General features: G+C 27.5%; 4 protein-coding genes across 6 annotated transcripts; 2 read left to right on the top strand and 2 right to left on the bottom strand.

The window, feature by feature from the left end:
* Positions 1–14,468: 14,468 nt before the first annotated feature.
* On the bottom strand, positions 14,469–17,135 carry LOC132932405 (cell cycle checkpoint control protein RAD9A). The gene is made up of 6 exons (XM_060998767.1): positions 16,776–17,135; positions 16,338–16,549; positions 16,106–16,267; positions 15,800–15,953; positions 15,240–15,411; positions 14,469–15,161 (listed from the first exon to the last, which is right to left on the bottom strand). The coding sequence occupies exons 1-6, from the start codon at positions 16,807–16,809 to the stop codon at positions 14,597–14,599; spliced, it is 1,299 nt and encodes a 432-aa protein (XP_060854750.1). The 5' UTR covers positions 16,810–17,135; the 3' UTR covers positions 14,469–14,596.
* A 149-nt stretch (positions 17,136–17,284) lies between these two features.
* LOC132932406 (ER membrane protein complex subunit 2-like) lies at positions 17,285–21,600 on the top strand. The gene is made up of 8 exons (XM_060998768.1): positions 17,285–17,529; positions 17,607–17,720; positions 18,768–18,918; positions 19,029–19,172; positions 19,243–19,399; positions 19,618–19,713; positions 20,709–20,812; positions 20,880–21,600. Exons 1-8 carry the CDS (start codon positions 17,514–17,516, stop codon positions 20,959–20,961), a joined length of 864 nt encoding a protein of 287 aa, XP_060854751.1. The 5' UTR covers positions 17,285–17,513; the 3' UTR covers positions 20,962–21,600.
* A 3,160-nt stretch (positions 21,601–24,760) lies between these two features.
* LOC132925243 (SCAN domain-containing protein 3-like) lies at positions 24,761–27,055 on the bottom strand. The gene has a single exon (XM_060989655.1). It carries the CDS (start codon positions 25,241–25,243, stop codon positions 24,761–24,763), a length of 483 nt encoding a protein of 160 aa, XP_060845638.1. The 5' UTR covers positions 25,244–27,055.
* A 4,643-nt stretch (positions 27,056–31,698) lies between these two features.
* Positions 31,699–43,812, top strand: LOC132920053 (fragile X messenger ribonucleoprotein 1 homolog). 3 transcript variants are annotated; one of them, XM_060982106.1, is made up of 11 exons: positions 31,699–32,228; positions 33,641–33,693; positions 35,205–35,525; positions 35,604–35,991; positions 36,045–36,182; positions 36,652–36,795; positions 36,858–36,982; positions 38,675–38,799; positions 38,867–39,118; positions 41,081–41,164; positions 41,915–43,812. In XM_060982106.1, exons 1-11 carry the CDS (start codon positions 32,178–32,180, stop codon positions 42,148–42,150), a joined length of 1,917 nt encoding a protein of 638 aa, XP_060838089.1. In that variant the 5' UTR covers positions 31,699–32,177; the 3' UTR covers positions 42,151–43,812. The 3 variants fall into 3 exon arrangements, with proteins under 3 accessions (XP_060838089.1, XP_060838097.1, XP_060838081.1); XM_060982098.1 differs by having other exon boundaries at positions 31,701–32,228; positions 41,081–41,206; XM_060982114.1 differs by lacking the exon at positions 41,081–41,164.
* The last annotated feature ends 28,277 nt before the right edge of the window (positions 43,813–72,089 follow it).

Consider the following 72,089-nt stretch of genomic DNA (forward strand, 5'->3'; position numbering starts at 1 on the left):
TCCTGGATTATTCCAGCGCAAATTTGACGTTTTACTTATAAATTTCCTTATTGTTAAAATAAACTGAAAACTGCTTAGTATTATTGACGTAAATACATAGTTACGAAGAATGTCTAATAAAATACGTAAATACTTTAGTGCACAAATGTACCTATTTTGCCTATTAATTACGCCGTGTTACCATATTATCCTATGTTTAACTTATCGTAATTTGTATTCATTTCAATGTAGAGGTTTCTATAAATAGTGATATATTATTATTATTTTATATATTATTTCATTTTAAAAAAGTAATTTTTATCAGTTTGTTATAGGGGCAATATTTTTACAGGTTCACGGTGGCCAACGGGATTCATATTCTAGTGTTTTAAATCTGAAATATTTCTCAAAAACGTAAAATATTAAATTATTTTACAAACAAATATTTTTGATTCAACGTAGAATTAACTTTTGTGGTCAGCTTGTTTAATTCTGGTTTTGGCAGTTTATAATGAAACTATAATATTTTCCCCCCAAGAAACTGCTTATCTTTGACGACGATTCAGTAATGGTACTATTGTTAATAATTACCATTATTATTTATTACTATTATTATAATTTATAAGCATATATATTATAATACGACACTATTATTGTTAGTAAATATATTAAGACAATTAAACTTGTTTTATTTATAAATACAATTATTATTATGATCATGTATTCAAGTTTAATATTAATTTGTCAAAATGAAATATATTAAATACTTAAATAAAAATACTATAAAAAAATTACTAATTATGACATATGATCATTAAAATAAACTTTAAAAAACCACTAAATTCATTAAAATATATTATATAGTATAATATGGAAAATTACTGGCGACATTAACAATCGTCTACAAAAGTCGAAGAATACAACTTTTATGTTATATTTTTTATTTACTTATATTATTATAGTTATTACTTTAATCTACCACAAAATGTACATATTAATATACTATAACAAACAAAAAATCATTTAGCCAACGGTCACAATCATATTTTCAGTATTCATTATATGTCTAATAAATTATTAGTCGATAATCAGTACGATTTCTAAATAAGTGGTTACAAATTAAATTTAAATGTTTTATATTTTTCCTCTATATTATGTTATATAAAAAAAAAAGATTACCGAACCCAAATAATTGAAATCAAAAGGCGAAGAAATAGAAGAAGATATTTTGTCCTATTTTTTTACACCGTGACGGTAAAATAGATTAAATCTGTACAACTATTCTACACTATAAATTATATTGAGATACTTCTTTAACTATTCTCATAAATCGTATGATGTATTCGTGCAATAAATTACGCCGTCGTATTATCGTCAAGCTTATATGAATGTTGAAAATGTATTCCTCGGCAATAATGAATTTGACAAAACTCTTAGTTATTTTCTTAGTTATTTGAACGGATATTAGACTAAAATCAAAGTCTAATGCTATCATGGAATTTGTTCCCACCCGTGAATGTACATTTCCTTTGAACCCTTTTGATCCGATACAGTTTTATTATTATTCTTTGAAAACCAACAATGAACTGTAAAAAAAAACATGCAATATATATTCAACGACTATTGAACTTGAAGTAAACCATCTCAACACATTAGCATTAAATATCTTATCTCTTATTTTGAATACTATGCAACCACAAAACCAAAGAAACGTTTTGGTTTTACTATATTATTTTTTTCAGCAAAACACAAATATGATTATCTTGTATGAAAATAAAAGAAGTCTTAAATAAATAACTATAAAACTATATAAACTGATATTGAGTAAAATAGTTTCGATAATCAGTTATTTTTCTGAGCAGAAAGTATAGAGAATAATACGATTTTGTGCGGTGTATTGGTTTGATTTACATGTGCCCTATTAGAATATTTTTGACAGAATACCCTGATGACTTTTATTGGAGTTCGATAGATTCAATGGAACCCGATAGGAGTATGGATGTTCATATCGTGATTCATATAGTGATATTTTAAAACATACTTTTTTGGGTTATTTCATTTCTGATCATCCGCTGGCGGTACTATTGAAACCTATCTTAACGAGAAAAATACAACCGAGTGAATTAAGAAATTGATCCACTTGTTGGCAAATGACAATACGTAATACGATATGAGTGATATTGAACGATTTAACTGAGGATATATAGTGTGTAAGACGTAGGTATTTGATTTGATGTGATTCAAACATTCGTTTCTTGAATTTTATTGTGAAGGTTTTCTATTTTAATTAAGGTAGTTATGAGAGCAGGTATGCGTCTTCAAATAATCATTATATTTAATTTACTTGTTTAAATTATTTTATCAACTGTCAGTATTGAATATTTAACTAATACTTTGAACGCGTATTTCATCTATATCGGCTATGTACGAATGACTATTAAGATTTATAAATTATAACGAGCCATATGGAAAAAAATTACCGATACATCTTATCTTAGATAACATTAACATAAATTTAAAAATGAAGACATTTCAATATATAATATAATAGATATTTAACTGGTTTTAGATTCAATCCAAAATATTCATCAAGTTATTGAATCGAATGATGTGAAAACGAAATTAAATTACTGTACGGTACTACGGTTGGTCTTTCCACTGATGAAAACAACATATTAATACACAAAATATGATCACGATATACGTAATACTTATTATGTTCTTTCACTTATTACAGAGACTCTTACACCAGTATCAGTAGCATAGCTAGCTGCGGGTTTGGATTTGTGGTTGAACACCTCTCCCTTCCAAAATAAAACCTGAGATTGCAGCTGACCAGTATGTATACGTTATAACGTATACATTTGACTTCTTCCTGCATGTAGAGTATACCTACCATAATCTTTTTTGTAGTCTAAGATTGAAACTCGACGTTTAATTTGAATTAATAGATTTTAAAATATGGTAATGCAGAAGGAGGTTATGTATTTGTAAATAACCCTTTGGACTACCAATCAATGTAGTGTAGGAATCAACGAGTTCGTCAATGAACAAGTAAGATCTTCAATAGAAACGTTAAATTAGTTTTAAAAAAAATGAACAAATAAATATTTTTTTACATTCAGTTTAACATGATATGTGCAGATTCGTTAAATGTACTTATTGTTTCGCGTTTAAAATACAATAATAGCACATTATTCGTGTCAACTTAAAATGATTAGGTATTTCCGTATAATTGTGTATAAGTTATACATTTATAGAAATAATATTTTAAAAATCTTAAAGTATTGCGCCTATAGACACGTGACGTGTGACATTAATTCAACCTAAAGCTTAGGTAATTTGACATTTATGTATATTTAACATTAAGAAATCAATTTGTAATTTCGAAAACAATATTATTTAGTATGAGAGAAGAGATAATCTGTGAGTTAGAAATAGTAAATGACTATAAAATATTAATAAAGTTCTCCATAAAAAATAATCTCTTTGATATATAAGTACAATATGTGGAGGTGAAGCTAGATTTACCGATTACCTATACGTTAAACAAAGTTTGCAGGTTACCCAATCCTTATTTTCGTAATCGATATTATTTATTATTCCTCGATGTTTTGTTGCATAATATCACGATGTTATATTTTATTTTAATCTATTATTCAAAATCTATTAACAAATTATCAAACTACTTAAAAAAAAAGTGCTATGAGTATTTTAGAAAAAAAGAAATCCGGGCGATGTATTATATTGGTTAAAAGGAAAAAATTAAGATAAAAATAACTAGAAAAAAATGCACAAGAGTAAAGGTCATGCCTTTATTTCGTTAAATCTATCGATTTTCATTCTTTTTCTGTAGATCGTCTTTAAATATTGCATCTAAATAAAGCGTGTGATGTGTGACATTAATTCAATTTCAGCTTATATTGGCACATGTATTCTTAACATTGAATAATCATTTTGTAATTTTTAAAACGATGATATTATTTAGTATGAAGAAACACATGACGTATGAAGTAAGATGGAAAAAAATATTAAATAATTATAACTATTATTTCTATAAAAAAAATGTTGTCCCGTGATATAATATAGATATTTATATAAGTATACGTATATAACTATATTTATCAATTACCAGTATATTTCATATTCACAAAAGTTTGAAAGTTACCAAAACCCTTTTACTCGTAACGAATATTATTATATTATATTCTTCGATGTCTTGTCGTATATTATTATAAAGGTGATATATTTTAATTTTAATCCATTATTCAAAATCTATTAACAGATAATACTCGAAATACCTACTCAAGTAAAAAACGCGTCGGATATTTCACATATAAAAAAAATCACAAGAATCAGATAAAAGAGAAACCGGGCGGTGTATTATATCGGTTAAAGAAGAAAAAATAAAGATAAAAAAAAAACTAAAAGAAAAGTGCACGGGGCTAAAGGGCGTGCCTTTATTTCGTTAAATCTATCGATGTTATTTCTTTCTCTGTGTATATATATATACGATTTTCATTCTCCTGTTCGTCCGTGTCCCCCTATCACCCCCTCTTCTATCGTATATATATATAATAAATTATATGTGTATGTATCTTAGCGGAATTCGAATGGAAAAACGTCTTAAATCTCTCTTCTCTCCCAAACAGGATAATATATAAACTGAGACAAACAACTGCACATCATAATCGAACGCAGGGGCATGCGCGTGCATATTCGTCGCAGCCATCCTAGATCGTCAGCTGGCCTTTGTCGAGCCGAAATCGCAAACTAATCAAATTATACCGCCATCGTCCTATACAATAATAATATATTATAAAACCGTTCGAGCATGATGCGAGCTCCAACGGTCCACAATTGATTTGAAAACAAACCAGATACGTACACAACTCTGAGATGAAAAAAGTAAGAACAAATGTTATCCCTATAACCTACCATATTATTATGATAATGCTTAACGTAAAGTATTACGCGTCGAACGGACATAATGCCACCGAAATGGCCGAGAGACTTATTACTGCGCGTTACGTTCGTGTTTGTGATGTTTTTTACCAACCATATTATAAGTCTAGACATGAGATAATTATTATTATTCCAACACAAAATACACTCGTAACAACACGCTACGTGCTGCAAGTAAAAATGTTTACGTGTAACTGAAAAGTCAAAGCTGAAAGCATAAAATTATAATACTGCACGTCATACGCTTTCACAAATAAAGCATAATAGTTTTATGGGAATTTCGATGTATATATTATAAAAAACGAATACTGAACTAATTGTTTTGTTTACAATCATTTTAAAGGTTAGTGAAACTGAGTAGTTACAGTTAAATTTAGAGGTATATTATTATATCCATTTCCACTCTCCGTACGCACTTCATACATTCAATCTAAACTATTGACATTTAAAATGCTTAAACAAACATTATATAAAAAACAGAACTATATTGGTTTTTTAATATTCGATGATACAATATTTGTACAAAGATTTTATATCAGAGCAATCGTATTTAAATACAATTAAGAATACAGAACGTAGATTATAATATTTGTAATTTAGATTTACTTTAAATTACATTTTATCTTTTTTTTATCAAAAACACGAAAAAATGAATGAAAAAATTATAATAAGTAGTGTTAATGTTTTTAAGAAAAATTAGAAGTATAGTTTTTATATTGTGAAATTCAGGGAAATGATTAATTTTCTTTAAAAATATATATTTCAAACCTAAATCTAGCAATTAATCTAAAATAAATTATTAATTAATTTTTCAAATTTACGACTAGTCACTACAAGTAGGCAGTTATAAAACTACCTAACTAAATTACCCATTTAACATGTTTATACTTACATCTGTACTGATTAATTAAAAAATATACTTAAATTTGATTAAATTATTTAACACAAAATATTTTTTTAGATATTTGTTAAAATAATAGTATAGCATTGTTGATTTCTATATCCTAAATACATTGCTGACTGCAGTTATATAATGATATAGTCTGATCTGAAATATCAAATAAAAGTTTAAATTCACAGTAACAAATTATTCATGTAAGTGCGTAAGTATAGAAATTGTTTAATCAAAATTTGAAAATTATTTTTATATTATACAATATAACAAAATTATTTAATAGGTAGTTAAAAATAATACTATATTATAATACTATACTATACTATATTAATAAGCTACAATAATATTGAAGCATGTAGGTACACGATAACTACCGATCATCAATAAATATATTAAAATAAAAATCTACTAATCGATGTTATAATAATATTGAAAAATAGACATAAAAATACAAAACGTCAAATTTTTAAAAACATATTTTTAACTTTTGAATGATTGACAGTTTTAACTTTTAAGTGGGTAAATATTTACACGCATTATGAAATGAAATAAAATAATTGATATTATTTTCTTGATACACTTATATTGATCGGCAAAACCGAAATACGTGTTATTATTACATTTTTATTGTTATTATACATCCTTTTTTTTGTTTCCAATTCAAGCACCGATTTTGTAGACATAAATTTGTATTATTTGCACCGTATATTATTATTATAACAGACAACATGACGATCTATATAGGTGCACAATATGGCGTTTATTTATATAAACGTTTCATAAAATATATTCATATTGTGCATCACGCTATTAATAATGTAATACGATATAATATACCAGTCAAGCTGTTGAATTTTTTAATATTCATACGCGTACATTATTAGGTTTTTGTATGTAAATTACGTGCGTGTCGCTTAAATTTTTACAAGATGAAATTAAAACATTTTCCAATTAGGTAAATTCTTGTTTTTTTAATGTTTGAACATTGGGTATGATTAAATTGCACTAATTTAAGTTCAATTGCACTTGGGCTAAAAAAAAAGCTAATGGTCGAACTGCACTCGGGTTCAAAAGTGCAGTTCTGTATAATATTATGTCATAACACGTTCATAGAATTTCTACAAAACGTAATTTAATTCAATAATAAATACTTGTGACATACATTATATTAGATAGATTTAAAAAATATAAAAAATAATAATTAGTATGCAATACTAATATGCAAATAATATGTAAAATTGTTTTTAAGCAGAATGGGAAACTAGTATTTTACAAAGTTTAAATTAACACTAAATATTTTTGAACATTTGATTTTAACCCAAAGGCAGTTTGATCAGTATACCTATTTTTACCTAAGTGCAATTCGAATATTTAATTTTTGTAAAAAGTGCAATTCGACTACCTATCCCTTTCAAATTTGTTAATAGTGTATTTTATGCATGCTTAAATATCACAAATTGTCAAAAAAATGTCAATGAACTAGGTATCGGTTACATTCAGCTTAGGAAAGGTAGGTCGTATTGTTTTTTCTTCGGTACCAAACTATTAATAGCTTATAATTATAATTATAATTATAATACTATAATAATAATATGTTGTGCCTGTCATATAAGTTATGTTTCTAAAACAATTATAATCAATCGTATTAAAAAAAAAAAAGTTTATTAATTGTTATTTTAATAGAATAATAATACTATTGCAGTTATGTTATTGTTAGTCACGAATCCCAATATACCTAATATCCGTACAGTAAAGTAAAAATTGTCAACAGTATATACTTTCGTGTTTAAATAAAATATTGAAATTATATTGAACCATTATATTATAGTCCACATGTAATTTTTTTCGGCATTCACATATACACTATGCCATTAGATCAGCAATAAGAAAAACTACAATAATATATGACTTGCAGTTTATATTGCCCCATTTTGGTGTTTATTATTGGTGGTACATGGGTTTTTCTCGAGATTCGGAGAGTTATAACTTGTAAAAGAAAAAACACGATATCGCGAGAAAATAATATATTATATATTATCTGGCATTATCTCTGCTGTAGACCTGTAGTACTTCCGTTTTAAAACAACGCATTTGGTTCGTTTAAAATCTTAACGAATAATATATTATAATATAAGTATAATAACTACTGCAGCAGACTGTGTGGAACTGTGAAATAATGAATTCAATTTTACTCTGTTAACAATTTTTTCAACTATTATTATGACCAACAAATACACATAATATTAAATTATTATGTCATCATAAAATAATTTAATAATGTATAAATGAGTGAATATTGTATCTTCGAAAGTTAATGTAAAATAATATTATATACTGAGAAAAATTCAAAATGCCATGGTAATCTTTTATACCACCGCAATATACAATTATATTATAATATTGCAGTATTAAAATGATGTGAAACCAAACTTTTTGAATTTGTTAAAAAAAAATCAGTCGATTGAGATGAAAAAAACTTTTCAAAAACAGTTCCGTGAAATAATTCGAAATGCACATATATTATATATATAAATGTTATATGTATATATATGAAAGCACAAATGTACCTACCTAAAATTTAACTATGCCTTTTCATTCAATCATATTTGCATATAATAATATTATTTGGTCAATAATTTATAATATGCCAAAGACTATAGGGTGATTATGTTATTATTATCGAAACACAAAAAAATTATTATAATGTATAATACACTACACTCAGCCTCGGGTAAGTATTCTATTTGCGTACACAGTACCTACACGTTTTCCAATACGAATAAGTACATACACTTGGTCAGATACAATAATAAATTATGTATATTCTACTGCGGTAAAATAATAAAAACAGTTTTTGGAGAAAAATCTAAATATACTTTATCGCCAAACGTAAATTTATAAAAAAATATTGTAATTATTCAATAGAGTTTCTGATAGAAGATTAAATCTAATCGGTTAGGTATGTCAAAAATGAAAATTCCAAGTATTTTTTTAAATAACCGAAAAAATAAAAAAAATAAGGAAATTTTGGAAATCAAAAGTTATTTTAAAGTTTGAAAAACGAATAACTAATAGAAGACATTTTTACAAAATATTTATATTAGCATTTTCAATACATGATAACATTTTCAAAATATTTTAACTTTTTTTTAAGTTATTTTAAGATACAGTGGAATTTGGATAAATCGAAAACTTTTATGAGTCAAAAAAAAAACTATAGATAACTCAAATATTCTCAGTTCCGAATATAGACAAATAATGACGGATAATTTTTATAAACATTTGTTTGATCTACTTGTGCGTTCCGATAATTAATTTAACCTACTCGCGTTTATTATTATATTTTTCATTCGGTATTGTCAGTTGCAATCGAACCACTATACGCGTTATGAAATGTAAAAATTATTAATTATTTAATCACATTTCTTATTATAATTTTAAAATAATAACAATAACAATACACACACTGTAATTATGTATTGTATAATACTATAACAATATAATAAATAAAAACTATAATATAAGCACATACATTTTAGAAACTCTTTAAGTTTAATTCTTCTTAAAACCTTGATAACTCGAAAACCTCAGTACATCGAAAATCTCGATAAATCAAAAAATTTCATTTCTCTTGAATTTCGACTTATCGAAGTTCCACTTTTACCATCTCTTCCTAAATTGAACGATATAAACAACACTAGAGGAATGCAAAGATAATATATTATATTATTATATATGGTATTCAATTAAATTTGTTGTTATAGTTTCCTACCTCATGCGTTAAAAATTAAAATTATTTAATTATAACTCACATTATTCCTACATTTTTATTACTCGATAGTGCCGTATTGTTAGTTTACAATAATAAATTTAAGTACAATTTCAAAAAATATTTTGGTCTAATTTTCATTAAAAATCTAAGAATCATGATAACCTCTTAAAACAAATACAAAATATTCGGCCAGTTTAATATACGAGCATGAATCTTTACTCATCGTTATAAACGTTTAGATACTTATATGTAGAGCTAAAATAAAAACATCGTATTGTTATCTCTTTATAAAAATAAAGCTTTTGATTTTTATTATTATTTATAAATTATAACCCTAAACATTTTATTACCTGGTATAAGAATATAATAGTATTTCTAGTAGTAAATCATTTTAGTCGATAACATAATGATATCATATTATTGTGGATTTGTGGAGACTCGTTTGCGTATTGCGCACATATCTATCAATATATTTCTTGAATTTACAAAAACTCGTATCTGCACAAAATACTGTGAGCAATGAATATTATTTTATACGTATATAATTTTGGGTGTTGTACGTAACGGTGTTCATCGAGATGACATACACTGTTTCAAAGGCCGACCCCACACGAGACAGGACTCGTTTATAATCGTATAGGTACTTCTATTCCCATCGGTAACGTTTTAATCGCAATTGCAGCCATGGATGTATACCTATTTTTGAATTTTAAAAATTACTGAACTCCTATAGGTACAAAAGCACTTTTCTATAATAATATTATATTGTTGTACAAATTACAGTAGGTATACATCTATATATCAACCTACACATATTTTATAGATATTAAATCATGTGCGCGCGTACAAGTATATAACAAAATCAAAAGTAATAACCTATATATATATATTCGTGTGTGTGTGTGTGTATATAACATACAACCATTAAAAATGTATATATATATATATAGGTTTGCCTATGCCTCGATATAGTGTTTTGCTAACAACGATTTGTACGCGTCTCCGGCACGGTCACGCGCGTGGCTATTCTATCCGTTACAGTATTATTACCTCCCATGATGTACCAATACCTACCCATATTGTTGGCGTATATATATCGCGTAGTTCTCTAATTAATCGCGAGAAATGTACTTCGTGTTTGCTGGCCGTGCACAAATCGCGAAAACGGTCTCGCCGAGGAATTCGACCGTATATATTATATTATGTATGTATATATATATGTATATATATATATTATATAACGCACACATATACATTATTATTATATTATAAACACACGCCGCCCACACACCCCTCTGCGCCACACCGACCAACCGTCGCCATATACGCGTTGACAAACGCCAACGTTATATACAGTCCCGTTTTATTTATTTAAGTATGCGCATTTATACGTGTGTGCATATATATATGCGGTGGTATAAGTGGGTATATTTTTTGTTTTTTCCGTTTTTTTTTTTTTCCAGTATATTTCGGAATTTGTACGCATAAATTACCGGAAGCCCGCTAAAATACTGCGGTGGGTTTAAGCTGGCGGTGACAATATTAATGGCCGTTGCTAATAAGCTTAAAACCCGCGGCACTTTCGATATCAAGCAAAACGGATCCGAGCGCATTTCGCAGTGTTAAAACTATATATTTACGTATATACTCGTATTATATATAGGTAATATACTAATATATATAAATAAGTTATACACACGTATATACGTATATAATATTATATTTTCTACCATTTTCCCTCGGTTTTATTTTTTGTGTTTTGGTTTTATTATTTTTGTTTCCGCTGAAAAACGTACGCACAACGCACAGCACAATACAGCTATATATATATATATATATATATAGGATATAATATATTTAAGAATATTGGTGTTTTGTGTGTCTAAGACGCATATATTTTACGGAGTTATTGTCTGACTACCCACACTGATTAGGTAGATAAGTCATCTGTTGTTTTTTTTTTTTACTTTTTTACAAAATCTGAAAATTTTTTTCGTTTGATATATTTGTGATAGGTATTGAATTTTTATAATACTAGTGATAACCATTAAAATTAAATAATGTATATATAAATATATTTTATTAGATACCTAATATAGGTTGCATGCCTTATTATATAAAGGAATTGTGTATTTGTGCTTTGAATGGAGTTTTGTGGTTTAGTGGTTATAGTAACTATCGATCTACAGTATATTTAATATTTACTGTTTTGTCACATGACGTGTAAATGTGTTTCAAATAACTTTGACACTTCTGCTCTTATACTCAAAAATATTTTGAAATGATATTGAACATATAGTAGTATCATACAGTACCTACAGTATAAATCATACAATGCCTATTACCAGTATTACCTAGGTCATACAATAAATGTGCATAAGAAAACAATTGTCAAATGGGCAAATTCAGATCGTGTCGTACCGATTGGATAAGTTGATATAGCGTCATCTACTTCGACTTCCGTGAACTCTACATTCCTGAGCCCATTAACTGATCTTCGGATTTCATGAAATGACTGTGGTATAGTTTTCATGGGATTTATATTTATTACTCATTCGTTCTTTAAAAATAACATTTTAAGTTATAACGCAAACACGTATTCAAAACTACGTATACAGTGTGTTTTTTTTTAAAGGTAACACGAAATATTTTAGTCCAGTGACTTCAAATTTATATGGAGTTTTCCAGAGACGTAGCCAGGATTTTTTTATGGAAGGAAGGGCTAAATACTTTTTACTTGAGACTTGAGTTATTGAAAATCAAAAACAACAACAAAATAAAAATACTGATAACATATTAACGTTGTTTGCCGCTAACGTATTAACTATTTTACATACCTAATTAAAATTTGTAAGACAATTTCCATACTTAAATTTAAATATTTCAAAACAATATAGAAAAAATACGACAAATGGGGGTGGAGCTATAGCCCCTTTAGCCCCCCCCCATGGCTACGCCACTGGAGTTTTTGAGAAGAAATAGGGAATATCTAAATATTCTAAATACACATTTTTTGATAATTTTCAAATTTTTATATCTCTCAGTGCGCGCATGCGCAATACAACTTGCATTTTTTTAAATATCAGCAGGAATACAGGATAAACTAAATTTGTTTATAACTTTTTGATCTCTTAACCATTGCTCTAAAAGTCTAAAACCAAAATTGACTAAATGACACCGATCAAATTTTTTAGTTTAAATCATTGAATTTTTCGACAATTATCCTATGATTTTACAAATTTCCGTGGGAATAAATATAATATTGTAAATACTTGTGTAGGCATTCAAAGAGAACACAGTTTAGCAACTACCCAAATGGAAGTAATGCGTCGTCTGTAGTCGTGCATAGAGAATGATGGGTTAAATTTTGAACAATTTAAAAGAAAGGTATTAATTGATATTAATTCATTTTTAAATAAATAATAGAAATTACAAATGTTGTGTCAATTTGTTCACATTATTCCTAGAACATAAAACAAAATTTGAAGTAAACATAACTTCAAATCAAATTAAATCTTAAAAATAATTTTTAATGTCTAAAAACATATTCAAAGTGGTGAAAAATACGTGGAATTGCATGGAAATACTTAAACTAAAACATTTACACGTTGTCATTTAGTCAATTTTGATTATAGAGGCTCGGTTAATCCCGTTAAGGGTCATATTGACTTAAAAAAATTCGATCTATTCAAATTTGGTATTGAAAACACTTAAACACCTGTTGCTATTTAAAAAATGCAAGTTGTATTACGCATACTCAATTCGCACACTGAAAGATACAGAAATTTGAAAATTATCAAAAAATGTATATTTAGGTATTCCTTATCTCCTCCCGAATTACCCAAGTACCTACAGAGTACAGGTAAAGTCAAAGTTACATATACCATGTATCTATTATTTTTCATCGTATTTTTTTAACTTATATTACATCAAATAAATTATTTATTATTAGGGCTCGGAAGTTATAGAAGCTAAAACAGGTAAAATATGATTATATGAATGAAAAAATATTAAATATTCAAAAAAATCATTCAAAATTCTGAAAATAAACATTTTTTTTAAAAATTGAAAAAATACTTTTAAAAATACTGTAAAATGTCAATCGTATACAATCGATTTACCAACGAGTAAACAATTAATACATTTATGATAAGTTAAGTCGATAACTTAATGACAATAAGAAAATATATTTCAGCATATTAGCGAGTTATTAATCATAATAATATGCACATTGCACATCGTACCGTTGTCGTCAAATTAATATTCGACAATGACAATAAATACCTATACTACATAAAATGGTACAATAATGCAGTTTTATATTTAATATTATTTAAAATACAAAAGCTAAGAAGAAAAATCAATGAAATATGCAGTTTTTCCATGAAATTAACAAATAATGCAAAATATTCATTTTAAATTCTTGATTTTTGAACTTGCCATCATATAGTGGTGTAGCTTGGTCTGCTATAAATCGATATAAAATAAAACAAAATGCAACTTCTACAATTTCTGAAACCTATTTATTATTATTATGATACTGCTAGTTATAGAGCTATAGTTTTACTAACTATTAAAACATACCTACTAACTATTTCCAATTTGACAATTTGTTCATTATAATCTTTATAATATGTCATGTGGATATGTTAAAAAAGTATAAGACTCACATTTGTTATGATAGTCATACTAACCCAAACTATCAGATCTGTAGTTCCTTCTACAGTTTTTTAGTACCTAATAATTAAAAAAAACTATTTTTACTAACCATTTATTAGAAAATTTAAAATGTATTTGAAATTCACTTGGGGACTTCATTGAGCATGTAATGTTTAGTTAAAAAAAATATAAATTAAATTAAATATTTATAATGCAATTATATTTTTCCAGTTTATTTAACATAATTTTTAACATAAGACTTGAGAAGTCAATAAACAAATTAATACATTTAAGTTTGTTTCTTAACAATTTATTAGGTACAATAATTAATCAGAGTCATCTACAAGTCCATCTGAATCATACACTAGCACTTTTCCCTTTCCTTTAATAGGAGAATTTCTGATAGATAACGAATGACATCTGGCAAATACAAGTGCCGTTTCAGAAAATTCTTGTGTTAAATTACTATTCTTGTTGACAAATGTTTTAATTGGTTCATTATTGACATGGAAGTCAGGAACTTGAGATAATAAAACATCTTCTTCTATACATTCTTCTCTAAACTGCTCAATTACTGAAATAGAATTGACAGAATGGGCTATTTTGGACGGTTGTTGATTAGTTGACTGATGTTTGCGTTTTCTAGAAATACTATCCGGATACTCAACTTGTACTCGCATTGGCGTTCGTAAACTAGAACTCACTATTTGGCTTCGATTTGTATTTGGTAACAAATTTTCTGATTGACCATTACTACTCTGAGTGTTTTCTATGGCATTAATATTTAATCGTATGGAATTGGCATCCCCTGATAGTGCATTATCATTCATTGTTGATAATATGTACTGGCTTTCAAATGTTAAACCATTTTTAAGTCCAAATACCATAGGCCTAATAAAACAAAATAGAAATAATGAAGTATTAATATAAGATATAAAATAAAATTCTCATAGTAATCATTATACTTACATTCCAGGAGAACTAAAGCGAATAATAACTGGTAATGTCATGTGTTCTGCAAAGGCCAACAGAGGTCGTATTTCTTTAAGAGAAAATGTTAAACAGCAACCTTCACCAACATCATAGACATCAAATTCTGATGACTGCAAGTTCAATTCAGTTCTTAACATCTGTCTTATATCTATATTAAATTTTATACATATTAGTCATAATTGACATGTTTAAATTTAATGATAAATCAACTGTTATTATAATACTAAAACTGATCCCATGCAGCTGGTGTATTTGGCCAAAATTGGTCACAGGCGATATATGAGATATGACCAATGTTGACCATCATTAATCTTTCTATAACACAATTGCTGACTATTGTATATGTACAAGTATATCGCCACGTTATATCCAAAATATTGGTGTTCTTTTGACTTGTGTTAAGTTTATCAAAAATTCAACAGAAAAGACCAGTGACTAATTGTGTACATGTAAAACCTCCTTTACAGCTAGTCAGTGACAAATTTTAGCCAAGTACACCAGTCGTGTGAGACCGATTTAAGATTCAATTTAAACACCTCGACAAGATTCTGAATGGGTTTTTAATATCACTTTTTCTGTAGTCACAATTAATGTAATGTCAGTTTCACTGTTTTGGAAATGTTTAACAGCAGCTGATAACACCTTGGAGTCAATACAAAGAGTATGACTAGTATCGACATTTTGATTTACCTAATAACAACAATATTATATATATTAAAAATAATAATTTCCCAGTTGGGCAGTTTGATAATATGTATTTTATTTTGTGTTTACATATGAACAAGAATTCTGCATTATTTATTTCCATTACAACAATCTGAACAATCCCATCATAAACTTACTTGTAATGCTGAGTATTCTAGAACTGGTATCAAATGAGTTTTAACACAAAAATTTGAATAGCGTAACTGAATAGTTATTGTATCTGCATTACTTTTAATTTCAATATGACATGACTCCAAGCAGCGGGATAAATGTGGAGATTTGAATATTGTGATACATGACTAAACAGACAAGATAAAATCAATAGGTGTTTAAAAAATTTGAACTTGTGTTAGATAAATCAAAATATACCTTGAGAGATATTTTACATTTTAATGAATTTTCACTGTTTTGTTCGTCGTCTTCAGTAAAATAATAACTAGAAAAAAATGACGAATCAAACGTAAACCATGCATATACGGTATGCCAACTATTGGTAGTATGCATGACTAATTGTGATGAATTGGGCTCAATATACAAATCTTCCCCAATGCGACACATTGTGTTCAGTGCCCGCGACAGAACTGTAATTATGAACACAACTTTGTATTACTCATATAATTACACGTTATAAATAATAAAATATATTTATCACTATATATTTAAACAGTAATAATTTTAAATCATATAAGTGTATGGATATAATTAAGGCTGAATTATTTGGGGTTGTATTTTCACTCTTTTCAGATACATTCCCATTTTAAAATATTCCTACAATAATTCGAAAACCAAAGTATTAATCATAGTTACTTTTCAAATTCTGTCTGGGTATTACACACTTCATAATGACGGCTCGTCGCACTCATCTACGTTTTGGGGACATTTCATATTTATTTCTATAAAACGGCAATGAACAAAATAAACCATTCCAAACAAAAATTGGTCATCCCACTCATCTCTGAACACTCCATTCCAAGAATCAACAAAAATTACAAGCAGTCGTGACTATTGATCTGTTGATGACTCGAGTTTTGGAGTTTATATTATAAAATTTATCAAAGCATTCAAAGCAAAATTGAGATGAAAATTTAAAAAAATGAATTACCAAAATAATTTGAAAATATTAAAAATATTTATGGGTAAATTATCAAATCATTCAAATCACGACTCTCAATGTTATCAATAGTTGTTGTCACGAACTCAACTCGGGAACACGATTGCAAGTCAAACGGCTACGGGACTTAATTATCTACGCCCATGGAGTCTCCTGCCCGTTATCAGTGTCCCGTTGCGGAAAAATGAAAAATTCTTATCAATTCCATTAATGTACAACTCATTACACAATCTAAATCTAAAATATTATAATTGTAATTTATTGAGTTACTACGTTAAGAATATTCCATTAATTAATATTTTTTCTACTGTGCACCGTCAATCAATAGCCATTAGCCACTATTGTTGATTTATTATTCCAGTTATTTAAATTTCCCCGATTCAGCTCTCCATAGTTTATATTGTTATAGATTAATTTTCAGTATAATAAGAGTCATGGTTCATTTAAGTGGTAAGTTTTAGTTAAACGTGCCTCGTGATAAATTATTAGTTAGTCTTGTTAACTTATTAATATAATTATATTTTTAGAAGCTCAAGAGAAACTTAAGAAATATAGAGAAGACAATGAACGTAAAAGTAAAGAAGTATTAGAATTATGGGATTCATCTGTCAAACATAAAATTAAGCAATTAGGAAATGATCGTAAGTGTCTTTCTTGTAATATATAAAAAAAAAAATAATAATTGAAATAGGTCATATATGTTTTTTTAATTTTTATTTAAAGTTTAAAGATTTGAATATGTTTATTCAACTTGTTTCAAATTTAAAATATCAAAATAACATAGGACCCTTAATATTAAGTCAATTTATTCTAATATTAAAAATAACTGAGTAAAATGGATTCTACTGAACATTAAATATATATGTTTATAGTTATACATCAGTAGATAGAGTCAAGTTAGAGTCGACATATAAGTGTACGAATGTATGGTATATTATTTATCAGTGCATATTATATAGGCGCATATAAAACTAAAATTCACTATGATCATAATGAATCATTAATTTAGTTTAAAATTTAAAATTGAATAAAAAGAAATTTCTGTAAATGGTTAGTTAGTAGTTAAAAATATAGTTCTCTAGTTATCTATTTAGCTGGCTACCTTCATTTTTGTAGTCAGTTTTTATAATTTTGTGTTTGGTAGGCACCTTGAAATATTTTTTCACATTTTTAAAATAGCTTACCATAATTATTTTTTTCAGCAATCTTCATATTATATTTTTTTTATTATCAGAAATTGAATTCTAAAATTGTAATAGATAAGCATTAAAAAATTAACAAGTATAAAAATCATTTAAAGATTTAAATGAAAAGAGTAGTTTATTCTTTAGGCTGAGGCCCTGACCATTTTACTCGGCTATTTTAAACTTAAAATGCTTATTAATAAAAATAAACTATACTTGATATGAATACATCAAAAATGTAATCAAAGTATCCATGTAGTAAATTTTATTTTTTTAATATGAAATAATGTAACTATTGTATAAAATCAATAGTATTGTATATATAATTATATTTGATCATTAAGAAACTCAATAAATTGAATATTATTCATCTAATGAATAAACGTTAACACCTGCTTAATTTTGGACTTCATTACTTTATTTAACATGTATAAACAATTTATTTGTTTTGCTAATAACGATTAACTTTATTTTTATTACATTTTTTTTTTTTTAACATTTCAGGTTACCTAGTTTTAGAACAAGTATTAATAGCGGCATGTGATTGTAACCGTATTGATGTTGCCAAAGTATGTTTACAAATGCTTCTTAATAAATTCCCTGATAGTCTTAGAGTGCGTAGACTGGCAATAACAATTCTAGAAGCAGAGGAAAAGTAAATAAACCATATTTTTATTAAAATTTGCATTTCAAACTTAAATAATATTATTACCTATTTTGTATTATATTTTTATTAATGTCCTCAACTTATGTTCTACAAATTAGATATGATGAAGCATTAGAATCTCTTGACAAACTAATCAAGGCGGATGAAACCAATGCTCAGACCAGAAGACATAAAGTGGCAATATTAAAAGCTAAATGTCAGATAAGTGAAGCCATAAAAGAACTTGTTGAATATCTTAAAAAGTATGTAATTAATAATTAAAATTTAGTAGTAATTTATTTATTTCTGTATATTATATCATAATAATTTTAGGTTTATGGTAGACCAAGAAGGTTGGCAAGAATTAAGTAATTTATACTTGTTGGAAGGAGAGTATGCAAAATCTGCGTATTGTATGGAAGAAATGATTCTACATAATTCTCAGAATCATTTATATCATCAACGAAATGCTGATATACGATACACACAAGTATTGAAACTTAAATTACAAACTTTTAAAATTATTGTATTATTTTAAACATTTTTTATACTATGTAAACAGTAAATTTTCTATAATTAATGTCTAATATAATATTTTATATTGTATAAAACTGTTAGATAGTGAAACTTTGAATAAAGTAAACAATTAAAATTCCTTCTTATATTGTGTATATATGTTTAAAATTAAACATTATATTTTTTTTTCAGGGAGGTACAGAAAATTTGGAATTAGCACGTGCTCATTATTCATATGCTATTCTTCTTAATCCTAACAACATTCGAGCTTTGTATGGATTATACTTGGTAAGACTTTATAATGGTTATTTTATACATTTAATATAGTTTTAGTGTAATCATTAGTTATTATAAGTTTCAAAATACATGTCAAATATTACGACTTTAAAATATTCATAACTCACTTTATTTTAAAATGATAATATCAGTAAAAGTATTATGAAATTTCCTAGCTTTCTTAGCTTTAAATTTGATAATAGGTAAATTTACTATTAATATTAAATCTAACATCACAAAATAAATTTTATTGAATGAAAAATGTCCATATTGTCTGTATGCAAGATAGACAACACATGTGGGTATAACGTGCTCTTATCATAATATGATCACTTTTTATAAGACAAGTAAAATACTCTCACTGGCTACATTTATCTATTATCAATTTTAGAAAAAATATATTATACATGATAAATTGTTGAGTTCTTTTATTTGAATTTAACAATGAGATACACTGATTTAAAGTATATAAGTATCAATTTAATATCATTTAATTCAAAATTAAACTAAATTAATAATTATATTTCAATGTAATTTGTCTAATTTTATGATAATGAAATATCTCATTTTTTAACTATATACTATACCAGGGATGGGCAACTCAATACTACTAGAGACCTAATTTATTGAAAGTGAAAATCTAGTGGTCCAGAGAACATAGAAAGCAAAAAAATAGCCAATACAATTTACAATTGACATTTATAGTTCAATACTAGATAAGAACCTTAGTTTTACAATAAAAATTGTGTCGATTTTATAAATATAATATATAAAACACAGAAAATTCTCAACATTTTATATTTTTATAAAGTAATTTGAAATGTAGCACCGCCCAGTTTAAAATGGTATGTGGCCTGCGGGCCGCCAGTTGCACATCCCTGTACTAAACAATGATAAGTAGTTTGACTCTAATTTGTCTCCCATATCCCATGCAAAGTAAATTTATCATAATAAATCAATATAATATATCCTATAGACTTAAAGATACAACTAATTATATTTTTTAGACTGCTCGCAGTTTGATGTCATCACAAAAAAATAATCAAACAAAAAAAAATACGTTCAAAAAAATTGCTACATTGTCATTAAAACGAGTTGAACACATGTACAGGTAAATAGTATAACTCAACTTTTCAGATATTTTATATTAATTATAAAATTATTTATTTCTGTTTCAGTGAGAAAAAACAATTAAATAAAAAAAATCAGCTGTATGTTCTTGAAACATTAATGGGATCGTTGCATTTGAGCTTAAATTAAACTAGTCTTAGATATTTGATATAACTCTATATTTATTATTTTTATTTCATAAAAATTTATTTGGCATTTATTAAGATGATATTATGCCTACACTTCTATATGATAATGTAAACTTTATTTGATACATTGTAATGTGTTCAGTTCAGCCAATATGTCTAAAACATTTTCTGAATTTTGTTTGTTTTTTGTTTTTTTAAATTATCAGTATAGTATTGATATTGCTGTTTTTTTCTATGACCAAATTTATTGTTGTTTCCACAAATTGTATCTACCACTTAATTTTATATTATTATTATTATTTAATTAACTATACAAAAATAATAAGAACAAATTAATTAATAAATCTGGGTAGTAATAAATAGTTGACAATAAAATTCAAATAACTACCACAAATGTGGCACCTACAACAGTTCAATGCAACAACGATTACACTGCCTATTAGATAAGGTAATACTTTCATCAACAATTTGTTTCAAATGCTATATAATTTCTAGTAAATATTGAAAAATGTTACATTTACTTCTAAGAAAATAATATTGTATAATTTAATCAACTTACGTGTTTTTAAAGTTCTATTTATTGAAACATATTTAGTAAAATAAATAAAACTGATTTAAAATGGATTTAATTTTAATATAATACTGTTCTATTATTTACATTTTCTAAAACATACAGGAATAAAACTCTACAGTAGTATCCAGACCATAATATTGATATTACTTTATTTCTATTTTCTAATTGATTTAATGTGGATACTGAATAATTATCTAAGCTTATTGTGCTTGATGAATCACCTTGTATATATTTATGTTATAACGTGTACTATGTTTATATATTATAATTAGTATCCAATGCTTGTTGGCCATTAAGTATTTGATGATTGTTACCTGTAAAATTTGTAACAGTACAAAACAATATTTTTTATAACATCAACATGCATATAATATTTAAGACAGTGGGGGGGACAATATTGTTTATATGCCTACTTTTTAAATAGTATAGATTTATACTTATAAATATTTTTTTTTATCAACAGTACCTATACCTAATACTGTGCCTAATACATATACAATATACATTTGAGGTATGTAAATATAACAACTAACAGCCAAAGGATGAAACATAATATTAGATTACTATCTATTAAAACAAAATACAAGATTACAGAAATATTCTTTATTTTATAATGTTAAAATTAATTTAACTTATTAGTAGGGTTCAGATTTAAAAGCAGTATAATTAATAAAAAAAAACATTTAAAATATCAAAAAGGGCAAAAAAGCAATTACAAAATGTATTAAAAAATTAAATAGTTTGTATACCTATTATTGTATATTTTAACTAGTTAATATTAAAAATAGAATGCAGACTTACGAACAATTTTGAATCTAGTATCAACGCATTATGAACATATTTTAATAATTTAATCTTTAGAAGATAGGGAGTATGGGTCCTTTTATAAACGTTGAATTAACTGGTCATATCAAACTCGATAAAGTATTTAGGGATATCGATAAGTATCGGCAGTATCGCCGTTAATAAAACCCATTAAAAATAATTGACAAAATGACAATACACCGTCTTCTTCAGAAGATCTAATCGATTAATACGGTTGAAGAAACTATAAAACTATCAAATCAATTGAAAATTAAATACAATAAAGGCATTTATAAGTAAAAAGGCAAAACAAATTACATTAATCGTCTTAAATATTAAATGACAAACATTTGTATATAAAATTTGGTTACTAAATGCAATACATAGTATAGTACAGAATATACTACACATATTATAATAATATTTTTATGGAAATAGGTGGGAGGGATTAAGATTTCAAGAAATATTTGCACCCTTAAACACAATGACTTGAATGACTGGCTCCGTAAATAGATTATTGAGAATGCAAAATTGTCTATCTATGTTAACTTTGCGTTTGAAAGACTTGCTTATATATCATTCTCTTAACAGTGAATTCTTACAGTTTTTGCTGTCTAGAATCGCCAAACTATTTCGTAGAACATCAGGGCATGGCGCAAATGTGGGAGCGGAATTGATCTCCAAAAAATTTCTGGAAAGACTCTTCAATTCAAAATTCAGTAGGTACTAAATTTTGAACATTTCATAGTATTGCCCCAAAAAAATTGTGCTATTTACATTAAAAAAAAAAAAAATCATGGAACCACTTATGACCGTATTAAAAGTCGTGTAAGTATATATACATTTGTTGTTCATTTACGTGGGTTTTTACATCTAATCTGACTAAAGTTGCTCATGAAGTTTTAGTTATTTCTTTGAAACCAAAATACATTGGTGTACTAACGGGGATAATACTGAGAAAATAAAACGGAATCTATCAAAGTCAAACTCAGAATCTTCATCATATCAAGTACCAAAAAATTTAAAAATTTAAATCCAACGGTTTTGTAAACTTGAAAAAATATACTTTTTACATAGCTGTACTTAAATAGAAATACTAATATATAAATTTAAAAGGTATTTTAATTTTAAAAAGTATTCAAAATACTTTTGTCGAAGAGCATTTGCATTTTAGAACAAATATAAATACTATTATAAATTATGATAGGTACCTAGAGACGAGAATAATATTAAAAATAGTGTTTTGAATTTATTACATTTTTGAGGTTATTTACAAATATTGCATTTTTGAGTAGAAAACAAGGAATATTGATAATGTTAACAAAGACAATGACGAATAAACAGAGTACCTATTTAGATACAAATATTTGAATTTAAAATACAAATACCTATGTACCTTTGAAATTATAAGTCAAATACTTAATTTAAATAACGTTCTAAATAGTAAATATTTTATAGTTTATTGTGTTTATACTATAATAAAGTATAATAGTATAATAATAGTTTTACTCAAATACTTGACAAGATCACAAGTCACAACTCGGTTATCATTGACCTATGTGCCTGTCGATCATATAAACACTTTAAAATAGTATATTAATTAATATTTTATTAGTCAATTAATAATACATTTTATTTGCATTTCTTTCAATCATTATGTTCTGTTATTTTCTATTATCTGGTGATTTTATTTTAAGTAGTAGCCTGTATTTAAATGTCATTGTTCCGCAAATATAAACGTAGATTGTAGCTATTAATGGTATTATATTAAAAATAAGTAAAATTATCATTGCGACGGTTAAACATTAATTATCCATTGACTGTTACGGAAATAATTTTAATTGAACAAGCAAGGCAAAACTCTTTATAAATCTTTCTTGCAAAATTGCTTATTCAATTTATGTTGTCAATAAGTCAATCCAATGACTTATAACTTATAAGTTTATAACTTATAAGTTTTGATTTATAGTGAGTTACGTCAAAACCTATTATGAAACAATTTAATTACATTTTTCTGAATTTATTGTGATTTGGTAATTGTGTTTACTGTTTCTTAATATTTGTATTTATGAATGATAGGACGTATAATGTACAGTGTATTAGTGTACATAGTTGTATAGTAGGTACATACCTATATGAGTATAATATAGCCTACTACAGGGGTGGCCACTAACCTTAACTTTGGGAGCCGCAAATTTATAAAGCTAATTTGAGGTGAGCCACATTGTAAAGCGATGTTTTTGAAATGAAGACACATTGAAAAATGAACTCAAATTGAAGGAACGTTTATTTTTTACATTACATAAAACATTATTATTATTGACAAAGTTATTAACATTATTATTGATTTGACAGAACGTTTATTTTTTACACTACATAAAACATTATTATTATTGACATAGTTATTAACATTATTATTGATTTATTTATGAGAAGTGCTTTTTCGAGTGTTCATTTTTTCTGTGAGCTTTGTGAAATCGGGCTGATAATTTGTAAGCGCAGTTCGCACAAGTTCACTTAAATGTTCATCAGTTAGTTCAGATCGATATTTAGATTTAACGAATTTTAACGTTGAGTACAATGATTCACACACATAAGTAGTGCCAAAGATTGAAATAAGTTTCATAGCACACATTTTTGTTTGTGGGTATTTTTCTTCTGGGACATTTTTCCAAAATTCTATGGTTGAAACGCCACTTCGTTTAAGTCCTTTTAGTCCTTCGTCTTCTTGCAGTTCTAGTAACTCCAACTCTACAGCTCCTGTATCCTTTGTTATTGGTGATGAAATAGGACAGCCATCGCTCACAACATCAACAGCAAAAGGATTTTCCAGGAATGAAAAAGAAGGTTTAAGTGATCTTAAATTATTAAATCTGCGATTGATTTCTTCAGCAAGGCCTGACATCTTATTCGTATATTCTTCAGCAACGCGATAACGGAAATTGTCGCCGGAAATTATCGTCGTCGTCTGACGCGGTCGTAATAACGACTGTATAATTATAACGAAATCGACGGCAATAAAAATGCTATCTAACGTTTCTAACGAAATTTTATATTAATTAAGTTTAGTCTAAATTTAGTTCAAGAGCCGCACGAAACTGATTTAAGAGCCGCATGTGGCTCGCGAGCCTCGTTGTGGCCACCCCTGGCCTACTATAATTGTTGTACAGCGTTAGTAAAGTGGATTTTTGCTTTTGTGCGATCATTTTGAGTGTCATGCGACAACATATTTATCTCTAGGGACCAATTTATTTATACCTAGGTACCTAAGTGGCTAAGTCTTATTAACATAAATTAAAAAAATTAACTTAAAAACGGAGCTGTAAAGACGTCTTTTTCTAGTAAATCTGATTGTATATACGGTGTTGTGGACTAATCACTCGTGACTCATGAGACTTATGAACATTAGACTACTAATCAATACAATTTTTGTGGAATTAATACGTAGTATGATGATTTATCTTAATTGGAGATGATTTTAAGATTTGAACGAAGTGTTATACAGATTTGAAATATTATACATATAGTCTTTAGGGGTGTTAAAATAAATAAAACATTGCGTGTGGATACTGGATTATATCATATATTTATATGGCTGTGTCATCGGAAAAGGTGGTTAATAGTGTGTCGGAAGTTTATTATTGAAGAGTAATTACTGTATTGATTTTGAAAAAGTCGGATGTTAGTTCACTACCTCGGGGGACCAACGCAATGTTACTATATGGGTGAGAAAGTTACCTTGCCAGTCAATTTTTCGTTTTATGTGAAGAACTTTAGATGTTGACATTTTTTAATTATTTTGATTTGGAATTGGGAGGGTTTCGAATTTCGATAAACCTCAAATTTAGGAAAGTAAGTCAATGGTGGTGTTAAAGTATCTATTGTGGAATATTATTGTAGTACGTGTGTATTTGATCTTGATGATTCATGATTGAGCCTGAGGAAATGTGAAAATGTAAAAGAGATTTCGATGTATAATATCTATTATTTCATAGAGAAACGTTTTATTTTTATACGCGTGGCTTGTGGCTTTACCATTGAACATAAATTGAGTTCAAACGGCAAACGAGTACCAAACGTAATATATTTTACTTTTTAGTGATATCGAGTGCCAAACTGCCAACACATTGTATACATTTTGAATATCGAACACTGAATAGGTAAAAACGTCCAAACGTGCTGCACCGTTTGTCAAATAGGATTTTATTTTTCTAACGAATTATATTTAATGATTTGGGAGTTGTGACTTAATTGTGACAATCGTAAAGTTATTTTTGCATACGTTACATTTAGCTATTTATGGTGAATGATGATCAACGAATGTTTTTAAAATGTCTTTCGTCACTCACAATTTCTAAAAGTGTGTTAGTTCTAAAGTTGCCTTAAATCCGGATTCAGCCAAGACAGAACTAGCTTAGAAATATAATGAATATATACAGTGTAACGGTATCCGGTGAATTTATCGCGAACAATTGGTAGCCGGTGAATTGATTGCGAATACAAATTGGTCGCCAGCTAGGGCCCAGGATGATTGATCGCCGAACGAACATTTTTAGTTTTCTATAGTTGTTTTATTACCTACCCTACCCTATAGGTATATTTCATAGTTTTATGTTCATTATTTTAGAATATTCAAATATTCTTATAATAATGTCTATTTTATGTCTACTCTTATTTATTTATTTTTAAATAACGGACAGTTAAACGCTAATTTTAATTTAAAATAATAATAAATAGATTATGTATAGTAAATAATAATATAATAACAATTTAATCACGGCCGTGTTAATATCACCTTAATTTTAATAGGGTTAATAATAATACAAATTACAAAATGTATTTTATATTATTTTATATTATATTTATATTATTATTATTAATACGGTAGTCAGTGAATTGAATAAATATTATTAACTTACAAAGGTCGAAGCTAACTAATTACAGCGCGAGTGCTCAATTCCATATGTTGTGTATTGTGTAGGAATATTTTTTATCAAATTAACGGCTTTGGCTGCTTCAATATTTCCACAATCTGGTACTTGATTATGTGATATTTCTTTAAGTATTATTTGATCATTGTTAGAATGAATACGGCCTTTACACTTCATTTTTTTATACTGGTCACATGTCTATATAGACTTTTGTTCAGTTCCAAATTTTTCAAAAATATACATATATTCGTTATATAAATTAATTAATTTATCTTTGCCCTTTTCACTATTTATAAATTCCATTATTATACAATAAACAACAGTTGACACACATAATATAGCACCAGCATCGACTAACAAACACAAGTATGCAATGAAAAATTGGTATGACCAACGGAATAGATGACGATAAGTCGATAACGGCCGTATAAGCTTATCGAAGTTATTGTCACGCCAATTCAATGATCTCATGTGTATATCATTTAATGGTACCTTTCATATAGTATATATTATTATATCTGTTGACAGTATTGTAAATTGGATCAACTGTTCGTTAATAAAAATAAATCTATAAGAATACTTGAATATTCTAAAATAATAAACATAAAATTCGGAAATATACCTAGGGTAATAAAATAATTAAAAAACTAAAAAAGTTCATTCGGTGATCAATTGTTCGTGACCAATTCACCGCAATCCCAGTGTGTAACAGATAGACTTGACAGAAAAAAAAAATTATGATACTTAAACGTATGACAAAAATTGTTATTATTATATGATGAGTAAATATTTTAAGAACTATACTTATGTCAGCAAATTCTCAAAAATCCTATTTTTAAAAAAATTATTACATTCCAAATTAATTTAATCAAAAAATATTGATATTTTAGAAAAATTCTAAAAAATAAACTACTTGACTTACATACACTTTTTTACCATCAAAGTTATTCTTATAATCAGATTCACAAATTGGCTATTTTAAATTTATCCAAAAAAATTTTAATCAAATTTAATTTTCAGTACTAAAAATTAAACTATACATGTATAGTTAGGGCTAGGATCTCATAATTAAAATAAAAAAATTGAAAATCTTAATTAGAACAAAAGTTATTCCAAAAGTCAGTTCTATCTATTACACTCTGTATATTATAATGGTGACCTAATGCGGCGTCCCAAAATTACTTCAATAATTTAATTTAGTTTGTCTTTTACTCGTTTTTTAAATATTTAAGTTAAAAATACAAAGATTTTTTGATACAATGATTCATTTATATGTAAATGCTTATTTTATCAAAAATTGTTGAGGTTTTAGAAAATATCTTTCAATAATCTACTCAACTAAATATTAAATAAGTTCTTATATAGTTATAAAGTTATATCAAATTAATAATATATATACTCATTTTAAATTCGATTTATAGAGGTATCTTTAAATTATCAAAAACATATACTACTTAAGAATAAAATTATTTGGATTTAAAAACGTATGATATCATTAAAAAAAACTTAAAAAATTATAATTATTTTATAAATAAAAAAATCAATTAGTAAATAACACGAAGTTTTAAAATTCAAATACTTCCACTACCGTATAATGCGAAGTAAAACTAAATGTAAACATACGTTAATTGTTAATGTAATTACTTTGATTTATAATAAATAATAAATGTATAAAAGTAGGTAATTGGTTTATAACTTGTAATATATTACTATATTAGTTACTAAAATATTTTATTTCTTAAATATTGAATTAGTAAGCCATACACATTTATATTGCTTAAGAATATTATCATTTATCATTGATAAAATAATAAATGATTAAGTTTAATGACCTCGTGGCTAGTGGAATATAATATAACTATTAACTAGTGATTTTAATAATTGTCATGAAAAAAATATTTCTACTTTAGTAGCATAGCCTTATCTATTGATGAATTCATATTATACCTAACGCCAGAACAGAAAAATAATAACACAGAACAAAAATAATCTTATTATTAGGGCAACAGTCATTGTTTAAAAATATTAAACGATACCTGGTAATAAAAAGTTAATATTTTTTTATCAAGACGTGTCTTAACTGTTGTGCTTGTAAATTTAATAACAGTCCTAAATCCTAATCTTAAATGTGCATACGTATAAATAGGAAAAGGCTAAAATCACTAAAACGAATACCTTAGAATAATCATTTTTTTATAAGACAAGATATGGATATCCTATTTGAGCTATTCGAGTAATTAACATAGGTATATATGCCAAAACTAATTTTTTCCTAATAAATATTTCTAAATTATAAATAAATACTTTTTATTATAAGTTAGGAAGGTTAGATTTCAATCAATACATCGAATTTTTTGTTTAAATTCAATATGTAGATATTATCATTTATCAATGTAATAAATAAAGTTCGATTTTTAAAGAAATGTATATTTCTTTACACCTCACTAAATAATACCTATCTGAATTTGAATTGTCGATGTTTCGTGCAAGGTTCTAGCAGGATTTCATTTTTTTTGTATATTCAAATAAAAATGCATATAAATTATAAAAAATTAAAATTGCATTTCATTTGCGATAACTATTTAATTATTTCCTAGGTTAGGTATACCTAAATTAAAACTATCAGGGCTTTGAATAAAATATCTTTTTTATTAATTTTTATCAGCTTATTACATATTATTATATTTGCGATCAATATTAGTAGTTGAAAATAGTTGATATAGGTAATATTACTAATATTTGATATGTATATTACATTATTACGTAGTAACGTACACAGATATTTTCAATGGTGATGGCCGATGGGGAGGGGGGATTATATTAAAAAAAGTTATATAATATTTTTCTCCTTTTTAAGACTTCTTTTAGTTCTGTTTGTTAAGCAATATTTGGTTATTATTTTTTCGATTTTAGAAATTATAAAAAATAAAAAAGTATCAGAAATTTAAACATCAAATGATAGCTTTCTATATCCAATTAAAAATAGCTTGATAATTATTTAAAAGTACATAATGTATATAATATATAGATTATAGATATAATACAGATCTAAAAGTATCCATCGGTCATAGGTCTTTCATTTATTAAATTAAATACAATAAACATTTTTAAAGAATATTTTTTAAAAATATTATTTTGATGATATAAATATATGGATACATGGTATCTTCAAACGATACGCGCATGTAAATAATTGTTAAGATAGGGATTAGACAGTGTTTATTTAATTTTCAGAATACATCAGATATTTGGAATACTTACTATCATAATTTTTAAATAGTGTATTCTAGTAATCGAGTTATATTATCGAGTAACAAAATTATAATCTAAGGTTTTAAGCGACTCCGGGCCATGTAAATATTGTTACTTGTTAGGTGTAACTGGTGTAAGGTGTTTAAATAATAAATTAACAAATTAAAATTACGATCTGATTGAATTTTGCACCTACACCGCGGTGCAGCAAAAGTGCATTATTTTATTTGTTTTATTATAATAACAACAATCATTATTTATTTCGATTAGCCGGTGACGCTGGTTGTTGCAGCAGCTGATAAAAGTATAGTAAAAACAATGCTGCCGGAAAAGGGAATTTCACGTGCTTCTACTATCGGACATACTGCACACAGCTCGGCCCGCTGCCATTGGTCCGTTAGAGTAGGCACCGCTTAATAAATCGCCGTGACGCACGATTTGACGAGTAAAAACAATTTTTATTTCCCTCGTGGTTTTTTGTTTTCCCCTCACCCCCCGGGCAAACAGCATTAGTGCATTACACCAACGACTGCACCCAGCACGCAAATACGATAAGTCGATTAACACTAACACACAACCATTAGAACTTAGAAGTTGACAACATCGTTTTCCCTGAAATGATCGGTCGTTCGCCGTTTAATGTTGATTTGATATTTTTCACCTTATCAGATTATACGCAACACAAACTACGCACGTTATGACAGCTTATAGCAATACACTCGAGCACAGAGTATAAAAAAACATAATGAGGTTTAGTCGTAGCGACAAACATAATTATAGATTTGGCCCTGCGTGTTTTCCCCACAGGGCAGTGGGCACAGAAACGAACTGACAGCAGCCGCGGAGAACACGACTGCCGATTGGCTTCCTTTTTGTCGTCACTTCGTCAGTGTCGGTGTATGTAATCGACTAGACCGGTCATCGGTCCCTGAAAACGATTAGCGGCCGAAGCGCGAAGAGCAGAAACGCACAATCGCAACATTCGCAACACGTTACACGACAACGTAGACAACCGCCGGACGGCTCGGTCCGCTCGACGAACAGTCAGCAGTGTCAGCACTCGGCAGAAGAGTAGCAAATCTCCTTTATTTTTTTTCCCCCCATTCTCCGTCACTGACACCGCGCCGCCGTTGCGCGCGCGTCCCCGATAACACTCGTCGCGAACGCACGCACGCACGGACGCACGCGCCACTCACTCGCCGACCGAACGAAGAGCAGCGGATAATAATATTGTACAGTGTGAAAAACGCCGAAAATCCCCGCGTATCGTTTTATACACACGCACGCACGGAACGTATACGCGTTTTCGGTTAATTATATTATTAATTTTATACCTAATTGTATCGATAAATTGTTATTTTTTTTTTATTATTTTAATAATATTATTATTATTACTACTGTATACCGCGACGCCGCCGAAGCCGTATCGCACGCACGCACGGGCGCCGCCTTACCGCACGTACGTTTCGTAGTCGTGGTCACGTCGTTTGTCGTCACTCGCCGTATACGCGCACCGTCGAAACCGCCACCAACGGCACGCCGAGAACGCCTCATCGCCGCTCCGACACCGCCGCCGCCATAAACCGCGCACCACCCAGACACGCGACGACGAGTCATCAACACCGTCACACACCCGCACACACACCGTGCACAGCAATGGACGATCTTAAGGTCGAGGTGCTCTTCGAGAACGGCGCCTATTACGAGGTGAGTTAGCGTCGAGTTAGCGAAGGGGCGGCTGTCGCCGTAGAGTCTGCCGCCGTCGCACCCGTGTGCGATTTTAATAGGTTATGGTCGCCGACGCCACCGGTTTTCCCCGTTAAGTCGGCGGCGTGCAACTGACTCTTCGGTCGAAACACGCCCGTTACCTGCTCCAACCCTTTTCGGGTGAGTCTTTTTGTCCACTTTTCGAAAGTTCCATGTTTGAGGTTATTTCAAAATTATTATTATTTTTTATAAATTTTTCATCGCCCCTCACCCCCTCCCATTCTGAACACGGCTCTCACAGCATAATACCTACCCCTCTAATTTCATTTGGTTGTTCACCGATTTCTTGTGCATTGTCATCTTGCCAAAGCATATAGGTAATAAATGGTTGACTCCATTCCATTCTACTACAAACTACAATGCACTGTTCTCATTGGTTTTTGTTGTGGTACCAACAATTTTGTCTCTTAAGCTAATTCTGAGATACCTCTATTTGAAGTTTGCTTAACTACCTATCAGTCATATGAAAATGATGTTTAATACATACTTGTTAGATATTCAAATAACTCAGTTCCATCATATGTATAATCTACCTGAATATCTACAAGCTATAATATAGCTCTGATAGCTTTGAATTTTTCAAATTTGGCTAGTTACATGGTCTTCAAATTTAATATCGCAACATAAATATAATTCATTATGGCTAATAGTGGCACACTCAATTTCTTTTGATGTATCAGAACTTTGTTTACAACTAATTTATGCAAATTACCTTGATTTAGTTATCCATATTTTTCATCAAAGCTTAATAAGACTACCTGAGCTCTTGAAAGATTAAAAAATAATTTTTTTATTGTCCCTAAATATAGGATAAAAATCAATGTAAGTACCTACTTGTATTATATGTTACCACATAATATACTTGCTGATCGCTGATCAAAATTTCATGTTACAAGTATGGTAAGAATTTCTTAATAATAGTTCATGCCAAACATTTTTGCTACACACATTTCACAGTGATCTATACTGATATATTATATTTACCCTTTATTATTAAAATGGTTTAATATCTGTAGATTCCTACAGTTTAGTTTATTTGCCATGTAAATAGAAATATGGCAATCTATGTACTTAAAATTGTTATATATTATGTATTATAGTACCTTATATATATCTTATAATATGGGATCTTGTCCTTTTTAGTTCTGAACTTTTTTTTTATTCCTTATGTATAATTTATTTGATATTGATATAGGTAGTTAATATTTACATTGATTAATTTCATAAATAAGTATTTTACATTAAAAAGTTAATTTTGTATTATCCTGCAGTATATTATGTCACTTATAAGATTATTCTTAATTATTGAGATTGTTTACACATGTAGAATTAATTTTATTTATATATTTTAGGGTTTTGTCACTGGTGTAATGGAAAATGAAGTTCTTGTTTCTTTTCCCAATGAGTGAGTATTATTTATCTATTTATAATACCTAATACTACTTAAAAAATTTTCATATAAATTATGATTTGGTTTATTTGTGTTTACTATTTATTTAAGCACCTATTTATTTTTTTTACCGTGAATAATTTGTATTTGAAAAGATTTGTATTAAAAAAAAAACATGTATTGTTTAAATTAAGGTTTTATAATAAATTGTTCAATGAAATGTACTAAAATTATTCTATTAGATTATTGCTATAATAAAATACCCATTTTGTCCTGATGAATAATATGGTTCATTTTTTGAAAAATTGTTATTATCTAAAATTTATGAAATCATTGTTTTCTTACAATTTAATATTAACTCTAGAAAAATATATTCATATAACTACATATTATTTTTCTTCTGATAATCTAATATAATAGTTAGTATTGTTAAGAAATATCTAATCCTAATTTGTAGTGGATTTTAACTTTTGAGCAAATTTAATAACAGTAAAACATTAATTTACCTTTAGTTTTTAATTTTAAATACATTTTGTGTTCTATTATTTATGATTTGCATAAATAATTTATTATACAATTAAATAAAATAAAAAAAAACTAATCATGTGTAAAGGAGTTATTGATTCATCAAACCTTGAGTGTTTCTGCAACTGTATAAATCTCATTAATTTTTTTTTTTTAAATCCAACAAAACAGACAATATTAAATTTACAAATTTGATTAACTTCTCTCCTTCAAGCTTGAAATTTTATAGGAAATGTTCAATAGCTCAGCTATCATTATATTATTAAATTTATAAATACAAATATAATTTTAGTACAGTCTAGTATCTAGTTAATAACCAATTAATAAATTAAAATGTGAATAAATAGTTTAAAAGTATCTCTTATTTCAAATATTTATCTAAGTTAATCTCAACACTAAACTTTTGAATACTGTATTAAAATATGATAACTTAATAAAAATGCTGTTTATTGGAAGTTATTATTTTTAAATTGGAGATTTTCATTCTATATATCATGAATAAACAAAACAAGTTTATACAAGACAGCAAGATGTTTGTCAAAAAAATTTGTGTGCTGTCACATATAAGGGATATCAGTAGTTAAAGGTTTACTAATTATACTAAATTTATACTTAATTTTTATAATCTATTCATACCTAAACTTAATACTCTATGTTAACTGAAAAATGTACTAGGCATGCAGTTATTAGTACTGAATAATTTTATTCTAAAATTATTTTCAATTTAATACTTTTGTTGATTGCTTCTTAATTGTTGAATTAAATTAATGGTTATCAGTCATAAACAAATAATAAATATTGGATTTATTTTTTAAATTACATGTAATATAGGTAAAGAATATATTCTGTGATTAACATTAAGACTAATACAACGGATTATACTTAAGTTAATATTTTATACCTGCCCTATAGATATTTCCATGATTAGGTAGTGAAAAAATAAACTAATATAATACTAAAAGTATTAAATTTAAAAATAATTTATTTTTAATAATTTTTAGTTGGTATCCTGAAACTAAATTCAACTGTGACAATGTTCGTCTTCCCTTGTCAGATGAACAATGTAGTACAGAATTTAGCGATAATCAAGAAATAGAAGTAAAATCAGTCAGAGAACCTCATCCTTGTTATGGATGGGTAAAAGCCGTGATAAAAATTATCAGTGGTAACCCACCATCTCAGTTTGTTGTTCAATATTTCAACTCAACAGTTACAGAAATAGTCTCTCCTGATCGAGTCAGATGCAGTAACATAAATTCTCACATTAATGGAGATACATTTTATAAGTTCGATATTGATGTACCAGAAGATGTTAGAGAGTCGTAAGTATCATCAGTTTTTTTAACTAAAATTTAACAATGCTACAAAAATATTTTTAATAATAATCATTTATCTTTTAGTGCTAAGATTGATGGTATCCACAAAGATCTGCAGAAAGCAATTGGTGCATCTCTAGTGTTATATAATCCTGATCAATCAGTATTGAGTGTTATATCTCGATCGCCGTTGACCAGTAAAAGGGCATTGATGTTAGCTGACATGCATTTCAGAAACCTGAATCAAAAGGTTATGTTGCTTAAGAAGACTGAAGAGTTAGCAAGGCAACTGGAAAGTTCCAAGCTACAGATTACATCATCATCATATACTGATGAATTTAATGTTCGTGATGATCTTATGGGTTTAGCTATTGGTGCTCATGGCACTAACATCCAACAAGCTCGCAGGGTTGATGGTATTACAAATATTGAATTAGATGAACATACTGGTGTTTTCAAAATTTATGGAGAAGTAAGTTAGTGGTATTGTATTTTAGTAAAAATATCTAATAATATTGCTTTCAGAATAAAGATGCAGTAATGAAAGCCCGAGGAATTTTAGAGTATAGGGAAGAGTTTCTTCAAGTTCCAAGAGATTTTATAGGGAAAGTAATTGGTAAAAATGGTCGAAACATCCAAGATATTGTCGACAAGAGTGGAGTGGTAAGTTATTCTTTTTATCCTTGTATTATTTTTAGTATTGCTAATTTATAAGGCCTAAAAATTATTGAATTTAATTTTTTCATGAACACCACAATGCTCTCCTATAAAAAAAATTAGATTTTAAGACTGGTAACATTATGCATTTTAGAAAATTGTAGTAAAATATTATTTATTTCTGAAGAATACTGTAATTTTATTTTTAATATTCATTATTTCCCTTATCATTGATATTGGTAAGGTGTAATAAAAAATAACTGATATTATTCAGTAAATTATATTATAGTATATGATGATTTATGGTTTTATTGTCAGTTGGTATATCACTATACTAGTAAGTTATTTATTGTAACCAGTTTTTGTAATATGAGATTTAAACAAAATATATATAATTATGTCATTTTTAAATAGTTTTAGTTTATTTTTATTAGTATCAGTTATATAAATGTATATATATTTTTTGTTATTGTAGATCAGAGTAAAAATTGAAGGTGATAATGAGCCACAACCTACCATTCCTCGTGAAGAGGGTCAAGTTCCTTTTGTGTTTGTTGGCACAGTAGAAAGCATATCTAATGCTAAAGTTCTACTAGAATATCATTTAGAACACCTTAAAGTACTTATTTAATCTCTTTATATATGAATATTTTTTAACTAAATAGAAATGTTTATATTTAGGAACTTGAACAAATTAGGCAAGAAAAAATGGGAATGGAACAAGAGTTACGTAGTATTCACAGTACTGGGCCAGCTTATCCACATACCATGATTCCCAATTATACGATGCAAAGGCGAAATGACCGGTAAATTATTCAAGTATTTATATTGTTGCAGAAAGTGTTATTTTTTTAAAATTTATTTAAGCACAGAAACCGTCCTAATTATAATATACTATTTCTTTGTATTTAATAAACTATTCAGTGTGAGTTTTGGAGTAAGTAAGAACAAAAAATGCTTCATTCCATGGTCTAACATCCATGTACAGTCTCTGTTTAATTGTGTAATAATTGGTATATACTGTTACACATAAATTTATACCAGTGCAATAGGTGCTGCTTTTGTGCTCAGCTGTACTTATCAAAAATTAGGAGAGATTCCACTCTTGGCTTTTTAATCTGTTATCCAATTGTGTTTGCTTGAAACATATCCAAACTCTTGTGGGTTCTATATATTGCAGAAATTGTAATGTTACATTTCCTTTATACACATATTTGTTAATTGGTGATTAAATTAATGTTACCAAAAGATTTTTTTTTAATAGCTTAAGAAGATGCCAGCGTAGTATTTGTTATCTCTTTAACCCACGCATAACATAGCAAATTTTATGTTCACATAAATGACTATAGTCTATAACCATATTAATTTCTCAAGTTAGAGTGAAATGACCTATTATAAAATTTAAAGTAAAGAACATTATCTTGGGCACTTCTTAAGCGGTTTATTATATTTTTATTTTAAAGCAAGTTATGAGTATTTTAAAATTGTAAATTGTTTATACATCTTAAAAAATTCATAACTCACTTTAAAATAAAAATATAATTAAACGCTTATGAGATGCACTAAATAATATCCTTAACTTTAAATTCTATAATAAGTCAATTCACTCTAATTTGAGAAATTAATATGGTTATAGTCATTTTTGTTGTGAACGTAAAATTTGCTTATTTGTGCATGGGTTAAAGAGAGATAACAAATACTACGCTGGCATCCTCTTAAAATATTCATCAACAAATATAAAAACTGGTTAAAATGTATTATTCACACAATATAAATATAATTGATATTAAATAATCAGGGGCTAACATTTTTTTTACTAACATTTATGAACTCTTTCAAATTAACATTAATTAAATATATGTTCTAGCAAATATACCTTATATACAATTTAAACATAATTAATTTAAAATAAGGATTGTATTTTCAAATATTAAGTTTTCCACAATTTGAAATCAGCAAATTTTTTAAAAGGAAAGCCAATTGATAAAACATATTTCAGTGTATACTTTTTATGTAAGTTGTAATATTAGGTAGAATTAAAAGTATATATAATTTTAAAATAAGTTATTAGTTATAATATGTATCATGTATGTTTCAGCTTAGGTTTGTAATTATGAGTTAGGTAATAAATATTATTAAATCACTTGTCTTTTAGAAATATAATGTGTTGTCACAATTTTTGTTCTCGTAAATCGTAAAACTACTTTCCCTTTGATTTACATCTGACCAAATAAATACAAAATATTGCAATTTAGATTTTTGATTGAAAAGCTGATGGTTTACCCACATTATTTCTTCATAACAAATCTCTTAATATCAGATTTAGTAAATTGAACAACCTTTTTTGCTGTATTCATAATTTTTATGGATTTAATAAACATCAAATAATAAATACAAAAAATGTTGAGAAATTGTCACAAAACTGAAATTTGTTGTGTTAAATATGTAACTAAGAGCATTGAATATTTTTTATTATAATTATTCTTTATTTGTTACAGTAACTTTAATGCTGACAGTGAAAACATGAATAATGGCTTGGGTAACTCAATGGGAAGAGGAAGTAATAGGCCCAGAGGTACCTCAGGTCGTGGTCGAGGTTCAAGGCATGATTTTTATACCAATAGTATGTATTTGTTTTTGTTGACTAAAAAAAATACAATTTTTATTTATGAACATTAATTTTTCTTTAGGTGGTAGTAGAAATCAACATCCAGATGGAGTTGATGATAGACTTCCACCACCTCCTCAACGTTCTAATCAATACATGTACAACCGATCAATTGGTCAAGGAAACAATTTATCCAGAGAACGTCGTGGTGGTAGTAGTAATTCAGCTCCCAGAGGTTCCAGAGGTGGTGGAAACAGGCGAATGGACGATAGAAGAAGAACAGCTGATGATGAGCATACAATTCTTGATAATGCTCAAGACAGTGGTGATAGAGGTAAAAAATTAAGTTGTTAATCAATTGTTGTGCTTTTGTTTGTTTGTTTGTTTTATTTTTTTTTGTTTTTGAGTGTTTTTAAAATTGTTGCTTGATCAATTCAAAAAATAATAATAATGATAATGAGTATAGTATATTATTAGAATAAGGCTTTGAGGAAAGGTAGATTTAGATTGCTTTTTTATTATTTTGCACTTTTTGGCAATATATTATTAATACACATACCTACATACATAAACTAGGTATAAATCCAGTGCAACACAATTCATTTTTTAAACAATTTGTTAAATAAATTTTATAATAACCATATTATGCAATTAAAAATATTTAGAATAAAAGCTTTGAAATGGTTTAAATTGTAAACCTAAAAATAAATATATTATAATTAAAAAAATATGTTTAAACTACGATTTTAGACATTAAACCTAAATTTTGAGTTCTTGATCGATCTGAAATTTATAATTTAAACAACACTTAGCTGAAGTTGAATTTTACCACAAATAATGATCTGAGGCAATTATATAATAAATAGAATACCATATAATATATTATATATTTAGTTAACACTGCAATTTTTTTATTATGGATAATCAAAAAAATATTGTTTTTTTATTGATTTCATATTAAAAGTATTTTAAGAATTTAAAGTTATAATCAAACAGTTGAATCGATCTGCAAGCCAAGTAAATAAACAAAACAAAATCATTATTTAAACCAGTGGTTTCCCACCCATGGACTGTGGTCAGCGTAGAATTGGGCTATAGACCATATAATATTAACATTACTATAATGTATATATTTAAAATAATATTATTATTTATTTTTAATATATACCTCCTAATAATATAAATATTATTAACATAATATGTATATTGGTGTGCTATTATTTTATTAGTCATTAGTGGGCCTCAAAGATTTTTTTACAAAATTGGTGGTCCACATAATTAAAAATGTTGGGAACTGCTGGTTTAAACTTTTTTTTCTCGTTTAAAAATTTGTATACAATAAATTATCTCAAGAAGATGCTACACCTGCATTTGTTGTCTCTATCTTATAAATGTTAAATATACTAAAAACTATTTTGTACAGAAAAGAATCTATAAGGATTAAGGTTATAGTTATAACTAAGAAACAAAATTTTCACCACATAAAAAGGAGAATTTTGGCAGTGAAATTTGTTTTTATTTTTTCAATATGGATATTATATTCAAGTTCAAAAATAATAAATTTTGTAACAATAAGAACTTTTGTTGTATAAGTGTTCTCAAAAATATAAAACAGTATTTCACAGATATTGTTGTCAACTTTATTGTATAATATCAATTTGGAGTCTTCTATCACTTCAGCCGAAATGGTACTAACTTCCGAGCAAAACAGTTTTTGCTATCTTACATGTATAAGTTGGAGACTACACATGTAGGTGTAGTGTCTTCTTAATGTTATTTAAATTATCATCTTCATAATGTTTTAACATTTTTTTTTCTTATGACTAAGAGTGGTTAGCAGTAAAATCTGACACCTCTTTTATATATATTATAAAGTATAAATACCTTAAAGATTTCATTTTATTTTGATAATACATTTTGAAGAATATCTAAAAGTAGTCAATCATTATTGATTGGTTTCATAGTGCTATTTTTGCTTAACATTTTATGTACCATAATTCTATAATCCATTAACTGTAAAAATGTTCAAATGTAGTTAGCACTTTTCTGTAAATAGGTTACTAATATGATAAGTTTTTAAGAAGTTTCGTCATTTTTGTGATAATGTAAATTCTAAGACTAACACTGGTATTATAGTTTAACTTACATAAGTATAATACTGAGTATGGGATAGGGTCCTAAATAAAAATAAATAATATTTCTTTTTCTAAAATGGGTTTTGAATTAATATTTTTGTTTATTATTATTATTTTTTCTTATCTTTCTTTTTCTATTATTTTATTTTATTTTGCGCTAGAGTCTGTATCTAGTGTGGACGCGCAAGTACCGAAGTCCAAAAGCAGTCAAAAACGAAGAAATCGCGCCATAGCTGCTGCTCAAGGTGAACCATCAATCAATTCTAATCCCATTAGTAGTACTGACTGTAAGTAATGCATTACTTAAAAAAAGCTTGTAAATAATAAAAGCACGGATAGAAGTTTGTGTTGCAAGGATAAAAAAAAAAAAATGTTTTTTTGGGAAGACCCAATGTCTCGATGTCTATTATTCAGGAGTACCATGTTAAATTTTTTATTATTAGTTAGATATTAGCTACATATTAATATTTGTATAGTAATTGTATGTTTATTTATTATCCAATATAATTGGTAATTGCGTTGTTAGAGAAGTATTTATATTAGTTGCATGGTTTTCATTTGTTTATTAACATTGAACATAAATTGTATTTAATATTTTTACAATATTATTTAGATAACCAAACTTATGAACAAAAGCACATGTAATCGTAATATAGTAAAATTAAACATTAATTTGCTTGCTCATAGATACTTTTGTATATTATCTATTTTCTTAGAAATTTAATTACACTAACTTATATTTATACACATAGCTAAATTAACTACTGTAGTTATTTTAAACTATACTCTGTATAGAATAAGAGTACAGTTCTATTGTGGACAAGATCATAACAATGTTATGTCCTTGAGCCAAATCTACGCGATATAAATTCTTCATGTGGGTTAATAATACATAAACTTACAGATTTTCCTCTAGTGTACTCTTATTCTAAATTGAATATAGGTAAAGTAGATTATAAACATACATCTGAGCTAATAATGTTTTGATTATTTAGGGGTGTATGACTTCACCACTGATGACAATAAAAGTGAAACAATCACCACGTCTCAGACTACCAACAATGGAACTACTAATAATGGTAATGCTAACAACGGGAACTCCAAACCAGCTAAATCTCAAAAGTCCAAAGGTCAACAGAACAAGTCTCCTGCAAAGAACAAGTCTAATAACACCACAACATCAGCTGCTAATGGACAGCAAGTCATAGTAAATGGCACGTCTTCTGCCTAAAGTTTAAAACCTACTAATATAACATCCAAAAGAAACATAAAGTTAATTTTCTGTTTCTAAAAAAAAAAAAAAAAAATAAAACATTTTTCGTGGTGTAAAGATTTCAAACCACAAATATTTAAAAAAAAATAATAATTAACAACAAAAGATAGCATCTTAAAAATGTGTGGGAATTAATGTAATTGTATTAGAATTCTTTTCTGCACTTATAGATATTTATATTTTTTATTTTCTCAATGTATAAATAGTCATGTTAAATACAAAAAAAAAGTTATATTTGAAATCTGCTTTCTTAATGCATGACACAATATACACATATTTATATACAAATATATAAATATAACAACAAATTAGGTTTTTTTCCCTAGAAGACCTTGATATTGAGATTTATTAAGTGTTAGCAAAAATTTAAATATCTATTTATCATGTTTGTCGGCGAGTAAATGGGCTTAACAGATTATTTCTAACAAATTAAAATTAAAAAAAAAACATTATTTATTTATATATAATTTTTTTATATTAACAGTGTGTTCTATATGATTTTGTTTGAAATTAAAATTTCAAATAAAAATTCTCACAAAACAATTTTTAAAAAATATATTCATTACTATATCCTTGATATTCGTAGACATTTTATAAAAAAAAATTCTTAAATAATAATTTAAAAAATATAATATTATTTTGAGAAATAAATCAATATAAACTTTTATTGATAAATATTATATAATATAATAATACAACAATAATAATAATTATCATAATGAATTTATTTATACTTAAAACAAAAATATAGTAAATTAGATTTGTTACACGCAGTAATTGACGGTCATAATGTCAAAATCGTGTACGTAAAACAAAACAAAAAGAAAACAATAAAAACATCCAATAAAATGATCTTTAAATAAATAGTTTTTTTCACTTGTATTATGCAAATATGCATTTATTTTTTGCGTACACTATTAAACAAATCCAACATATTTGGTTTTGTTTATTATCATAGGTACTTATTTATTTATTATTTTTTAAAACTAATATTAGTAGTTCTATAATGATTTAATTAATAATTATGTTAATAGCATTTTTTTTAATGCATGAATTAATAGGGTGTGCAGTCCATATAAAATTGTTCATTAGGCTACAATTTATTCAATCGTAGTACACGATTAACGTCATATCTGTACTAAATTTTGTCAAAGTCGTTGTAACGAACGGACAACAATTTGATCGTGTCTTATTAATAAGTAAAACTTATCTGCGAGTAGAAGATCACTCATTATGTCTTAAATGTCTAATTATTATGTCTCACTAAGTGAATGATTCGAGTAATTTTGGCACCTTGTTTAGTGGATTCTGCTGCAATTGTCCAGCATTATTATATATTGTGACTTTTTCATTGATGTATACATATATATTATATTATGTAATATATATATATATTATATTACGATCATTATAAATTATACATGCCTATCTCTTATATATATGTTTATAAATGTATTAATATATTATACGTGTATACTATATATTATATACATAAATTATATAAGATAAAAGGTAATACATCCTCATATACTATTAGTTATATAGTATAATCTACTGAAATACATTATTATAATTTTTTTTTTGCATAATAAATAAATTGTACATTTTTGAAATAATTTATACGATATTTTGTTTTTATTGTTTCATTTTGTTATTACCCCTTTGTACCTACTGATACTATATTAGATTATCTGATGTAAACTTAATTGAGCAATGATTAACTTTGCTCAGTTTTAACAAGTTTGTCTTGGGTTATTAACGTATGTATTGGGGGGAATATAGAAAATAGAACCTCTCACTTGTCCTTTTTTTTTTTTAATCAGGTATAAGTTATGCAGTTATTGTTATTAATCGTCTTACATGGAGTAACAGTTTTTAAATAAAATTATTTCATATCCCCCTCAAGAAAATCCTTTAATGCCTCTATCTTGGGTTGGGGACAAAAAAAAAAAATTATAACCTACTAATTTCCATTTACCAAGAAATCCACAAGAATTAAACCCGTGGCGGATCCAGAAATTCATCAAGGGGGGGTTATTAAAATGGCTGCATCCGAGTTGGGTCCCAAATTTATAATTACTACACTAGTTGGGTCCCGAATTATTTTAGGTACTACACTAGTTGGGTCCCGGATTTTTGTAGGTACTATACTAGTTCGGTCCCGGATTTTTATAGTTGCTACACTAGTTGGGTCCTGAATTATTTTAGCTACAATACTAGTTCTTGAATATTTTTTGGTAAGTACTACACTATAGTACTATACTAACATTTTCCTTCCCATTTTAACAGACTTAGGACTGTCTATGATCTATTTAGACCACAGGTATGGTTAAAAATGTTTTTTACAGTTTTTTTTTTAGTTTTGTTTCTTTTCTATTAAAATATAAGTAATTAGAATTTTATAAAAAAATAAATCACTTATATATTGAAAAGGTTAAAAACTAATTAGTATAAAAATACATATTATATAATATAAATATAGCCATATAGGTGTAAGTTAAAAAATATTAAAAATGTTAAAATTATTATACAATAATATTATAAATACAAAAAAAAAATATTTTTGGAAAAATCACATGTTTGTTGGTAAAAATTTATACGATATTAATTTTACAAAATCAAATCGATTGATTATTCCTGCAGTTTTTTTATTCATATTGTCAGCTATAAATTTTTCTTTTAGCAAAATGCAGTTTCTTTTTTTCATTACTTCTACACTTCTCATTTTTATATAAGTATCAATTTGTACGTTTTTTAAAATTTCTAGGAACTGATAAATATTTGGGTGTGCTGTGTAAAACATAGAATTAAAATGAGAATGGAATGATTCGCAGGAATTTGTGGTTCGCATTGTCGAGGCATTAAATTCTGACCAAATTTTTGGTGGAAATCTAGATTCTTCATTAATATAATTGTCAAAAACATAATCAGTGAATTCTCGAATTTTATTGTCGTTTGGTTGGAGACTCATTATATCTTCAATAAAACAATTTTCCACTTCTTCTGGGTGTAGAAATGGTAAGCCAAAAAAATATTTGAGATATTTACTTAATTCAGAATTACTTTTATACTCGTTTGTTAATCCCAAATTTTGAATTTTCCGCCACCAGCTCTGCCCTAAATGGAATCTACACCCTTTAATATTTATTTCCGGCCATACTGATAAAATAGAATTATGAATAGCTTCTTCAAAGTCTACATATATTGTTTGAGGTAAAAATTTTAAATTAAGTTTTTCGCATTCATTACATAACATCCGAAAAGTTTGAGTATAAATTTCTTTTTGTTTATTTGGGAGTAGACAAAAAATAAGTGGAATATAATGATTATTATGTATTGTATGTATTGTGAATATTTGCATAAATATTTTTGGGCAACTTTTGAATGTGCCATCTACGTAAAACGTGTTGTTGTTACATAAAAAATTTAAATTTTCGACTGTACAAAAAATAACTATGTTATATTGATTATCATTAATTAATAAAAAATTTTCTTGTTTGTTAGTTTTTATATTTAAATCGTTCAATACTTTGTGAACCTCGTCATAACTTTGTGGAATATTTGGTAGAATATTTTTTCTCGCGTGATGAATATTTTTTTTAATAAGTGTACAATCGTAACGTGTTAATGTATCTATATCATTGTTTTTTAATTCAGCATGTAATAATTTAGAAGGTTTCTCACATATATCATTTTGAGCTTTTCTCTTTAAATTATTATTTAATATCTGCCTATTTAATATTTTTTCGGAATCACAATTATGATTATGTGTCAAATTTTGATCAATAAATTGATTTTCGTTGTATTTAAAAAATGACTTACATGATCTATGAATACATCTCCATCGTTCAATATCATTTTTCAGAAGTTTGTGAAATGAAAATTTATATCCTTCTATAATATATATTTTTTTGCCCTTTTCACTGAACATAACGTTAGAATCTTCCATAGTGCTAGTGGTTAGAATGCAGAACACTTACTACCAACATGTAGCTATATCGATAGATAACTCGTCGAGGTTTAACCGGCATTTATCGCTGTTCCAGATAGTTTATTATAAGATATGTCAAAAATTATCAGATATTACCGATAATACTGATATTATTACACGAATGCTCGAAAAATCCATGAGAGAAAACCACTTACGTCTTTTTTTATTACGAATATCCCATAATAGTCATATTATATATGTATAAGTACTTTTCATTTACTTTTAAATTTAATAAAATTCTATTAATATTATTGTACAATATTTTTACTAACTATCAAATACTATTATATAAATTATACAATTCTTCATAAACCTATTATATGGATTTATTTAAATTAAATAATATGTATTTATATACTTGGTTTTTAGCATTTTTAATATTTTAAAAAAAAACTGTAAAAAACATTTTTAACCATACCTGTGGTCTAAATAGCTCATAGACAGTCTGTTAAAATGGGAATGAAAATGTTAGTATAGTGTAGTACTTACCAAAAAATATTCAGGAACTAGTGGAATACCTATAATAATTTGGGACCCAACTAGTATAGTACCTATAAAAATCTGGGACCTAACTAGTACACTACCTGCGATTAGCCCCTAGTATTCGGGACCCAACTCGGATGCACCGATTAAAATATATCCATCAGATACTATTCATACCTTCTTAATAACATATTTATTAATATAAATATTAATTACTTATTATAATATTACCATTTAGAATTTATTCTTACTAACTGGTATCAATGACAACATTTTTATACTTTTATAAATTTATAAAATTTAAATATAATAAGCTCGAGGAGGGATATTTACCCTTTTACCCCTCCCTTGGATCCGCCACTGAATTAAACTATATCTAATAAAAACATTTACTTCTTGAACGGCTGCATTTTAGTTGCGTCCCAAATATATTTAGGAAAAAAGTCTAATTGTGGCTCGATTAATTTTAGTTCACATGACCACATCCAAATATTATCGTTTCCCGTTCGATATTTTTGTATTCATCGATGTTCTAAAAGATATACAACAGGAAACCTATATAAGACTAAGAAGTACTCATATAAATAATCGATAATTCGAAGAACAAATATACTAGAAAAAGAAACATTTATTAGAAATACATACTATGAAACAGTTGAAAAAAACCAAATTGACAAACTTGGATATATAAAAATAAATAATATAGATAGCTATAACTGTATAAGTTTTTACCAGTGCTATAATAATTAAAAATAACATATGCATAATATATGTCTATATGGTAATATATTATTAAATAAAATTAAAAACTATTTTGAACTTAAAAAACTATCACAAGTTTTCATCATATTAATTTAAAAAAAAAAAAAATTTATCCTATCTACAGTCTACAAAAATGGGAAGAAAATTGAAGTTTAAAATATATAATTTTTTATATCTAAAATTTAGCCCGTAATACGCTAAAAACATTTGGGCCGCGATTCGGAAGTCATTTTTACTGAAGGACGTAACTAGTCATATTTAGGGGAGCAAAGGGAGGCAATCGCCCTGGGCGCCAAATTGTAAGTCTCTTAAAGGGCGCCGCACTTGAAGTTAAATTTGTAGGGTTTAAGTTTTTTTGGGGGATGGGGGCGCCAAAATCCTAAATACGCCTCTACAACTAGTTGGACGTTCCTTGCTGCTATTTGCAGTGGATCAATATTCCTGTCATTAAAATGCCGCTATTTTATCAAGAGAAAAATATAGGCAATTTTTTGTAACTGAGATTTCTTCACACTGGATTTTAATCTAATACTGACACCAAATAATAAATTCCTCTAAAATATTTTTTATTTGATAACATTCACTTAAAATCTTATTTTTTTTTTACATCACTTATGTTGTACTTTTTAGTATTTGTAGGACATCTACCTATTGAAAATGCTGGTTTAGTGGCACTTTAAAATCGTCGTGAAAGAGATAATATAAGTGAATTGTACATTTGTACTTACCTATGGAATAAAGAGAGAAAGTCTTTAATAAAGTTTAACAGAATCTGTTTAATAATTTGATCGATTTATTGTCTCAATGTAATGTTTCAGAATTCATGGATACACACAATAATAAGATGACAAGGAGTTATTAAACATACCTACCATCAAAAATTATATCTAATCGTTCTCTATATTATTATTAAATATACCTAGTCAATAAATCTGGAATATGATTTATTTATATATTTATGGAGGCCGGGGGAAGTACGAATACCATGTGCGTATCGTATTTTATCGACTGCCGAAAACAGACATCCTAGAATAATTCATCTACGGGGGGGAGCTATCTCCCCCCCCCCATTGGATCCACACCTGGCTGAGCAATCTAAATACGGCGGATTATACCTACTAGTTATACTAGTATTATTATAGGAGAAAAAGTTAAAGTCGAATGCCGCGAGTGTTAACTCAACGCATGATGAACAAACGTAAGTTAAAAATTAAAAATTAAAAGATTAGTGGACTATTGTGGTGGTTAATTAAAAAAAAAAAAAAAATAGAAAACGAGATTCAGAAAAAATTTTTAAGAGAAAATGTCACCTATGACCTATAATTGCGGAAAATTAAATTTTGGAAATCGTAAACCAGATGAATGTGAAGATAGGTAGTTTGGATGATATTTCGAAGTAGAAGATCAAGATTTTACCAGGTTAAACTTAGGGTTTTTCGATATCCTTACTTTTACTATAATAGTATAATACATAATATTTAGGTATATGACGATTTACGAACACACTAGCTGCGTGCAATTTTTCGCGCCCATAATAATGACGACCGCAGCTCTGAAAATGAGATTTCTTTTTTGCGGTCGCGTGCCTCGCCTATAATATATTATAATAAAATATTGCATTTGATGTGCTTTTATCCGGAGCGTATCTACTTATATTGTTTCATTTGCATCTAATACACGACAGCGTTTTTGAAGCTATGAAGTAGAGAGAGTACTGAGTAGGTACTATAGGTATGGTAGATATAGCCGTCTGGATGGTAATGGTCGTAACTGGTAACTATATACGAATGCACAGTTTTCAAAAGATCTAATCGATTTGTACCGTTAAATGTTGAAAATTAAACACAAAAAATGAAAAAGGCATTTATAAGTAAAAAAGGAAATAAAGGCATGGAAATTACATGCATCGGTCTTAAATATTAATAACACACATTTTTATATAAAAATTATTTTTCTATTATTATTATTAAAAAAAGGCTTTTGCTTTCAAATCCGAACCTTTATTATTGTTATACAGGTTGGATGAATAACAGAACATTCCATGACGTTTGAAATGCTTTAGTTATTTCAGTATTTTTTATATTAAACACAAAACAAAAAGTATTGTAGGTATACCTCGAAATGTCTTTGTTCATGAAAACATTGAAAAATTATTTCTGCAAAATGTTCCTCTCCTCTATATGACTATATCTATTGCAGTATCAACCAATGGTACTTATTATGATGGGTACCAGTGTAATTTCTGGATTCTAGAAAATTGACGTCAGTTCACCATTCGGTGTGCGCTATATTATAGAAATCTACTCTAAACCCGCACAGTTAAACATAAATATATCCATACTTGCTGTTGCTTTCAAAGAGTTCACGAGGATCAGGATGGTATATTTTATTCGGACAATATATAGTTTTAAAATCTCTAAAATGGAATATGTTTCACGTATAGTCAAGGATTTGCAAGTAAAATAACTAATTATTTTTTGATTTATGTATTATATAAAAAAAATGTATAAAAATAATAAAGTAAAAAATATGTTTCATTTTCATTATTAAAATATGAAATTTGATTTTTTTACTTAGGTAGATATGATAAAGTTTTACTTGTAGAGATATATATGTAGGTATTATAGGTTATTATAATAACCTTATTATAACAGGTTAACGGAATATTAGCTCATTCCAGTTGCTTATTATCATTTTAGAGAATACTACTTGAATGAATATCGAGACACATTGGATAATGTAAAATAAATAAATACTTATGCTCAAAAAAAAAATAAAATAAAAATGGAGAGATCATTGAAATAGTAGTACACCACTTTGGAAGAGTATAAATACATTTGGTATTGTGATACCTGTGTTGAGTGTTTGTTTTTGAAATTGATTACGCAAATTCACACTAACTCCGTGCTAATATTTATAGAAAAAACGTGAAATCGTGTTTTTATGCTATGTTTGGGGTGGTGGAAAAATGGAAATGAAAATAACGGAAATGTGTGTGTTATACTTATCTACGATGTATAGCGATAATTAATAGAAAAGCACAACATTTTTAAGTAGATAAATTTATGATTTCATAGCACTTACAACAAAAAATCCGTAGTTAAAATTAGGGGTTGCTAAAAATATAAACGCATAGGTACCAACACACGTAGCATAAACGAATGGCGCAATCAAGAGTTGGAAATTACACGATGTGGCTGCAGCTATCGTTTCTGCGTGGCACTTAGGTACATCTCGAAAAAAATTTCGTGTGCCAAGTTGTATTTATTATTGTTCAAGGGCAATATTATTAATATTAATCGAATACAATTTATGTGCAATAATTTTTTAAGCAAACATTTATGTAGGTACGTATACTTTGATTAATTAGCCACATGTCTGCACGGAATTGCAGTTGATAAACATCATATATTATACGGTTTTAATGTTTGTTCGGATGTAATGATCATCGTTGGTTTAAAGAGACTCACGTTTATTCGCGATAAAAAAAAAAGTTGCACCTATAATATGTTGTGCGACTAAGTGAGTACCTACCTAAAATAACTTAAGAATAAATATTGTCAAAAACAGATTCCAATAGCTTATAATAGTTGTATTTTTAATTAAATTAATATATTATTTAAACGATTCAGTTCTTTCTTTATATGCCTTCGTTATACTTATCCTATTTATATGATTTATTCTAATTATTCTTAATATATATATTATATTATATATTCTTTACATTAAACCATTTAAGTAGGTACTATAAACATATAATATACAATAATATATGATAAAATGTGTTGTGAGAATATAATACATATATAAGTATATATATATATTACTATTATGGGTTTGTTTACTGCCGTTTTATGTTGAATATAATATATTACCTGTACATAGTATATTTATATATACATATATTTGATATAAACATACATATACTACCTATGTGTAAGTACTGCACGCAAAGTATAATAATACGTGTGTATAATAGTTGCTGTAGGTGGGTATTTAAAAGTGAAATTCGGATGTGTTTTGTGTACGTATATTAATATGGTTAACGTCGAAACAATGGTTAAGATAATAGAATGCGTTTTTGTGATATGCGACGATAATGGGCACTAACTCGAATATATAATATAATAATAGGTGCAATAATATATGTGAGAATTGGAACTCTTGTGTATATCATATCCACGTGTAGCTATATATAATATTATATCGTATAAAAACGTGTATATAATATATATATATATATATATATATATGTATATTATGTTAAGTTTACACATTGGGCACTTTCGAGCACACGTTGTGCCGAGTCAAACTAGCTGCCGCGAAGACGTATGGTGTGAAAATTTATATACATAATATAATATATTATACTATATGTGCCCGTGTGTATTAAAAATAACTTGTTTCAGAGAGATTTTTTTTTTTTTTTTTAGAAAGAAAACGAACGGCGGAAGAAAAATTTAACAGGAAACGCGTATATACCTATACCTACCTACCTATATCCGTGTCAACTCGTCGGGTCTTATTAATATGTTTTCTGTCATTACATTAATACGGCCATATACGCGGTGACTGTTAGCTGTATTTGGTTGTGAACCCGTGTAGTAGTAGTAGTAGTGCAGTCCCCGCCTGTGTGAGTAGGTACATATGAAGGTAGGTCAGAACGTATATAGGTAATGTAATATAATTTTTATATAGTGAACCAATAATATAATATAATATATGTGTGCACAGCAGACTACGATTACTTAACGATATTGTTTGGATGTAACTAGTCACGATATACGATCAATATAGTTATGTAAACGGCGTCGATCGATATATAACATTTTGTACTCACTATACTCATGTATTGCAATAATATTGTATGTATAGACTTTTCCGGTCGCATCTATTGACACGACGGAGACGGCGCGCGAATCGTTTTATTTATAGGTAGGATAATAACGGCTTAGTCCTCTCAAATATTAAATAACATAATTTTTCGCACATTGGCGGAGATCTGTGAAGGCTTAGTCTCAAAAGTCTTTCAAGTCCCTCAAATCCCTCTAAATATAAAAAAAATTGACCAAAATATTAATGAAAAATCATCTATGTACTCATATAGAATATTTTATTACCTAGTAATATTTTGACAAAAAAAATCTTTATTTTTCTCTAAGTGCTGTGTGAACGACAACTGACTGTCATTATTTTAAAAACAAATAGTTATTAAAACAGGAATTTTAGTAATAATTCCCTCCACTCAATAATAGTAACCGATTTATACTTTCAGCCCAGTTCTTTCGGTGGACACCGATTTGTCGGTGATCGATATAATATTATCGTTTTTTACAACTAACTATACCTATACTTAGTCACGTACTCACGTCCTACGTATTTATGTATATGTATAATATTGTATATATTGTATATATAATATATATTTTACAGACATACAAATCTTGTGAAATGTGTTGAATGACGTTACTGTATGGTAATTGACGATATGGCCGGTATGGGCAGGAACCGCCAGGAACAGACACACGCATAATAAAATAATAGGCCAATTAATGCAATAATGGCAGGGAAATGTCCACAGTGGGCCAGTGTATTATCAAAATATTCACATTGCTAATAAAAAATTAAAAACCACTAATATTGCCAAACAACAACACAAAAATTAGGTGTTTGTCATAAATTAAGGTCGTCACTTTTCGTGAAATTCATTCAAAAACATGAATTTTTAATAACGATTTTCGCCTCTCTAAAGCAATAAATGCTGCGGTGTCCTGCAATTTGAATTTCTTAATTGACGATATGTTTTTTTTCAACTACACTTCGCATATATTTTTCGTATCTGAGTATATACCGAATTCTTAACTGACACAGTTTAATTTATCTCGAACAAATAATCTTCACGCACAATAATATACCTATATATATTTATATGACACCGGCGAGCTCCACGTTGCAAGTATACTATAATAATGTATTTCGCCATTTCGGAATTATTTTTATTAAATTTGGTAAGTATAATAAAATCACGGTCAACATTATATTATACATGTATAGTGCGTGCACGTATACGAATCACAAGATACGTAATGTACGCGTATCTACATATTATTATTTCGTAGCTGCTGATATAAACCGCGATCATTGCGGTTAGGTATTATTACTTATTTATGCGTACTTATATATATATATACCTTGTGCTGTAGGTTATATGATGCCGTGTATGATACATCATTATCTGTTTAATGACTGGAAAGCAATTTACCGTCGCTTTCGTATGCGGATAAAAATTACTCGCAAAATCAATTTCCTTAAACACGATAAAAAAAAAAAAAAAATTCTGTCTACGTATAGGTAGGTACATCATTATACGAATAATACCATTACTAATATAGTTAGTACTATTGGTAGTAACTATATAGCAGATAATTTAATCTACACTGTTATTTATTTATTATTTTTATTATTATTGTTATTATAATCATTTTTTTTTTTTAAGCATAGAATCATAATAATACAAACCTATATATTATGCGCGTAGACATCATTGAATAGACATTTTCGTGGTAAATTACGCGTATTACAAAAAAATATACATACAGAGAAATTAATTTTCGCACAACGACGAGTAGATGATTAAAACGGAATAATAGTACTAAGTATATAATGGTTATAATACATAAAATATATAATATGGTATAAAGTATAATATGCATCATAATATATGCATAGGTACAGTGCAAATATTCATTGTATTTTATATAGGCTATATAGGGCATAGGGTGATTCACCGAGTATATGCTCACCCGTCCCAGTACCCCTATTTTTCCTCAAAAACTACTTGTTCGAATTATGATTTTGATACGTCAAAATGTAGAAAAATCAACAGTTTAAAAATTTACAATAGAAAAGGGGGTTCTCATTTGGAAAAGACTTCTGGGACATTCCTCGAACGGTGCAAAAAAATCTCAAGAATTTGAAAATGTGGTCTTTTAGTATAATATTTAAAAATTTTAAAAATCAGATTTTTAATAACTGTATTATTGAAGAAAAAAGGTCGTGTATGATTGGTGTATCCTGTATATCATTATAACATATTAACTTGGTCAATTTTTGTACTTTTACGTTTAATTTCGAGTACTAAAATAAACCAAATACAAATTCATCGTAAAAAATATTGTAAGAGATTAGAATATGGGGGGGAGGGGGTTACCTGTCTAATGATATTATTATTTAATGAAACATAACAGTTTTTGAAACTATCTGTAAAAACATTTGAAAAAAGGACTCCAATTCACCGAGTTTACTAAAAGGTATATAGTGCTATTCGTGATAAATATACGCGATATCATAGAATTATTATATAGTTCACCACATTGTTACAAAATAAACAAGTAGGTACAATATATCCGTATACTTCTACGAATACCTTTATATAGATGAGGTACACGACCGACTTGCAATTAAACATAATATCACATAGTCATAATATGGCACGCGTATGAAAAACGTATTATTGGTATTGAACCTATATATAGTTGTAACTCGTAAGGTATCGGTCGTAATAATATCTCGATTTGATGAAATAATAATGGACATTATGCGCTATAATAATTACTACATTAAAATGTTTTCTAAAAAAAAAATCATGTATTTTTATGGTTTTAGGTTTATAATACACACGTGAATACATATAATATGCTTTAGGTACGGTGATGACTGATGACTATTTACATTTTAACGAACCGTTCTTGTTCAACGCCTGCAATGCATTAGTCATTTTAGGAATGAATAAGTGTATTAGCCAGGTATAGGTATAATAATAACGTATTACATATGAATATACTTTTGTGAACTATGAACAGTTATAGCCTTATGGGGCTCGCGATAACGAACTGATAATTATTCATGACTTGACCTCCAAACAATAATAACAATATTATATACCATTGGTATTATTTACAAGAATGTAAAATTAAAATGTCACACATAAACGTAAAAAAAAAATTTAAAAAAAATCAATCAACCTATTTATGATTTTTGATACTTAACGCGATGAAAATATAATATAGGTATACAATTATTCCTCGTAGCAAGAAAAATAAACGATCTGCGAGGGTTTGGCTTGATTCCAGCTAACAATAATAATATACCTACAGAAACATTCACTTGCAACTTGCAAGTGCACATTCTCACACAACTGTTTTTCCTTTAATAATGAGTTTATTAAAAATTAAATTTTTTAAAAATTTTAGTACGCTTGAAGGCTATATTTTCAAATACTTATATTTTTTATATCATTTGAGGACGAGCGTTCTTTGTTGGAAAACCCAACTTTATTTTCAAATAAGAATCTCCTTTTTTAAAGTATTAATCGGATACATATTGATTTTACAATAATGCGTTTTTTTTTTCAAATTTATTTTTGTGACGAATTATTAAATAAAAAAATATCTTTTCCGCATATATAAGTTGAAAACGAAACAAGTGCTACTTGATATTTTGCAAAATCTATGAATTATAAATATGTTTTTGGGATGGAAAAACTATTAACTATAATTAATTTGTTTATTTTTTAACTTTTTTGTTACTATAGTAACGAAAACATATAATATAGTGTTATTAAAATCGGCCCCGCAAAACTCTGTCGGAAAAAAAGTTGTATTCATCCTAAAAACATATTTATGTTAAAAAAACGCGAACATATTTTGTTAAAATTTTAATATTTTTATTAAATAATTGTTTGGTAACCTCGGTTAACAAAACGTTGAACCATCTACATTTTCACCGTATACAATGATTTATCATTTAATTAAAATTATTACACATACATTACAGTGGGTGTCGGTGTTCTGTGATATATTCGCATACCTACTCGAAACCTACTGTACAGCAAATAGACTACCTATAATTGACGGTTTTAAAAAAAAAAATTGATGATGTATCTACATTGAACTTTGAATGTGTAGTTTTTGAGTAACTTTTTGTTGTAAGGAGAATAAGTCTATGATGATTTTAAAATGTTAGTACTTAATTAATATTAATCTATCGAAATTTAATAATTTGTAAATAATAATTAGTTAGAATATAATATCTATATTATATATTTTTTAAACCATTTTTAAAGACTATTATTCTAAGTATCAAGGTCGCAAATGGGGGAGGGTACAGGGCCCAGGGGTCTATTTAAAAGTAGAAATATTTTAACGGTGAATAGTTTATTAACTATAAATTGTCAGCATTTATATTTAAAAAAAATGTTTGATCCCTCCTCGAAATTTTTTTCAGTTACGGCCTTGCTAAGTTTTAATGTATTATTCCGTTTTAATAATTTAGAAACTACTCGTTTGAATTTTTATTTATAAATACATTATTTTTTTTTAAAAACCGTCTGCTTAACGATTTACAATAAAAATGTTGAATTTTCTTTGAAAATAGAAGTATATGAGTAAACTTAAAAATTTTAATAAATGTACTATTAATAGAAAAATTTGGGTATTTTGTAAAGCAGCCTGTATAGTGTAGGTAGTTAATTATATTATTATTAATTCGATTTTTGACGAAATAGCTTACATTAATTTATTTAGCATGCGTTAAAAATATACAGAAACTCACGTATTAGAACTTAGTACCTTTATCATTTAATAATATTATTATAATAGATTGTAGAGTGTAGACGTTACATAATATTTATTTATTGCAATCACAGGGCAACGAACTGTTATAGACACAATAAATAAAATGTAATATTATTTAATTAATATAATTATATATATGCGATGATAAAAATATTAAAATTCGGCAAAGAAAATATTAATAAAAATAAAACATTAAAAGTTTTGCAAGCAGAATAGAACACAGCAGATTCCACAAATATTATTATAGTAGGTACAATGTGCATGCTAGAGCTAGATAATTTATTTAGTTCGGTAGAGTGGTTTTAAGTCAATTGTATAACATAGTGAAAGTATCTGTAGCAGTCTGCACTGTAGTCAAATAAATAGCAAGCAATTATAATTTGTAAAAAAAAATATCTTTTTAATACTGATTAATATAATTTATCAATGAAGAAGCATTTCGTAAGTCAAAAAAGTCCTTTGCCAGGAAATATATATATATATATATTATATACGAATAGGGTGAAAACAGGTAAACATTGTTATAATAATATATAATTAGTAAAATTGAAAATTATCACTTTGAGAAAACGTTATTACCGTCAAAACATTGGTACATGATTCACGCAGTATTTTATATTACGTGCGAGTATGCGGTGATTGGTGATTGGCGATAAGTGATATTCCTGTAAATATGTTGATTTAAATGGATTTACCTACTTTAAGTTTATATTACCTTAGGAAATAATTCGATGGTCATGATATTATTATAAAATATTCTAGATTTTTTTCTAAATTTGTATTGTCTATAATTTTAAAATCAATTTTTTTTTTACTCGCAAGGTTGTTTACCGAAATCGAAAAGTGCAGATTATTATTATACGCACTTAGATTATATGTGAATATATGACGATGAAATTGTGCGTTGTACGTTTGCACTTCATAATCACAAATTTTTTCGGAATAAAATGTAACATAATAATATTTTGTTTGGGTCATTCGGCGTATGCTTACACACGCGTATGACCTTAGCGTACGGCATACCTATATTATATTATTATCGATATATTCCGGCGAACATCGGAAAATGTTTTTCTTACTCAGTTAAATATAATTTTGAGACAATATATTATTCATTTTCTGCCATTTTTCCTTGTATTACTGTTCAATAGTTATTAGATTTACCTTACATACTTTTTACACGAATATTATTATGATACATTTAAAAAGCTATAATGTGAGATAAGTTATAGTATATTATTATTATTGTTGTCTGTAGGTATTATAAATATATTTATAAGATGATTGACACCTATAGGTTATAATATATAAGTAGACATTTGAGATGCATAGTGAAGCTTCTTCAAAAACAGTTGTTGTTTGTTTATAGTTTATATGGATATAAATTGGAAGTCTTATGACGATGTTGGTTTTAAAGTAATTTAGATTTTGAGGTATATTTTCACCGGTACAGAGTTTTTCAATATCGTCGAAATTCGATGCCGTTTACAGTAAGATAGAATAGTGAATGCATACTCGTTTATAATATGTTTGATACTATAGGATGTAGACCCAATGAAATTTATTGCGATAACCCGTTTCACATCAAAGTTCATATGTTAAAAAACGAAATTTTAACCATATTTTATAATGACAGTGAGAAATTCAGCAACAATACTACAACCATATTATAATATATTAAATTATAATTGAGAAATTTGTTGGATACTAATACACTTTAATATTATGGCTTATATAACACGTAGCAACTATAATGCGGATCTAAATGATGAAAGGTATTAAAATACTATACTAAATTATATTATTACATATTACATAGAAAATAGATAATTAAATATTATTTTTTTTTTTTAAATAAAAACCATTAAAACCATTAAAATATATTAATACATTTGACTGTTAATAAATTAGTTTTTGTTTCAGAATGATTTTTTTTTTTTTTTTGGTACATAATATCACGAAATGTACCTCATAACTCATAAGTAATAAATATATTTTATTATTGTTAAAAAGTTATGATTGCATAATTGTTTTATTTTAAAATAATATCGCTGTGTCTATCTTAATTTATAAAGAGTCAAACATCATCCTAATCGTATACAAGTAGTTGACATATTATTATAATAGGTACCTATATTATTTGAATTTATAATTTCATGAATCATAAATTATGTAATCACGTACAATATATACATATATATATATGCACGATTTTTTAAATAATAGCATTTGAAGTTCAAATTGGAAATTTGGCGAACCTCAATTCGCATAATTTTGAATAATAATTAATAGTTATCCCGTTATTGGTGTTTGCAGTTTAAACACAGTGTAGGCAGTATGTTGATGATGTACAATGGATAAATATGCATTTCTAGACAATCAGACCAACAGATTTCCAGAGGTATGTGATTATAAATATATGTAGGTAATGTAATTATAATATGTTCTATGTTGATTAATAAATGTTCACACTCCAATTTGTTGAAACTGTATCGAAAATGAATCGTGTCGAATATTATTCCTACAACGACACGTTATATGTAGGTATACCAATTGTACCTACATATATATTTTATTTATATGTATATGAAGAACATATACATATGATTATTTAATGTTGATTAAGACGACTACCAATTAATTGTTGTTATCGTATATATTTTGTTATTTATGAGGCGTATTTACTTCGAAGTACAACATTATTAAAATACTTAATACCTTTGCCATCGGGGATGGAAAATCCATGGCACGCGTGTTGTTGCTCAGGTCTCGCATAGCGCATGCACGCATAAGCAAAAGGTCGTTGGTAGGCTATACACAGCTTAGTTTTAAATAAACATTAGTTGTTCTAATTTTTATAACTGCAATGATTATGGCGTATGATCGATATAAATAAGTGAATCAATCGATCATGATGTGTTTGTTTCATTAGTATACTTAATTTTTAGAGATATGTAGAAAAGAGTGATTTTTAAAGATTAATAGATTTAAAATTTGCTACCACAACACCGCAGTCATTATTTATATCAGATTCTTTGTGGGAGTAGAGATGTCTCGGCATGTTTGTTTTTTTTTTTATATAATTTCAATATTTGATTAATAGCAATTTGAAAATTTTATAGCTTATTTTCTAAAATAAATGTATACTATTTATTTTATTATTCCATTAGACAGATATGGAAAGTTTCAAATATTCAAAACAACTTACACACTATATTTTTGTCGAGAATGTTTAAGTTTAAGTACGCAAAATATTAACATGTGACCAGATTAAGAAAATACGTCGAGAAAAAAGTTAATAAAAAAAACTATGGTGAGGTTAGGTGAGGTCAAAATAATGCTCTGTGTATGAAAAGTATTTACTAGCTTTTTATCACTGTAAAAGGATATACGTGATTGAACACACGAACATCTTGAAGTTTGAATAACTATAAATATTATCATTGATTATAAATATTATTAATGAATAATATTACATATGCATGTGATGTATTATCACTTGTTTATTTAAATTTAGTATTATTTTATCGGCCTTTTATATTATATTTATGAATAATTATGACCTATTTACGTCATTTTTTAACGTGAAAATTATAGTGTACGTATACGGTGTGCAATGTGTGCAGCTGTACCGAAAGATTATTTGATCTGTGTCCAAAAAAAATCATTTTTGACATTCGTGATAATTTTCAATTTTAGAAAATAACAATGGTACTATGATGATTTAATAGGTCACCACCACCTGGTAAGTGTTTTTAATTTATATATATCTATAGTAACCGGTTGGTGAAGAAATTCATTTTTGAACATAATATTTTTGGCTAATGAATCTCTGTCTGTTTTTGATTTAAATACACGTTTTTATTTTGTTTAGGAATACGGCTTTTTTTTATTATTAGACAAACCTTGAATTGCATTTTAATTGGTTCTCCGGATGTCGGTCTCTCACGTAACTCAAAAAAAATTGACTATTTTTAAGAGACGCTCGTAAGGTATCATTATATTATTACCTATATGCATTGTAGTCGGTCTAAAAGATATTTGTCCTAAATAGGTATGTTTGTGTTTATATAAACGTTTGCCACGAGAACCTATTTAGACAGATTTGTGAGTTTTTCAGCTTATTTCGGAGGTCTATTTATACACGTAAAGTGCATCCAAACAGGTTCAATCGTTTGCTGTCTTCATACGCATACCTGTAGCTACTACAATATAAATTATATATAGATAGCTTATATCGTATACGCGTTTTATCATGACCTTTTGGTATTTTTTTCTGGTAGATTGTTGTTTGGCCTTAATCAATATGTCGGACAGATATTATATTTTTGAATGAAACAAATTAGTGAAAACAATTTAAGACTAACCGACGAGGTATTAAATCGCAGTTGTATAGTAGAACTGTAAGCCAGTGTTTGAGATGTCATCATATCATATTTTATATCAACGATGACGGTAGCCGTCTTACTGACTGCAAGTGCAGAAGTCATTACACTATATTACTTATACCTAATACTTATCTGTAATAAGTGGTATAACGTTGTTAAAGCTAATTAATATGCGGAATACGGTGGGCGGAACTTAATCTAGAGACTAAGTTATATTTTGAGTATCACCTCATTCCAAAATGCTGTCCTGTAGGCTGTAGATGTAATTTGTAAATATGTTTTGCATTTTATAAAAAAAATGGAATAGCTGTATTCACAACAAGTTTAATGTTAATCTTTTTTGTTTTAGTTGGATCCTCTGTTTAAGCTATGAGTATAATTTATAAAATTTATTTTAAAAAGTTGAAACGGGGCGACCGATATGAAGTTACACGGATAAATACAATGGTATTAAGAGCCACAACGTTGATAAATACATTAAACATAATTGGGTAAATTTTTATAAATGTATACCAAAAAAAAAAATAATTAAAAATCATAGTAATAAATAATAATGAGTAAATTTTGATTTTATAAATAAGACGCGAGCTACTTTTGACTTTGACAAGAGCCATAAGTTGACCACCTCTGCTATATAACCTGAACTATATAAGTGATTGAGGATGTGCGTAATACTTTACACGTTTTTAATCAATATTTATTAATATTATTATATTAGATCTACCTGAAATTAAACGGATTTCCGTCAGGTGTCATGATGTCGATGTTGGATTTTTCGTGAGAACCAAGAATGTTTTTTTTTCGTACCAGTTCTGGTATTAAAAAATATTGGCACCGCCACTAATAATTTGACCCGATTTCCGCCTACGGATAAGCTGTGCTGCTGTAGATGCGAGCGCGTACCTATATATAATACTATAATATTATATTGGTATGTAATAAAAATAATTGATAATGGGTTTAAATGGTTCAATTATTTGGTGTTCAAATTGCCACACATCTGACTAGTTCGTATACTCTTTTCGTTTCGAATCAATAACACGAGTGCGCGACTACAACCGCGTGGAATAATATACCGCCGACGTTTGATGTGGATAAGTAAACTCTCCGAGTCGGTCCGACGGATATTCTGTTGCGCACTTACAGTATAATATTATACACTATACGAAAGAAACAATATTAAATAAACGTCGATATATATATGTGTGTGTGTGAGTATGTACGCGAATATAATAATAATAATAATAATAATAATAATAATATTATTATATAGACGTTAACTTGATGGCATTCGTACATGTGGCAATATGGGAACTGGTTTTATTTATTTAATAAGCCTATACTGACAATATATGAGTATAAGATACCTACCTAGGACTGCGCCGATGCGCGTATGACCATCGTCGTGTCTTATAATAATAATAACAAAATCATAGTCGTAGTTATCTCCGTCGATGTCCATATCCTTCGAAAATATCCTATTTTTGAACGTCTCTGTAAATTATATGTGAAAATATATATTTAAATATGCAAATAGGTATCGTATATTATATATATATATTATTACCTGCAGTTAATCGGCATTTAGAGCTTTAGAGCTATATACGCGTGGTATATAATATACCTACTATATAATATAGTATAATATAATATTATAGTAGGTACCCATAATGTAATATGATTTAGGAAAACTCGAGTTGGATCTCGAGAAATTTTGGATTATAATTGGGTTCGTGTAGTAATTTGATAATATACTGGGCTCTTATTCTGCACTCGCGGTTGTCTCGAAAAATGGTCGTCGTAATATTTAACTTTAATAGAGTTATATTGTTGTTGATAACGACATGACTGTCGTCGTGTTGCTATTTCATAAAAATATTATTTATGGGCGAAAAAAACTTGATAATAACTTTATACACCACGGTAGTAAAACATTTAATTCTGGAGACTTCCCTGCAAATCTTCAGGGAAGCGGAAGGGTGTCTTCCGAGTAACGCCAATAGGCTAATCCAAAGAAATTTTCCTGCGAGTAAATAGGGTTGTGATCCGACACGAGGTTATATATTATAATTTCACTAAACAACGGTATTGACCCCGGAATTGTGCAGTGCTGCAGTAGATTCGTGTCGACGACTCGACGATCAGTGATAAATATCGTATACATGTGTATAATGTATATCGGACATCGGTATATAATACTATATTTATAACACCTATGTATATGTCCTCGTATATATATATGTGTATATTTTACGTTAAGTTGACGTTCGATCGAATAGTTTGGAACAACCGGTTATATTACAGTCGGCTGATCGCGATTCCGGGTATAAAGTTGAAAATAAATAATGTTGTCTCCGCCGACAAGCCGAGGTCTATTGGCGAATATTTGGTCGAATGTGTGTATCTGATAATTGTTTTTTTTTTTTTTTTATTATATTAACTAGTAAAGTTTTTAGTTTTCGTCTTTGCACGCGTATTGTGGGCACAGATTAATCGTCGATCTAGGGTTAAGTCAAGATATTTTACAGTCAGAGTAGATGGAATTTGAGTACCGTAGACAGTGACGTGCGGACAATGTCCGAGCTTAAAAGTAAAAGTTGTGTGATTTTGAAGGTTATGCGATGCGACAGTATAGGATCTTCGTTTCGTGACATTTTTATCTATTATTTAAATTAAGCAGGATTTAGTCTTCAATTTACTGACTAAATTTTAGCCACCAAACACAACTTATTGGTGTGAATAAAAATAAAATGTAAATAAAATAAATAAAGTAATTATGGATGACATAATATATATATATTAGACGATCCATTTAATGTAACACTATTTCAAAAACTATTAACGTTTTCGAAAATATTTTTTTACATAATTTTAAGTCATGAAAAACTAAATTTTCCTTAATGAATATTTTTATTACTTTTTATTCATAAAGTATTAAGACATTCTGGTGTTTAACTCTCTGCCCAATATCTATCGGTTAGGCGAGAGCGTCAAGTCTAAGCGCGTGTACGCACTGTGTTCTGTATGTCCGAATTCGCCGAGGAACTTAAACAGAATTAACTAAATAAATAAATGAATGAATGAATAAATCAACTAAATATAATTTGTTGTAGAATATTGGAATATGTATTAACTATTAATACCTAGTACCTGCCTGTTACTTAAATATAGTGTACGCGTTTTGGGAAAAATTCAATATTTTAACATTATTTTATATTTTTTATTATAGATGGGCGTACCTATCTACACCACGCGACAAAAGATGTGTAAAACATTGCCAATATTATAATACGACGTATTAGAGCTTAAAAAATTGTTATCAACTTGATTTATCGAAAAAATAAATTTAAAAAATCTCATTACTTATTAGTACTTAATATGTATTTTAAAGTCCCCGTCAGTAATTGTGGGCTAAAACTTTGACCCGCTATCTGTCAGCAGTCTTAGAATTTAAATTAGAAACCTCGTAAAAAATCATCATTGATTATAAATTAAAAATTTAAGTATTAAATCGTTCAATTTATACCATGTATATATTATACATAATGCATATGTGTTTTATACAGAGATTATAGAGTTACCAAAAATTAACGTCGTATTTAAAGCGAAAAAAAAAATTTTCGTATGCGCATATACGCGCAGTCCAGATTGAAGGTCATTCCAGAAAAGATATTTAGTGCAACCATTAATTTCGTACGCACAGGGCACAGCATCTCGAGTACATACACACACATTATTATAATATATAATATTATATATTATTATACCATCATCGCGGATACCCGGAGCGACGAGCCTCATTATTTAAAATTCGAAGATATTATTTTCAAATATAATTACGGCGTGTAGGTAATTAATAAGTGTACCGTTTACATAGAACGCCGTACCGTATACACAAACCGCACGTATATATGTATATAATGTTCATTATATATTATATTATGTGAATATGCGTGCACATATATTGCGGCAAATAACACGCGTATAGGTAGGTGTATGCACGACGTGCATTGTTTCTCATCTCGTCGCGTTGTAATTATATTATACACAGCTGTTCTGTATACTTATTAGAGCTATTATAGGTATGTGTATACTATTTTTGGTGAAAGAGAAATATTAAATAGTTCAAAAATAATAACATCGTTATTATGCTATATACGACTTTCGTCCGTGGTTTTAATTTGGCATCGTATTTAAATGAGGCATACGTACACATATACAGGACGATTCACTAAGGCATCCCCATTTTAAATATACTTAAAGACTAGGTATATAATATTTTCGAATTCTTCAGAATTTTTGTTATTTTTAAGAAAGTAGGGTCTTGTGATGATATACTCTTCTATTTTTTTTTTTAAACGAGTCACACCTTTTTTAGTATAATGTTTTTATAAATTTCGAAGTAGGTGCCCAATTCTTAGTTCAAATTAGCAGTTTCTTAAAATATTTATACTGAGGATAATAATCTTAAAAATGTCTTTATAATAATATGATAAAGATGTTGTATAGGATCTAGTATGAATCACAGTTTGACTATTCTTCCAAATTATAAATTTGAAAAACAGAAGTTGTTATCTCCACAGGACACTCCTTAAGCAGGTAGTACATGCAATCTGAAGTATTTGAATAGGTATTAAGTGTTTTTAAGAATTCTAAAAAACACGTTTTGAATAATTTAATTCTTGTAGAAAAAATGGGTTATAATCATGCTTGTGAATCATTCTGTATATGTATATGAGTATAGTTGCAAGTTGCAACAACACGATAGTGTTGTCCATAAGGAAAGGCCTAGAAAATCTGCTCGTGTTGAGTTCGGCGTACATAGCGATGTATGTTTTTTATTTTCACTCTTGTGGATAATATATGAATTTATGTGGATATAGTGTTTTTTATGTATATATTATATAAGTTTACTCTAAAAAGCAATTTAATTTAATGTAGCAGTACTTTTATATGCATTAATATTGCAGCATTTAATACAATATAACACTTAGTTAAAAAAACAAAAAAAAAAATTAATTAAAATAAAAGAATTGTTTTTACAATCAATAAGATGGTAATAGAAAAATTAATTTTATTTTAATTTTTTATCCCTCGTAAAATCCCGTTTTACCCCTTGGGGGTAATTACTCTCAAGTTGAGAACCTCTGTATTTAGACGGATGCCGGCGGTATAATATGACTGGGGATGAAATAACAGTTTTTCACATATTAATATACTTGCGGACGATCAGATATCCATTTTCAATTTAAGATTTAAAATTAGAAATGCATTGATTTACCGCTGCAAATAATATTAAAAGCTTATGATTTACAGCGCAGAAGATCATTAAAATACATATAACAACGTCGCAAGCATTGTTATTAGTTATAAAATAAATACTTTTACATTTTACTGTTTAAAACTTTCTAAAAAAATAAATAAAAATTGAAATTGCTCATAATTTTGGAAACGTACTGAATACTGAATAGAATAATACAATATGTATAATTCACCATTTAAACTAAATAGATACGCCAAGCAAATAAAACATATTTATAAATTAAGTATAACATTGTGCGATCGTAATTTCTAAAGTACCTATAGTATACACATAAAATCGTATTTTACAGCTTATGAAAATCGACTGACACAAATTAAAACAATACAAAATACTATTAGTCATTTTCGGTTTATGCAAAAAAGTAGAAATGCACATACGTATACTTAAATTAATATTGTTTCGAAATGCACATTTTGTATAATATAGGTATATAAAAGTGCATATTAGCTGTTAGCACGATGCCTGGTCATGAATTATATAATGCTTAACATTGATATTACTGAAAAAATAGCGCGGCCCGTAAGCACGTGCATAATTAGTAATAATTTAACTGTCTATTGTTTGATGAATTTTACTATAATAATAAGAACAGATTTTTTTTTAACGTTTAACTAGTATGGACGAAAAAAAATATGGATACCTAATATAATTATCACTTGTAGAAAATATGTTCAAATGTAGATTATTAAACACTAAATGACGTAGTAAAACTGTTATAACTTATAATAATGTAAATGCATTCTCTGCAATGTTATAAATTATAAATAATAAAAATGGTTTATTTTTTTTTTTTTTAAGAGATCTGTTATGATTATTAGGTTAAAATTGTTTTTAAAATATAATACGGGTTAAATTGAATTATATTATTCATTTATATTTTTTCTTTATCGGATCGGGAAACTTTAACGATCGCTTAGAAAGATACTTAGATTCCGTCACCCGATTAATAAGTTTTAAATTTTTTTCTTATCATATTTATTAACGTATTTTATAATTTTCTTTTACATAAATAAATAAAAACTAGTTAGTTTTTAAAATATTAAATGTCGTTTTTTTATTTCGGTCTAAATTTTATTTAAACGAAAATACGTGTATAATTAATAAGTATCTTTGACATGAATTTTATTTTGTATTAATTTAAGTATAACGTTCAATCGATAAGGATTTTACTCGATATCACTAAGATGTTCATAGTTTTGTAGGTTATTAATACTTTAAAATGACTACCTAATAATTAGTTGAATTCGTGTATTCCGGTAGTGGCTGTAGTGCGTGTATAGTATAATAATGTATAGGTATTCATAATTATTCGTGTAACTTTTCTATAGAATTTTCAATGCATTAGTGTACGTCACTCAGTGTTTTGACAAGTTGGTATAGTATATTAAATGCACTCTATACATACAATCTCATCTTTGTTATGAATAAACTAGAAACTTGAGTATTTGTATAGTTTATACACATATTATACTATTATAGTAATACGTATGTATAAATAATTTTTTCAAATTTAATTTGTCCCACACATATTAAGTATATGAAAACGTTTATAATATAATATTATTTTAAACGTAAAAAAATCCAATTTAAATTAAAAATTCGTTATGGGATCGCACAATAAAATCGTTTACTTACATCACGTCTACCGCCTACAGTTGATAATGGTCTATAATATGTGATAAATTCTGCGCATGTACGTGAGATATAATTATAATAATTTATTTTCAACACTTTTTTTTTCATACAATCGGCTTTCGTTTTACGATCGATTTTTAAAGCAAATAAATTATCATTGTACATAGGTATTTATAAAATATCTAATATTATAAATTATAATATATATGTGCATGTAATACAATACAATTATATAATATAATATATATTATGATATCGTTTGCGCGAATTTCTTTCTATTATAGTTTACTCTTCGATATAATATTATAATGTAAATAGCAGCAGAAATGTGCAGTAGAATTGAAAATATAAAAGAATAATAATACCTATAATAATGAGAAAATAAAACGCCACGCGTAATCAGACTATATAAAAGTCGATTGTTTCAAAACTGTTTTAGTGTATTATTATAATATATAATAAAGGCCGACGGTGAAAGCGTTTTTCGGTCGAAAGTGTACATGACGAATGCCACAAAAGTGTATAGTAGTAATAATACATATACACACATATACATATATATATATATATTTATACATACACACGTTATGGCAGACTTTCGTGTAGTATCATCGTCGTAAATCATATTCACCGAAATTGCCATTAGGTCACTGTATATACATTATATTATATTACACATATAATAATATATATACCTACCATATATTTTGTATTGTACCACAGTCAAGCATCATTATATCGATCTTCGTGAGACTTTTATTTATTATTTTACAGAATGCTATCGCCGCTTCCGTCGTGTATAGGTTATGACAATTATTTCCGCTGGCAGGTTAGTGTATTAAAGTCTACGTACGCGAAGTTGATGGCAAGTTAATGATTTTTTCCAACTCGTTTATGATATGCGCACCCTAAATAGTTTACATAGTAAACTTGTGTACACCAAAACCAAATTCGTGTATAGTTTGCTTTGTTATAACAATTAAAAGTGAATTTGATCTATTATCAAATTTAAAGGTAAGAATAAAAAGCATTAACTGTGTTGTACGTTGGATTATAAGATGTTTCAATTTTTAAACGAATTATGAGTACTTTGATTAGTAAGTAAAACATTTTTTTTAAAACACTTATAAAAGATCACTTGAAAATTAAAATATCATAAAAATCAATACTAAAAATACAAACACAATATTCGTATCTTCAAATCTGATAATAGCTATAAAGATGTGTAAGCTCATATTATTATTGCTAGCAACACGAAATCGGTTCTGCTGTACGCACATTTGCTGTTGTTCAACTTTTGTTGGAGACACCACATGCGGGTATTTGGTTCTTATTATACTTCCGTGTAAAATAACTTGAAGCTAATACGTTATATGTGTTATAAAGTAATTTGTTATGTTAAAACTTAAAAGCCAATTTAAAAATAAGTAACTAGTTAATTAACTTAGTTAAGATTAACTTGACGTTTTAACATACTTTTAATTATTCACTCGTTAATGCAGCTCAGTCTTGTATGGTATATTTATACCTGCAGCCGTCACCAAAACCGGTGCAGTGCGTATTTAAAAATTTGATTAGGTGTATGATTGATGTGCTATATAACACACTTTTTAGGTTTGGTTACGATTATTACTTTAATTTAGCTTTCGAGTGAAATATATTTATATCTAGTGGTTTAATAGTGGGTTACTGTAAACACATTTTTTTGTTATGCAATAAAAAAAGCATACACCGTTTCATGTAGTTTATATTTAAATTCATATGGTATCTCATAAGTATCAAGTCCGAATAGTACAAGAAGACGACTTCCTAGTATTGATTGACATCGACTAAGCATCTTTAGCCCAGATCTCGCGACATATCTTGTGATAGCGTGGTAACTTGTTATACTACTACTGATTGTTACTATTATTAATAACTATAGGTTGCAGAGGATATATTAATTCAAGAAAACTATTTAATATATATTATTACCTATATGATGCATTTTCACCAATATTACGACATATGAACAATACAATAAATATAGATGTGAAAGCTGTTTTAATAAAATATGTTGGCATGTCTTTTGGTGGTGTCCATCTGAAATTCGTAAAACGTTATTTACGCGCTCATCAGGAAGAATGTGTAAATAATTTATTTTATAATCATAAATTCCTTCACACTTGATGATGATATCTGAATTTGCTGTATAAATTATAATTATTTCCTCGTAATTCAAAAGACATGTTCATTATTCGATGCTGTTCCCAACAAGAAGAGGGTATTTTTCTTTGGTTTATTTTTTTGTAATCGTTTTTTTCCTCGGAATAAAATATTAATAAGCAATTATATTATTTACCAACATAAAAATTCATTGTATCTATAATATCTACGTGTTTCTTATGACAAAATTGTAATACCTCGATGACCTAACCTTAAATTACCGCAATACGATGGTTAGTCAAAATCGTATATATAAAAAATATATATATCAGAAAAATTTCTTGAATCTAATTTCAATATTATTTTTTTTTTTCATAATTTATAACGTTTTAAAATTCACGTAGAAAATGTATTATAATAATATTGTAATCTGGCCCGCCACGTTTTGTTCAAATATAACATTATTATACTGCAGCATAATAATATAATATATTATGGTGCACAACAAGTGCACGTGCGTGCAGCCGACGGGGACACTCTTGCGGGGGAGTGCCTCGCAGTGGCGTCGGCTCGTTTGACGATAATATATTACTGCAGTTTGGTTTATAATATATGTACATATTACATTTATTATACGATCGTATATATAATAAATAATTAATAATAATAGTTTCCTCCTAGGTAGAATCGGTCTACTACGCGCGTGGTATCATATATAATAGGTATATGATAAACGCTTATACGACGGGTATAATTATATTTTAGTACCATTATAAAAAATTATGTATACAGGAAGATTCACCAAGTATGTTCATCGCTAAATTTTCTTTTCTATTTCTGATTTTTGGAATTTTTAAGCATATTTAAAGATCATGTTTTCAATTTTTAGATATTTTTTTTCGCTACTTAACGAGTATTCTACAGTGGTGATAAAAATATAATTTTTTTAAATGAGAACCCTCTTTTCATTAAATTATTTAACGAATAATTCTTTTAAAAAAAATGTTGCTGTATAGGTAAAAATTGAAAATTCGATTTTCTTTAAATTCAAACGAATAGTTTTTCAGTTATTAAAATGTTTAAATCGAGGATAATATAGACCTCCTAAATGGCTTTACAAAACTATTAAAAAAACATCGAGTATATATTTTATTGTAAGTACTTAAAAAAAAATTACTTAGTCCAAAAAATGTGAAGAACTTGGAAACATATATTGTCCATTATAGTGTATTTAAAAATGTCCAATATAAGGTTTTAGATATAACCGCGGCATTATTGATGCAAAGAGAGGGTAGTGGTGAGTATGGTTGGCAAATCGTCCTGTGTACATATTATATACGCAGCACTTTATCGTATAATATACTACTCTCAGCAGACCCGGTGGCGACTGATTGAAAGACGCGAAAAAAATTTCTTCTCTCCGTCGCGCCGCGTCTCGTACACTCGTATAGTATGGTCGGAGAATAATTCGTATAATATATACCTTTATCATACGTCGCGGAGATACAAAACCCGATACTACACACACACACACA

The sequence above is a fragment of the Rhopalosiphum padi genome, chromosome 1 (assembly GCF_020882245.1).
Source record: "Rhopalosiphum padi isolate XX-2018 chromosome 1, ASM2088224v1, whole genome shotgun sequence".
NCBI classification, from domain to species: domain Eukaryota; kingdom Metazoa; phylum Arthropoda; class Insecta; order Hemiptera; family Aphididae; genus Rhopalosiphum; species Rhopalosiphum padi.

What these genes read in the sequence shown, in the direction of transcription:
- LOC132932405 (XM_060998767.1), bottom strand. Translation starts at nt 16,809, where the DNA reads ATGAAGTGTGTAATACCCAGACAGAATTTGAAAA. An exon ending in ACCCAGACAGAATTTGAAAA is followed by an intron (nt 16,550 to 16,775) that starts GTAACTATGATT and finishes TCATAATTACAG; the next exon opens with TTCTGTCGCGGGCACTGAAC. An exon ending in AATGTAAAATATCTCTCAAG is followed by an intron (nt 16,268 to 16,337) that starts GTATATTTTGAT and finishes TTGTCTGTTTAG; the next exon opens with TCATGTATCACAATATTCAA.
- LOC132932406 (XM_060998768.1), top strand. An exon ending in CTTGTTGAATATCTTAAAAA is followed by an intron (nt 19,173 to 19,242) that starts GTATGTAATTAA and finishes TAATAATTTTAG; the next exon opens with GTTTATGGTAGACCAAGAAG. An exon ending in CTTTGTATGGATTATACTTG is followed by an intron (nt 19,714 to 20,708) that starts GTAAGACTTTAT and finishes TATATTTTTTAG; the next exon opens with ACTGCTCGCAGTTTGATGTC.
- LOC132925243 (XM_060989655.1), bottom strand. Translation starts at nt 25,243, where the DNA reads ATGTCAGGCCTTGCTGAAGAAATCAATCGCAGATTTAATAATTTAAGA.
- LOC132920053 (XM_060982098.1), top strand. Translation starts at nt 32,178, where the DNA reads ATGGACGATCTTAAGGTCGAGGTGCTCTTCGAGAACGGCGCCTATTAC. An exon ending in TTGTCGACAAGAGTGGAGTG is followed by an intron (nt 36,183 to 36,651) that starts GTAAGTTATTCT and finishes TTGTTATTGTAG; the next exon opens with ATCAGAGTAAAAATTGAAGG. An exon ending in TCAAGACAGTGGTGATAGAG is followed by an intron (nt 39,119 to 41,080) that starts GTAAAAAATTAA and finishes ATTTTGCGCTAG; the next exon opens with AGTCTGTATCTAGTGTGGAC.